The sequence below is a fragment of the Gorilla gorilla genome, chromosome 15, assembly GCF_029281585.2.
Source record: "Gorilla gorilla gorilla isolate KB3781 chromosome 15, NHGRI_mGorGor1-v2.1_pri, whole genome shotgun sequence".
Lineage (NCBI taxonomy): Eukaryota > Metazoa > Chordata > Mammalia > Primates > Hominidae > Gorilla > Gorilla gorilla.
This window is the reverse complement of record NC_073239.2, coordinates 29,352,370-29,424,458: the sequence shown is the minus strand read 5'-3', so window position 1 is coordinate 29,424,458 and position 72,089 is coordinate 29,352,370. Positions and strand designations below refer to the sequence as shown.

The 72,089-nt window shown below is 35.3% G+C and overlaps 1 pseudogene; it reads right to left on the bottom strand.

Annotated features, from left to right (window-relative positions):
* Nucleotides 1–29,791: 29,791 nt before the first annotated feature.
* Nucleotides 29,792–60,101, bottom strand: LOC101138051 (ubiquitin-ribosomal protein eS31 fusion protein-like; annotated as a pseudogene).
* Between the last annotated feature and the right edge of the window lie 11,988 nt (nucleotides 60,102–72,089).

Here is a 72,089-nt window from a genome sequence, read left to right as displayed (position 1 = left end):
TGACAGATGTAAATTCCAATAATCAGTCATAGTACAAATTTTAGTACCTGGACATGGTTTGCTGTGTTGCCATGACAGATATGTAAACTCCGGAGCCACTTTGGAATTAGACAATGGACAAAAACTAGTAGATCTTTGCAAATAAAATTAATAAAGGCTTTAAGAACCTTAAGGAAACTCTATATAAAAGACTGATGGAAATTTAGATGGCTATGCATGACGGCTGAAAATAAAGTTATCAAACTCTTATGGGATCATGGAAGTAAGGGATTCTTTGATGTAGTAGCAAAAAGTTTAGCAACAATGATGCATGCAAAAAGTTAAGAAATAGAAATTATACCTAGTTAGCTGAGATATATAGCCATGGAGCTTTCCAGACCAAATGGTGAATATGCCACCTGGTTTCTTCTTGATGCTTATATCAAAATGTGAGGAAAAAAAATAAAGTAAGTATCCTTAAACACAAAGGACCAATGACTTAATTGCTTTGAAAATTCTCAACCTTTACAGATGGCAAACATTGCCAGGACAACATGCTGTAAGGATGAAATCAAATTTGGGACTGTAAAATCTTTGCCAGCACCTCATAAAGATCTATGGTGGTGTCTCAGAGCACCATCCAGTAGGAAAAAAATAAAAATAAAACTTTTCTAAAGATTTTAAGGGTGTTTCTCATAATTCTCCTAAATAAAATAGTAGAGTTACTGAGAAGTTTAAGGAAACTACCTCCTAACAAAAGTCTAAAGTACCAAAGGGCGTATATTAAAGAGATTTGTTGGTGTTACTTTTAGCATATGAAGGTTAACAGGAAAGCCAGATTAAAAACAATTATATTAATGGAGACAATGCCAGCTTGAACCAAAATGGGCAATCTAAATGACAGTATTTTTGGTAATGTAATTTTCACCCTCAAAGTTCTTGCTTGCTTTGAATAAGCTACTAGCACATTGTAAAGACATTCCCATTACTATATAAAGTTCACGTTTTGAGGAATCAAGATTGCCTAAAAATAGCCACTGAGGAACTGAAGCCTCCAGCCACCAACTATGTGATTGAGCCAATCTGGTAATAGATCATCTAGTCCAGATAAGCTTCAATGTTATTACTGAAACTCCAGCTAGCATTTTGACTTCATGAAAGACTCAAACCAGAACCACCCAGTTATCAGTTATCAGCAAATATCAGTTGCTTTGATATTTATGACTTTGAGAAACAGTGCTATAAAAAAATTGTTATTTTATGCCATTAAGTTTGAGTTAATTTGTTACACAGCAAGAGATAACAAATACAATTCCTCTTGTCATCTACTATGCTGTTTGGTACATTGTTATCACTTACTAAATATTTGTTGGCAGAAAGAAGTTGAAGAGACAGTAGGTGGAAGGCAGAAATGAAACTATGTGTAAAGAAATTACATTTTAACTACTTCAAAACTCTATTGATGAAAACGCATCAATTCTATTTTAAAATTCAGTTGGTTTTAAATGTAAAAATGTTTGAATTTATGTGACATATTAAGACAAAGATGATGGGCACTAACATTTTTCGACTATTTCTACATATCACATAGACACTCTACTATGACCTTAACAAATTCTGTTATTTAATATTAACAAAAATTCTGAAAGTTTGATATCCCCAATTTACATATAAGAAAACAGCTTCAATGATATAAAATAACTTGCCAAGATTTACTTATCCAGTATATGGCAGAGTCAGAATCTTATTCCACATCTATCTGATTCTAATGTTTCTGTGCATGGGGCTCACTATCACATGTGTTCTAAGCCACAGTTCAGTAGGCTTAGAACTCAGTATTATGAAAATCTCCATCAGAAACAGCATAGTAAATCATTGTCTCTGATATTAAAACTAGACAATTCTAACTTTCCCTATCTTCAAACTTCAGATGGCTTTTCAACTTTGCTTTTTTCTTTTCTCTTCTTTCTTTCTTTTACAAAATATAAATTATCTCTAGAATATTTTATACTTCAGTAATATATTCTGTGTACAAATAATAAGTGGAAAAATCAGATCATTTATTGACTAGAATTGGAAGATCCTTTATTGAAGATAACACTCACTGTTTGATATGGTTTGGCAGTGTCCCCACCCAAATCTCATCTTGAGTTGTAGCTACCATAATTCCCATATGTTGTGGGAGGGACCTGGTGGGAGATAATTGAATCATGGAGGTGGGTCTTTCCCATGCTAGTCTCATGATAGTGAATAAGTCTCATGAGATCTGATGGTTTTATAAAGGGGAGTTTCTCTGCACAAACTCTCTTCTCTCATCTGTTGCCATGTGAGACGTACCTTTCACCTTCTGCCATGATTATGAGGCCTCCTCAGCCACGTGGAACTGTGAGTCCATTAAACCTCTTTCTTTTGTAAATTGCTCAGTCTCAGGTATGTCTTTGTCAGCAGTATGAAAACAGACTAATACACTGTTACTTATGATGTTAGTACTGAGAATAAGGGTGTTGAATTTGTTGTAATGCACATAGGAAGCAATCTGAGAATAATTCAAAGTAGCACAGAAGACAGAGGAAATCAGAATAAATAGGCAATCTATCACTGTGGGTATGCTGGACAGTTTATGAAGATCATAAAATACATATATTCAAACTGAAAAATAAAAGATCATTCTGAAGCCAGGAAGGCATTAAAAACAAAAGTCAAGATAGAGCAGTTAGCAGGCTTGTTAACTACAAGAGAACATCATGTTGAAGAGATATGAGGTAAAAGGGATGTGGTAACCAAGATCCTTTCAACAGGTTAATTAGGTCCCAAGATTAACTCAGTACTACCTATGATTTGCAAAAGGCAGACTGTAACTACAGGCTTCACTTAGGATCTCGTGGCAGCATTCCAGAAAAGAAGACTGAGACCCCAAATTAGGGAGTTTTTGTTGAGAAACCAAACAAATGGTGAATCTCACCAATATTGGGAAGGTATCAATAGAGAACCTGTATAAATAAATTCAGAAAGAAAAAATACCATCAAAATATATCGCTTAAGTAGATTACTAAATCAGACCACTCCTAACAATATTTGGCAAGTGGAATGAGAAATCGTTTTAGCAATAATATTAGTATTATATAAAACAGACTGTCATCAAAATTCAAAAAATCTCAGTGTCTTTTTAAAGAAGCTTATTTTTACAGATCTACAGTGTAATGCGAATGTTCCTAGTCTGGCATCTCTCCAGAGCTGCTGTGCTTTATGTGGTGTCTCAGGAATCCAGGTTTCCTTGCTATCTAGTCTACACTGAGACTCAGTAGTCTGTGTATTTTGTCATGTGACTACTCCATATGGTAAGGCCTCGAGGTCCTTTTCTTCCAGCTGCATGGGTGGGTAAAAAGTGACATGAGGGTTTCTGTGATAAAATTTAGCGTCAGCTCCCCATATGGCATAAATCACTTTCACTCCTCTTGCACTGGCCAATCAGGAGACCAGAAAATAGGAAGCGAATTAGAAAATTCCAACTTCATAACTACACACATAGGAACTGGGAAATGTAGTTATGCCCAGGAAGAAGAGGAAACAAGATATTGATGAATATGAGCAGTCTTTGTCAGAGATACCAAATATAAAAGTTTAAGAGAGATACAGATAAGAGTAGACGTCTATAATTCAGAGACTGCAAGCAGATTAGCCACATTAAAACATTTCTTCTTTGTCATAGATTATATTTGCAAATGTTTGTACCTGTAGGTCTCCTTAGAACTTAATGAACATAACCAGGCATGGTGGCTCATGCCTGTAATCCCAGCACTTTGGGAGGCTGAGGTGGGCAGATCACCTGAGGCCAGGAGTTTGAGACCAGCCTGGCCAATATGGTGAAACCCCATCCCTATTAAAAATAAAAAAAATTGGCCAGGCATGGTGGTGGGCGCCTGTAATCCCAGCTACTTGGGAGTCTGAGGCAGGAGGATCACTCCAATCTGGGAGGCAGAGGGTGCAGTGAGCCAAGATGGCGCCATTGCACCCCAGCTTGGGCGACCAAGCGAGACTCCGTCTCAAAAAAAAAAAAAAAAGAACTTAATGAACATGTTACGGACTGAAGTTAATATAGAGAACCACTCAATTTGTGACCACACATCGTTAACAATGATTGTTCTGGTCCAATTGCTAATCCAGTGTTAATCCATTTCTTACTTTGCCCTGATATTATTCACTAACTTAAATATTGGAGATTTTGGATTTATTATTTTCTTCTTACTTGATTAGTTTCTCATATGTTTAGTCCTTCATTGTATAGCACAAAATTTGTATTAGATGAAATTATTTTTTCTATAGTCCTGTATACTTTCAGAGTCTCTAAACAATTATGGAGTTTATCTCTAGCATTTATAATTTTGTGCTTTAAATGTCAGCCTCAGGAACATTGTACACATTTGCTCATTCACTGAAAAGCATAATCATTTTACTTTTTGGACCTGTATTAAAGTCACAGTTGTGTGGTTTTGTGTGGGTATGTGTTTTTTATGGAGTTTTTGGAAATATATTTCCTAAGTTTGAAAAGTTATCTTAGGTCACCCAATTGAATTCTGATGCTGTGATTCCTGATTATGTGATTCTGGCCAGTGAAATTGTGAAAGCATGTTGATGATGCTGAAACAGGAAAAATAATCACTTCTATTCCTAAAGCCCTGAGATTGTTACTTTGTCCTTCTCCTGACTGTTATGACTCCATGATTTGCACTTGAGCTGTTCTCACTGTGGAGAGAGTTCTGGATTCCCTTAAGTCTAATAAAGTCCAATTAAGGACTGCTAGTTCCTGAGCTGCGTACCCCAAGGACACATGTTAATGATGAGTTTCAAATGGTGTCCTATTACAGGCTTATAAAGTGCCAGCCACCTTAGCACTTCATTTTAAAAATGAGTGATAATTGGTAAGACTTTAATTTTTCTATTTAAAAGGCAAGGAAGTACAGATTCAGGGAACTTCAGGGACTTTATCAAGGTTACGGACACAAGCCATACTTAGAAATTCTTAGATTCTGAACAGATTAAATCACTGAAAGAAGAGCTAGAACCCATTTCAGCATGGCCCACTTTATTTGGAGATATATATATATTCTTACTTGATTAGACAAATATACATACACATATATGTGTATGTACATATATGTACATACACATATATGTGTGTATATATATATGTATGTATGAGATATTTGGATTTGGATTTAGGGAAGAGTATACTTCAAGTTTTAGCTTCATTAATAAAGACTGAGAATTGTCCAGATTTTTATGGAATGAAGGTCACAAAAATACTGACAGAAATTAACTTTATATAATGGAAGAGTGCATCGAAATTTGGGGCCTGGTGCTATGATTTGTAGTGATCATTCTTGTTTTTTAAAGAATCTTAAATTGTAAGGTTCTCCAGGAGAAAGAGTAAAACTATGTGGTCACCATCATCCCATTCTTGGAAATGAAATTTGCAGCTTGTACATCTGACACCTCACACCCTTCTACCACACCCTGCCTCTAAGGGTCTTTTTTCATGTGTGCAATAATACATGAATGTGCCCAACATTACAACAGCCAACCTCGTCTATGTCCCAACTGACTAAATCCTCCTTTGGCACAATTCTTGTTTAAGCGTAGGAGGAAAATGTCCTCGTGATTGCTTTTTTCTTATACAGTCTAAAGCTGCTTATCACTTATATAGGCATCATAAGTTTATACAGAAAAACATGGAAATATTACAGGAAGATTTTCAGACTCAAAATACTCAGGGATAGAAAGGGGCCTTAAAATATATCCCACAAAATGACTAACATATGTACATAGTTTTTATGTAAAATAGAGTTAGCTAGATGCCTATCTTTTGAAAAAGAGAAACTTCTAAAAAACACAATATATTTAAATAAAAACATCATAAGGAATAGTGTAATTTAAGTTGGAAGGAGTGTATATCTGATAATAATATGGTAATTAGAAGAGGAACTCTCCAAATAAACTAACCCATCGATAGTGCAGAAACACAGAAACACTGACATAATGAGAAATGAAACAGTACAGCAGAGATTAGACAAAGCTATTAACTCCTAAACACACACACACACACACACACACCACACATGCATGCATACACACACAGTAATGGAGCTTAGTCAAGAATCATCAATGTGGAAGTACCTACTGGTGATCTCATAAGTATATTATTCATGCACAAATTTTAGTTTTTTCCCTAGGATGGTAAGTATGTGTTATCTGCATCCTACAATTCACACAGTGCCAAATCCAGCTGTGTTTAGGAAGTAAAATAGACACTGAGGCACTTCCTGATGGACCTTCCCTGGTAGACCAAGTTCCATCAGCTTTTTTTGAAGTTTCAGAACAGTAATGGTAGACCCTCAGAATCACACTTCTGCCACATCAAGATAAATAATAGATGATGCAAGTTAAAAGTTTAAAGAATGAATTTGCCCTACTATACAATTTTAGGGACGTCTTAAGGTGGTTTGGAACTCTTAATTATTTCTGTGATAATTCAACTTTTCCAACTGGTGTTTTCCATATACAACTGGAGTAGATATATTTTAACAAAAGCTAAATGGGTAAGACATTAAATAAATTTGTGGTATATTTTTATATATTTTTTCTCACCAAAATTTCAATTTATCTTAAATATATAGTTTGTTGAGGTTTTTTCTTTTTATTCAACCCTTTTAGGCAATATTTCCTAATACAGTAATATTTTTAAAGATATTTCTTTTGCTATTTTTATGTTACTTTATATGAGACAGACTTTGTTAAAATAGAAAATTTGAATTATTTTAGAATTTCACCCTGGAAAGTATTTTGTGAGATATTAATAATTTAAACTATAAAATTCTGTCTTTAGAACAAGTATTCCTTATGGCTCATTTACATGGTACTGGAAGAAAAAGTATCCTCTGCTAGACAAAATATATATGACTTATTCCAATTTAGAAGCTTTAGGACCTTCTACAATTTATTGACTACAGTGAATTCATAACGATCAGTGTACAGAGGACATCAATACTAAAATTAAGCAATTTATATGTTAATAAAAGTTAAGGAAAAAATGACACTTAGGATGACTCTAAGGTAATATGAGTACTGCTTGAATCTTTGAAAATTAAGCAATACCGAGAAAGTAAATATAATTAGGGGATTAAATGAGAAATTTTAAAATATAAAAAGAACGGGGTGTGAAAAAATTTTCTTTGCCTTACTCTATTGTTGGCTCTTAAACTTTGGTTCCTGTTTTATGCTGTGCAGTTTACCACAACAGTCAGCGAACAGGATTCATATATTTTAAATTTTTCTGTTTGTATTCAACAGAACTGTGAAGTGCTTCAGGAAGTGGATGAATATGATTTTATCTTGGTGAATGCTATTGTACTAACATAATGTCTAGTCATGGCAAAGCATGTTTATCAAGACGTACCGCAATGTCCATAATTAAATTCATGCCAGAGAGAAGCAAATTTGTTTATCCTGAAATTTATTTGCTCATGTCAAATTTCTCTACATCTTTTCCAGTTTGGTCCTAGATGGCTACATTTTTTTTTTTCTTTACTACAGTGAAGTCAGTTTCAATAGTTGACATGAAGTAAACAGAGTTTGAATATTTAGTAATTATGAGAATTCCCACAAGATCGTTCTCCACTTACTTCACCTCTTTGTCTTGGGTTTTTGTTTGTTGCCTACATTCTTTGCATGGCATTTTTTCCAATTGACAATGTCAGAACAGAATCATTCCTTGCTCGCTCTTATTCTCCTGAGTGTGAGTCACAGTATAACTGAACTAGTAATACATTACCTTGTATTAAACAATTAAAAAAAAAAACTCTACTAAGTCTCCATCCTTCTGTGCCCCAATCCCTCCCTTCCTCACCAAAGATATATTACAGCAGTTGTAAGGAACAGTTTGTCTCCTTGAAAGCAGAGGACAAACAAGGATACTGGCTGCCATGTTCCTTTTAGCTTACAACTGGATAGGTATGAAGTAATAAAGATGAGCAAAAGCAATGAACATGTGTGTACAGCCTAATATAAAAATAACATTTTACCAAATTATAAAAGTTCCTTTTTTCTGAATAGTTCAATTTGTTTTTATATGTATTTTTATATATATCCTATTTATAGTTACATCAGCCTTTAGAGGAAACAAAAGATAATATTATTTGCACTCCTTTGCTAACAGGAGGAAACAAAGGCACCAACTGATAAGGAATTCCCTCAGGATTATGCACCATGATAGTCACAAAAGAGAAGTTTAAACCATTGGACTTCCAGCCTGGTTGGCTGGACACTAAGCCACTTTGCTTCCTAATATATATATTTTTTCTCAACCAGAAAAACAAACAATGCCTTCAGTGAGCTGGTACTTTAAGAGGGTAATAAAGGTCTAAAGAGGCTAAACTTCAATAGAGGCACGGAACAGAATATCTAACTTAACCTTTTATTGGCATATTTCCAAAGGCAGAGAAATGCTTTATAAACTAAAATAACTGTGCATACAAAGAAATGACTTTAATTTGTCTCACTCACTGCAAATACAAATATAATCTGCTCCTATTTCCCTATCTGCATTTTCTCCTTAGTTACAAACTCAGCTTTAAAATCATATTATAGTTAAATATTAAAATATATCAAGAATATATGAGAAACTTATATTTGACTATCAATGAAATGGTCATCATTTAAGTGATGGAATTAATGCACATGAATCTCTTCTAAGAAAAGCATGAGGATATATTTAGAGCTATTTAACATAAAATTGTACACCTGGAGGCAAACTTAGAGATGTACTGAAAATAACAAAGTCCTGAATGGTGAAGTGAGTTTCCCAAGGTTATATCACATCCTCATATCTATCTATCAAAAAAATAATTAATAATAAAAATTAGTTGTCTTGCCTCTGTATTATAAAGTTAAGTTTGAACATAAGATAATAATACATTTTTAATTCTATGGGCTTCTGAGAAGACCTGATAGACAGTGGTGTGATAATTTCCCATTTAATAGTATATTTTGGAGGAAGTTTCTTTTAGAAAATGTTTTCATTTATTAGTAGCAGGAAAATCAGGGCTTTTAATCTCTCTTTTTCTTTGTAAGGATGAGTGTATATATGTGTGTGTATATATATATATATAGAGCACATATTTTAGAATCTTAGAGATTACAGGTATATTGTCTTAAAGGAAAAAAATTAAGTATTGAGGAATTAATGAATTATTCATAAAGTATTGAGGAATAAATAAATTATTGTACTCCAGGTATAATAATGAAGAGAAGAAATATGAACATGAAACGGTAACTTAGGCAAATCATATAAAAACACCAGTTCAGTCATTGTATTTAAAACAAAAGGTTGTCGTTTGCATAGGTATAACTAACAGACAATCAAGTTGAAGATGTTTAAAGACAGATAAGGAAAGGTCTTTTTTGAGAAGCAGTAGATTTGAAACTATAGCTAGCAGTGTCTTTGAAACTACAGCTTTAGTGTCTTTAAGCAGAGGAGACAGGTAGATTTTTTTTTTAATTGTTCTGGCAACAGATAGGGACAGATAGGGGAAAGTCTGGAAAAGAGAAATATTGACAACAGGTCATCTAAAATGTAAATTGTAATGATTCAAGCAAGAAATGATGAGAATCTGAACAAAGATTGTAGTGGTGGGAATAGAGGGAAGAAATATGAAATAACGTATGTTTTAGTGGGTGAATATATAAGAATTTTTGATGCTGGAATATGGTCTGTGAAGAACATAAGAGGCATCAGGAATGAAACTGACATGTCTAGCTGAATGGATACTCATATTGAGATAATACAGGAGAGATACGTTGGAATGAATATATATGTACATATATTATATATATAAACATATTATACATATGTATATAACGAGTAAAATATGTGATATATTAAGTTTTGGTTGCAAGTGGTTTATTGAATTAGAAGTATTCAAATAGTGGCTGGTTTGGAACTCAGGAGAGAGAACAAAAGAAGAGAAAAATATTTAAGGATCACCAGTTATTTGTTGGTAGAAGCAACTCTTATGGAATTATTTATGTGAGTGTGAATAAAGAAATGCAAGAGGGGCAAGGACAAAGCCTCAGAGAATATTAAAATGTGTTAACACATGTTGAAAGTGGCATCAATAAATGAGACAAAAACAGTATTTTCAGGTAGACAGTAGGTAAACTAAACAAACATGATATCCCTGGAATTCATGCCATGAGAGTTTTAAAAAGTTAAAATAGTAAACAAGAACAATGTGTTAACAAGAATCAAATAGATTGATGATTAAATAGAGAGCATTAAATCTGGCAACTTGGAGAACATTATAAATTTAATAAAAGCATATCTAGAAGAATGAAGGATGGAAAACAGTTATTATCTTAGTCTGTTTTCTGTTGCTATAAAAACTACTTGAGACTGGTTAATACATAAAGAAAATAAATTTATATCTTACAGTTCTAGAAGCCGAAAAGTCCAATATCAAGGGGCTGGTATCTGGTGAAGGCCTTTTGCTGTGACATCCCATGGCAAAAGAGAGCATGCCAGTTCAGGCCTCTCTTCCTCTCCTTTCAGAGCCATGCAGTTTGAAGGCAGGTAGCCTACTTTTTATACCTTTATATCCCAGGCTAGATTTTGTACATTGTTATGTATATACCATACAAGAAATACTATGTTTCTTGTACATCATGATAGAGATCATCACATGGGATAGAAGAACAGTGTCACAGCTCAAGTCTTTCTCTTCTTTTAAAACCACAGAACAGAGGTCTCAGAAATAATGCCACACATCTACAACTATCTGATCTTTGACAAACCTAACAAAAACAAGAAATGGGGAAAGGATTCCCTATTTAATAAATGGTGCTGGGAAAACTGGCTAGCCATATGTAGAAAGCCGAAACTGGATCCCTTCCTTACACCTTATACAAAAATTAATTCAAGATGGATTAAAGACTTAAATGTTAGACCTAAAACCATAAAAACCCTAGAAGAAAACCTAGGCAATACCATTCAGGACATAGGCATGGGCAAGGACTTCATGTGTAAAACACTAAAAGTAATGGCAACAAAAGCCAAAATTGACAAATGGGATCTAATTAAACTAAAGAGCTTCTCTGCACAGCAAAAGAAACTACCATCAGATTTAACAGGCAACCTACAGAATGGGAGAAAATTTTTGCAATCTACTCATCTGACAAAGGGCTAATATCCAGAATCTACAATGAACTCAAACAAATTTACAAGAAAAAAATAAACAACCCCATCAAGAAGTGGGCAAAGGATATGAACAGACATTTCTCAGAAGAAGACATTTATGCAGCCAAAAGACACATGAAAAAAATGCTCATCATCACTGGCCATCAAAATAATGCAAATCAAAACCACAATGAGATACCATCTCACGCCAGTTAGAACGGCGATCATTAAAAAGTCAGGAAACAACAGGTGCTGGAGAAGATGTGGAGAAAGAGGAACACTTTTACACTGTTGGTGGGACTGTAAACTAGTTCAACCATTGTGGAAGTCAGTGTGGCAATTCCTCAGGGATCTAGAACTAGAAATAACATTTGACCCTGCCATCCCATTACTGGGTATATACCCAAAGGATTATAAAACATGCTGCTATAAAGACACATGCACACATGTTTATTGCGGCACTATCCACAATAGCAAAGACTTGGAACCAACCCAAATGTCCAACAATGATAGACTGGATTAAGAAAATGTGTCACATATACACCATGGAATACTATGCAGCCATAAAAATGATGAGTTCATGTCCTTTGTAGGGACATGGATGAAGCTGGAAACCATCATTCTCAGCAAACTATCACAAGGACAAAAAACCAAACACCGCATGTTCTCACTCGTAGATGGGAATTGAACAATGAGAACACTTGGACACAGGAAGGGGAACATCACACATCGGGGCCTGTTGTGGGGTCAGGGGAGGGGTGAGGGATAGCATTAGAAGATATACCTAATGTGAATGACGAGTTAATGGGTGCAGCACACCAACATGGCACCTGTATACATATGTAACAAACCTGCACATTGTGCACATGTACCCTAAAACTTAAAGTATAAAAAATAAACTACCAGTCTTATTATGGGGGCCTCATGCTGATGACCTTATCTAACCCTAATTACTTCTCAAAGCCCCCACCTCCAAATTCCATCAATATATGAATTTGGGCATTAAATTTCCAAAACATGAAATCTGGGAGACACCTTCAAATTATAGCAGTTATTTTAAAAATGTATTTTCACAAATTATTTTTATATGCAGAGTTGGCTATAGCAAGTTAGAAAGAATTAGCTGACAACATTGTTGATGGGATGTAAAACTGAACAGTATGTCAAAAATAGAGTACAGCATCAAAGTTATCAAAAAAAAGTCAGCAAAGAGTTATCTTTAGGGAGAAGGTGATAATTGTTTCTAATGGTCTGTAAATGAAGTGACATTTCTTTAGAAAGAACATAAAAGCAATCTTTTCAATTCACTGAGTCATTTGCTTTATTTGTATTTTTTGAGTTCTGTGTGTTTCTTGTGCACTCTAAGAAAAGTAGAGATCTAGATTTATGTGAATGAGATGGAGAGACTTGGGTAGTTTATCCTGAATGAACTTTGGTACAGGAGCACAGGTCAGACAGCTGGCCCAATAGACAGTTAATGCTGCACACTTGAGGTGGAATTAATGTTTTTCTGTCGTATTTTCCTTTGCACCTGTGCTTAGGTTTTCCATTTTCAGAAGGCCTTTAGCAAATTTGAATCTGTATTTGTATACATCCAGTTTATGAGGGAATGCACTGAAGAGTCTACAGTAGATGGTATATAAAATCACAAGGCTGAATAAAACTGAAGTCTGCAGTTACTAGCTTTTCTCCTTTCCCAATTTCCTCTTCATACATCTTCATTCATACACCAGGTTTTCACTGGGCAACTGGTGTATACATAGCACTGTACAAAATCTGGTTAGAGACAGGCTGCTGGCCTTCAAACTGCATGCAATCTAGGTGGGATAATGAGGTACCCTCAGGCTAAATAGGACAAGACAGAATATGATTTTGTGCAAATGGGTGTGGCAGGTGATGAATATTATGATGAAATATAGGTTAGTCTCACTTACTCTACTTATGATTTCTTGAACTAAGGAGATTGACCAAACCACAATGAGCCGTAGTATTTTCAATTTATGAACCTTTGTCACAGTAGGACATTGACAACAAAGCATTCCATATTCTTAAGAGTGCGAATTTGTTGGAAGACTACATCATATCATTGAGGACACTAGATAATGATTAAGGAATATGGACTCTAGTCCGAGCTCTGTTAAAAACTCAGAAAAGCCAGGTGATTCCTTAATGTATTAAGGATTTAGTTGTCTTTTCATTAAAAGTTTATGACTCAATCATATGTAAGAATCTCTCCAACTCGAAGCTTACTCAAATTACAAAAGCTAGGCCAGAGGTTATTATTTTCTAAAGGAAATAGTATTAGACTAGGTTAATTAGTTGTTCTTGCTGTTGTTAATGAAATTTCCTGGAATGTAACATAAAATAAGATTCTCGCATTATAAATATTCAGTTTGGTGAGTTTTTGCAAATGTTTACATACATGTAGCCAGCATTGAGTCAAGCTATAAAACATTTCCAGCACTCCAGAAAGCTTCTTTTCCCTCTTTACAATACAGATTTCCTGCCTACCTTATACCCTGCTTCAGACATCATGAATCTGATGTATATCTAATCATTATCTAAAAATTAAAAGTTAAAAAATAAATGAACCTACCATTATGTCCAACAACAATAAAATATTACTGAAGTTTTTCTACCCTAAGCCAGAATTCCATCTCCCAGCGATGCTTGACCTCTAGTATATTTGTTTTGTTCTCAACCCTGTAGCAACACTTTCCAGTGACTATTTTATAGTCTCACTCCGTGTGTTCATAGCCCAGTCCACAGCCAAGCATTCCCAGGAGACCTATTCACATGAATTTCTGTGGCTCCAACACTGTAACTTCCTTCTTACCCAGAAAGAAAGCCTGAGCTACCGTGATGCTCACTTGAGTCTCCTTTCAGGGATCAGAGTGTTCCTCGCCTTGCAATCCAATGCCTGAAAACAATGGGCTCATTTATATATATTTTTCTCCAGCTTTTTGTTTGTTTATTGTAAAAGTAGCAGTCTAATACCAGTTATCAATTACAGGTTGCAGCAGAAAATCTAAGTTAGCTTTTAAAGCATTTGCTAGCACCATTTAATGCCATGAGCTTGAATACATCACCTGAAACTCAGTTTCTTAATTTATAAAATGACACAAAATTCTCCATATTAAATCCATTATATTATCTAAATGAGCTACCTTTTCTACCAAATATTACCCTTTCAACATACATCTGTGAGAGCAACATTTGATAGAAGATATATCAACTGTGTTTAGGATTTAATTGTGCAATTGTAAAACTGAGGTTAAACTAGAGTATACGTGAGTCATAACACATCCATATTTTCAAAATATGTCATGAACTTGTCTAATGCATAGATTTATTCTCTTAATAGCAATAATGTTTCACAAAGTTATGTTGTCATTGAGGAAACTTAAAACATCACCACATATTATAACATTATGCTTTAACAAAAAGAACGATGAAGTCCTACATTATCCTGACACATCTGACAGAAGCTGCAGTTTAATATGAATCATCCCACCAACACAAAAGAAGCATGATAAACAAAAATTAACTTACTTGTTCTTCTGTGAAATTAATACAAATTTGAAAGAAAATTATTAGTTTGCTCTGACAGTCTAAATACATATTTCTCCAGCCAAAAAAAAATGGAGGCTTAACCAATGCTTTCCTCGAATCAAATTTATTTCAAATATAATTATTCAACTAGAATTATCTGGGATCATTAAATTCCCACTTCAAAGTTACAAGATCATAAAGAAAAAAAGAAAAAAAACAACTCAGAGACAAAAAAAAAAATCTAACTTAAAGATTGCCAGGTAATGAAACTTTATATTTTATTTTCACAGAGATAGGGTCTTGCTCTGTCACTGAGGCTGGAGTGTAGTCGTATGATTATAGCTCACTGCAGCCTTGTACTCAAGGTCTCAAGATCCCCCATCCTCAGCCTCCTGAGTAGCTGGGACTACAGGCACTAACCACTACACTGGGCTAGCTAAATTTTTTTTTTTTTTTTTTTTTTTTTTTTTAGAGACAAGATTTCCCTTTGTTGCCCAGGCTGGTCTCAAACTCCTGGCCTCAAGCGGTCCTCCCACCTCACCCCTCTCAAAGTGCTGGAATTACAGGCATGAGCCACCATGCCCAGTGTAAAACTTTATATATTGAATCTTACTGTGATGAAAATGCTTCCTTCTTTGTTGACTGAGGTATAAGTTATCTTGATTTTGTGATATCTGGTGGGTGTACTTTTCTAAGCAACGTGGTAGATACAAGAGGTATAATAATTAGTACCTGTCCTTAGCTATTTATAATTTTATTAATGACATCAAAAAGGATTTGCATACTTTAAAATCTGCATATTAGATGGCAGATATCTTAGGTAAATAACATGCTTAATGTCAAGTATGTAGTAGAGGCAACAAGTATTATATCTTCAACATTCATATCTACACCTGTTAACTGTGACCCTCATTCCTCTTCAATTCAGTCATTTAGCAGCAGATTCAAATTGGTAGCATAGCAACAATAAAAACTCTTTAACCTGCAAAATTTTGAATTTGCAATGTTGTCTTTCGATTTTTTTAAATCACAACTTTACTCTCTACCTAACTGGTCTACCTCTTCCTGGCTACAGGCATTTCTGTATTGTTGCTGCATGTCACAGTCAGTAAATATGTCTATCCAAAGGCCAATTTTCTAGTTACTGGTGAGGGGCCAGAAATAGATTATTTTTATTCTATCTGAGTTAACTATTATTAAAAAAAATAGACTTGTAAACTATGGCTAAGCTGCAATATAGGCCCTCAGAACCTGGGCGGCTCAAATAGGGGTCACCAGCACATTAAATATCAAATTAGAAGCCAATGGCACATAGCACTAAGGCCTAAAGGCAAATAACTTGATCATAGTTGCATTATAGTGTTTTTAATGTCTAAGACCTATAGACTTCAACTATTTTAGAAGACAGCCTTAAGACAAAGGGGAAAAAAAACTCACTTTTAAGCAGTATTAGCTGAGAAGCCTTAGACAACAAAAACAAGATTGTTTCATAATCTCCTTACCAGTTTAATCAAGTGTTTTAATCATTTAGTTATTCAACAAAAATTATTTGTCCTGTCACTATGTAAAACACACAGATTATGATAGCTACAAAGCCCCAAATCAAACTGGTGGTGTTGATTGCATAGTTGAAAAATCACAGACAGATTTAGAAGGGACTTATTCCTCTAGAATCAAAATAGACATGTCAAACCTCGTTCCTGGATAATATTTTTTAAAATCTGCCTATACATCAGCTTCTTCATCTGTATGTGGTGATAATAATTTTATCTACCTCATAATACTGCAAAGATAAAATGAGAACATATATACTAAGTTATTATGAGAGTCCCTGTACTATATAAAGTATATCATGTATTTTGGCTATTGTTATTGTCACTATCATTATTCTAGTAGAATATTACAATAATATTAATAATTTAGTAGATAAAGGGAGTTATAAGTAAATTTATTCCTAAGTCAGATAAGTTTCATAGAGAACATAGCACTTGAACTGAGACTTAAAGGATATATAGAAGCTTTTCAGATAGATGAATAGAGAGGAAACAAGAACAGGCCAGAAGAGCAGTTAGGAACCTGTCACAACATCTGTAGGGAAATGATGATGCATGCCTAAAATAAGAGAGAAGGAGATAAACTACAGATATACTTATAATGGCAAATACTGACACGAGGTAAGGTTGATAAGATGTTGCAGGAAATAAACAGGAAGAACCTCCAAGACTCTTGGTTTTTGGCTTATGTAATATGGATAATTTTTTATTGAAATTGGTTACATAAGTAAGGAAGTCACAGATTAAAAAATTTGGAAGGTGACTAATATAGTCTGGATCATATTGAATTTACATGTCTGCAGGCTGTTTTGTTTGACATATCTAATTGAATGCTTGTGAGGTCAGGCAGGTAACGTAAATGAAGGCGTAGCCATGGTCTGACTGTGCCAAAGTGAGCAACACGTTTTCCTCTAAAGGGCACAAATATGACTCAGCTCTAATGGATGGTTGCCATGCTAGAATATTGGGCCATTTTTGCTGTACCTTCCCATTGGTTTTCAGGAAAATTTATAATCTAAGTTTAAAGGTAGAATTCCCAGACTAAATATAGTATATTTTTAATTGGGTCTCCACCACCCCCCACCCACATAAAATGCCAGTACTTCACATTCATCCTTAACATTTCTAGATTGTGACTTCTCATGTAGATCCACCCACCCATCCATCCATTCATCCATCCATTCATCCATCCATCCATCCATCCATCCATCCATCCATCCATCCATCCATCCATCCATCCATCGATTATTCAGAACATACTAATTAAATGCCTCCTCAGCTCCAAGAACTGTTGTAGGTGATAGGTAGATATGGATGAGTAATTGAGGATATGTGGAGTTAACATTGTGGAAGTTGAAAATATTGCCTAAGAAAATTGCATGAAGAAAGAAATAAATGATTTGAGTAGGTACCTGGGGAAACATCAATGGGAAAACTAAGGAGTGCTCACAGAAAGAATAGAAAGAGAATCAGGAGGAAGTGCAGGATAGAAAATGATAAAATAATTTTCAGAAAGATGTAGTGGTGAATAGAAGCAAACAGTACAAAAAGATGAGAATAATTGGAATAAAAAGGTACAGTTAGTTTGATAATAAGTGTGTCAATGAAGCCCTTAGAGAAAACAGCTTCGGAGAATTAACCCAGACAGAAGCCATATTTTAGGAATTGGAGAATGAATGGAAGGTGAAGAAGTAGGCATGATGAACATAGGTTATTTTTTCTAAAGGCTTGACTATGAAGGAAAGGAGAGAAACAGCGTAGGTAGTATATGTAGTTGAAAATGTAGGGTTAAAGGAAGAATACTTTCTCAAGATGTGTAAAACTTGAGCATATTTTTATACAGAGTCAGTGACAAGCACGGGATAATGATACACAAATTGAGGGTGGAGGGTCGGGGGAACTTATAAACTAGGGCTGCAGAAGAGGAGCTACTTTCTAGCAACAAAGAGAGTGTTTTCTCTTAATCTTTTGTTATAACTACCAAATTTTAGCTCACTAGGTGACTTACAACATTCTTACTCTACTTATTTATCTGGGACTACTCAATTTCACTCAAGAAAGATGAAAACTTATATATGTGGAAAAAATAAACAAGAGTATCTGAAGAGATTTGAATTGTCTATTTTGTACCACTTAAATGTGTAATTTGGATCCACATTTTCCCCTTTGACTGCAACGTCTTTACTCTACCAATCTGTTGTTTTTCTTTGCATCTCCAACATTCTCAGAATAGGTTGTTCCTGATTTGAGGTAGGTTGCTCAACCTCTGCTTCTTTATCTATAAAATATCCACAATCATAGCTATCTTCTAGAGACTTATACGTGATTTCTTGTTTTTTTGTTTGTTTCTTTGTTTTGTTTTGTTTTTTGAAATGAGATATCACATGTAAAGTACAACTGTTAATAACTAGACCCAGGAACTAAATATTATTATTTTATCTGAAGTTGATCATAATTGAGAAGTACTAACTGTTAATAATCAAATTTACAATAAACTGAGTCATAAACCAGATGTTGATTTATGAGCTATTATCTGACTGAGAGAGATAAGTACAGAACCACCAGATCATGTTCAGCCAGACTTATCTCTCAGTAAACCAATAATTCACAAAACAGTGTCTGCTTTAGGACTCAATTTATTTTAGGTTTAATTATTAGAAGTTAGTACTCTTCATTTATAATCAACATCAGATAAAATGATAATATTGAGTTCCTGGGTCTAGTTATTAACAGTTGTACTTTATATGTAATATCTCATTTCAAAAACAAAACAAAATAGGAAATCACAGTTAAATCACTAGGACATAGATATGCTTATGGATATTTCATAGATAAGGAAACAGAAGTTAAGCAACCTACCCCCAGTCATAAGCTAATCAGAGATCTACTGGAAGACACAAACAGGTTTACACATTTTTATCTAAGTTAATTTTTTAAATTATACTTTAAGTTCTGAGATACACGTGCAGAATGTTCAGGTTTGTTACATAGGTATACATGTGCCATGGTGGTTTGCTGCACCCATCAACTCATCATCTGCATTAGGTATTTCTCCTAATGCTATCCTCCTCTAGCCCTCCAACCCCTGACAGGCCCCACTGTGTGATGTTCCCCTCCCTGTGTTAATGTGTTCTCATTGTTCAACTCCCACTTATGAGTGACAGCATGCAGTGTTTGGTTTTCTGTTCCTGTGTTAGTTTGCTGAGAATGATTGTTTCCAGGTTCATCCATTCCCTGCAGAGGACATGAACTCATCCTTTTTTATGGCTGTGTAGTATTTCATGGTGTATATGTGCCACATTTTCTTTATCCAGTCTACCCTTGATGGGTATTTGGGTTGGTTCCAAGTCTTTGCTATTGTCAATAGTGCCGCAATAAAAATGTGTGTCCATATGTCTTTGTAGTAGAATGATTTCTAATCTTTTGGGCATATTTCCAGTAATGAGATTGCTGGGTCAAATGGTATTTCTGGTTTAGATCCTTGAGGAATCACCACACTGTCTGCCACAATACTTGGACTCATTTACACTCTCACCAACAGTGTAGAAGTGTTCCTATTTCTCCACATCCTCTCCAGCACCTGTTGTTTCCTGACTTTTTAATGATTGCCATTCCAACTGGTGTGACATGCTATCTCATTGTGGTTTTGATTTGCATTCCTGTAATGACCAGTGAGGACTTCATCTGTTTTTTGGCTCCATAAATGTCTTATTTTCAGAAGTGTCTGTTCATATCCTTCACCCATTTTTTGATGGGGTTGTTTGTTTTTTCTTGTAAATTTGTTTAAGTTCCTTGTAGATTCTGGATATTAGCCCTTGTCAGATGGATAGATTACAAAAATTTCTCCCATTCTGTAGGTTGCCTGTTCACTCTGGTGATAGTTTCTTTTGCTGTGCAGAAGTTCTTTAGTTTAATTAGATCCCATTTGTCTATTTTCGCTTTTATTGCCATTGCTTTTGGTGTTTTAGTCATCAAGACTTTGCCCATGCCTATGTCCTGAATGGTATTGCCTACGTTTTCTTATAGGGTTTTTATGGTTTTAAGTCTTATGTTTAAGTCTTTAATCCATCATGAGTTAATATTTGTATAAGGTGTTAGGAAGGAGTCCAGTTTCAGTTTTCTGCATATGGCTAGCCAGTTTTACCAACACCATTTATTAAATAGGGAATCCTTTCCCCATTGCTTGTTTTTGTCAAGTTTGTCAAAGATCAGATGGTTGTAGATGTGTGGCATTATTTCTGAGGCCTCTGCTCTGTTCCGTTGGTCTATATATCTGTTTTTGTACCAGTATGATGTTGTTTTTGTTACTGTAGACTTGTAGTGTAATTTGAAATAGATAGACCACCATCCAGACAAATAAAGAAGAAAGGAGAGAAGAACCAAATAAACACAATAAAAACTGATAAAGAGGGTATCACCACTGATCCCACATAAATATAAACTACCATCAGAGAATACTATAAACACTTCTACACAAATAAACTAGAAAATCTAGAAGAAATGGATAAGTTCCTGGACACATACACCCTCCCAATACTAAACCAGGAAGAAATCAAATCCCTGAATAGACCAATAACAAGTTCTGAAATTGAGGCAGTAATTAATAGCTTACCAACCAAAAAAAAAAAAGCCCAGGACCAAACAGATTCACACCCGATTCTACCAGAGGTACAAAGAGGAGATGGTACCATTCCTTCTGAAACTATTCCAAACAATAGAAAAAGAGGGACTCCTCCCTAACTTACTTTATGAGGCCAGCATCATCCTGATACAAAAACCTGGCAGAGACACACAAAAAGAGAAAATTTCAGGCCAGTATCCCTGATGAACATCAATGCGAAAATCCTCAGTTAAATACTGGCAAACTGAATCCAGCAGCACATCAAAAAGCTTATCCATCACAGTCAAGTCGGCTTCATCCCTGGGATACAAGACTGGTTCAACATATGCAAATAAATAAACATAATCCATCACATAAACAGTGTAAAAGCTATATTCCATTTTTATATTCCAAACTTACAAAAATTATTAGTGCACATGACAAAAATTACACGTTTATCTCAATAGATGCAGAAAAGGCCTTCAATAAAATTCAACACCCCTTCATGCTAAAAACTCTCAATAAACTAGATACTGATGGAACATATCTCAAAACAATAAGAGCTATTTATGACAAACCCACAGCCAATATCATACTGAATGGGCAAAATCTGGAAGCATTCCATTTGAAAACCGGCACAAGACAAGGATGCCCTCTCTCACCACTCCTATTCGACATATTATTGGAAGTTCTGGCCAGGGCAATCAGGCAAGAGAAAGAAGTAAAGGGTATTCAAATAGGAAGAGAGGAAGTCAAAATGTCTCTGTTTGCAGATGTTTGTATATTTAGAGAACCCCACCATCTCAGCCCAAAATCTCCTTAAGCTGATAAGCAACTTCAGCAAAGTCTCACGATACAAAATCAATGTGCAAAAATCACAAGCATTTCTATACACCAATAATAGACAGAGAGCCAAATCATGAGTGAACTCCTGTTCATAATTGCTACAAAGAGAATAAAATATACCTAGGAATACAACCTACAAGGGATGTGCAGGACCTCTTCAAGAAGAACTACAAACCACTGCTCAAGGAAATAAGAGAGGACACAAACAGATCGAAAAACATTCCATGCTCATGGATAGGAAGAATCAATATTGTGAAAATGGCGATACCACCCAAAGCAATTTATAGATTCAATGCTATCCCCATCAAGCTACCATTGACTTTCTTCACAGAATTAGGAAAAAAACTACTTTAAATTTCATATGGAAGCAAAAAAGAGCCCGTATAGCTAAGACAATCGTAAGCATAAAGAACAAAGCTGGAGGCATCATGCTACCTGACTTCAAACTATATTATCTAAGTTTTTAACCATCAAATTAAAAGTGCAGTTCAGAGTCTGTATGTGGTGACAGTGCAAAGAAGAGATCAATTGTCTGGTGTCTGAGAAGCCAGCTGTAGTTTCTCAGTCTGTCATCCATCCATCTATCCATTCATTCATTTGTCCATATGATTTTCTCTGCTTGACTCTAAGCTACAACGTGATTGAGCAAAGGCACGTCTAGGATCTGTCTGCAATACATTGCATTGACAGCACAGCCAAAAACCCCATTTCCTCAGAATTGGGAACTCTCCTAGGGTGAGAATCATATCTTACTTGTATTTCTGTATACATTCCCTTGCACAGAGTAGGCCCTAAGTGAAAAATTTACATATATATATGATCTGGTTCCCTTCCTCCTCTCCAACTTTTTCTTGCCGCCCTGCCTTTTAATCACTCATCTTCAGCTCCATGGATTTCCATTCTGTTTCTGGGACATGCCGAGCCTTATCCTAGTACGTTAGCAATTTTTCTTCCCCTTAGTTTGAATATTCTTTCTCTAGAAATGTTTAGTTTGCTAATTCTTGTTCATCACTTCTTAGCTACGACATGAAATCCTCAGAAAGGCCTTTCTTTTCCCTATCTAAAAGGAGACACTCTTCTACTTTCTAAGACATCACTCTGCTTATTCCTTTATAGATTCCTGTAAAATTACAGTCTCACCCTGTAGAGCTCTCCTAGCTATCAATGCATTTCCAGAATCTGCCTATCATTGTTTAATTCTAGAGTTTTACAGTACGTGTTTTTTTCTGTTTTGTTTAATTCTGTCCCGAGTTTATGGTCGCTATCTGCAGAAAGGTTGCTATGCTGGAAGGTTATTACAAAAATGTTTTGATATTTAAAAATTCTGAACAAATCCTGTATCATTAGAACAGTACATGTTTCTTTAGGTATTTTCTTAGAAATAGAGGGCTAAAAGTATACATTTTCAATAATTATATTCTTCATATATAAAATATTGAAGTCTATTTTCTACTATTAATATTTCCTTTGTAATACTCTGCTCCTAAGCTGCCGGCTTTCTTTTTTTTTTTGTACAAACTGTTATTTGTGGGTCACTTCAATTAACAAAAACCTTAAAGATGGCTAAGAAACTTACAGCATGGCCAGGTGCAAGGGCTCACCCCTGTAACCCCAGAACTTTGGAAAGCCAAGGCAGGAGGAACGCTTCAGCCTAGGAGTTCGAGACCAGCCTGGGCAACATAGTGAGACCTTGTCTCTATAATTTTTTTTTCAGGTAGGTAGACATGGTGGCATGTACCTATAGTCCCAGCTACTCAGGAGGCTGAGGTGGGAGCATCGCTTGAGCAAGGGAGGTCAAGGCTACAGTGGCTGAGACAGCACTACTACACTCCAGCCTAGGTGACAGATACTGTCTCATTAAAAAATAAAATAAAAAAAGAACGAAGAAAAAGAAAAAAAAAATTACAGGGAAAGTCTTAAGCATTAAGAGTATCTGAGTCAGTGACTAAAAGACTGCACAGACTGTGATAGCAACACAGATCCTATATTTCCAGAAAACATTTGAGTTAAAAATTCACTGATACATTCTCAATCAAGAAAATCATCCTGTCTATAACCCATTTTTCTTTTCCTTAATTACATTTTTATATTCCAAACTTACAAAAATGATTAGTGCACATTATGAGCAAATTACTTTCCAACTTCATTTTAATTAACGATGCTATTTTTGGAGATACCAGAGCAGTGACACACATAACTCAAATAGCTTTGATATTTATATTTTTGTTACTCTCTTTTTATGTTAAAATGACTATTTTATTCTCTTAGAATTTATCAAAATCATGACTCTCCTGAGCTCCAAGTTAGTGTGCTAAGCTTTATTTTAGAGCAAATTTTTGTAGTTGAGAACATTAGGGGTTTATAATGGCTAAGTCAGCAGACCTTTATCTATAGTTATAATAAAAGGGCGTCTCAAGCGGAGAGATCATGCTCTCAGAAAAACCTCCACAGTAATATCTTCAAGCTAAAGAGGAACAAGAGCCCCTGATTGGCACTTTGTTACTTGAATGGTCCCCCACTGATGAGGCAGAAAGGACATTAAGGATGATTTTCGCACAATCTGAAATCTCGCTGATGCCAAACTTAAAGCAGTGAAAGCCGTAATGCCATTTCTAAAATATGCTCTGGAATCATGAAAGTTTTGCTTTCCAGGACACCCAGGACATATTCTTCTTCCTACTTATTACTTGTAAAAGACTCTCTTTATCATTATGTCTCCTCCTGTCTTCCACTGCTCAAGAAAAATAGGGAATCATCTTCATTTATATGTAGCACATCCTTTCTACCATTGATGCCACAATATAAATGAGTTTTATTAAAAATTAAAAATATTGGTTTTACCTTCCATCAGAATAAAAAGTGAAGTCTCATTCCCATTTTCAGTCTTGTTTTCTCACTCCCATTTTTCTTGTATTGTACTTCAGGACACTACTATTAACAGATAGGCCACATTCTCAGAGACTTTAAATTGTGTTAGCCTTTCCTGAACTCTCAGTCATGAGACAATAACAGAAGGCAAAGGACTTTTCAAAAAAATAGGTGAGGAGATGCTATACTCCACTGGGAATAAACCTTTTTCTTGATCTTGTGTCAGAATGATGCTGAGAAAAATATATATGTGGTGTCTTATCATCTTACAGCACATGGCTCTTAAAAGTCAAAAAGGCTTTTATACATTGAGGAAAGTTACAGGCCTAGAGAATTACTCCACTGTATCCAACTCTGTTTAAAATATAAAATAACTAGTCATATCCTGCATGGCGTTCCCATGGACGTTTGTCGGCTACAAAGCATGATCATTTCCCTTTGTAATGCTAACTTTCAGGCTTCTGTTAGTATTTTTGGAAAGTAGAGAAGCATGTATTCTTAGTTGCCAAAAGTGGCTCCACAGAGCAGCATGCTTTGCAATTTGAAGGTTAAATTCCTTTCAAAGAGACTTGTTGGAGCTGCTCTTCTCACTCCTATTAACTAGTGGAACTGTCTGACCTTTATAAGTGCAAGTCAATATTCACACTGTCAGAGGAGTATCAGTGGGAGTAATCTTTTCAGTCCTGGAGAGAAACAGTTTGCCACAGGCAGATCATGACTAGAGAAGGGGAGTGGTGAACAGTGACATAAAACACTTTTAAGTGAATTCAAACAATGTCTTTGACACAGCTAGGAATTTTATCCAATTTTAGTTATAACAGTGCCTACTGGTCCCTCTAAACTGCAAAGATGTCATTTTGATATAATAAAGAGATAGAATTTAAAATGAAGCCTGTTAAGTTGACTCATTCCTTTTTTTTCTACCCGGGTTTTCCCCCAAATATATGCATTTCTGAAGGGCACTCAGAAATGAACATTATTATTTTTAATGGTTGCCAGTAATTCTCTTCTCCCTCCATGAAAAATCTGATACCGTGATGGAATTTTAATAATCTTGGGAGAGGGAATTCTAATTTTTTGCCTTTTGCACCACAAGTTGCTATAGGGTTTAAGTCCACAATATTTCTTTCAAGAAAGTTATTTTCCAAGGTGATGCTCACAAAAGAAAGATAAGGAAGGGGACACTATAATGTTGGTTTACATTCTGATTGGCTTTCTCTTGAATAATAAAGCATTATAATTGCATTTGCGATTACCTATATTATAGGTCTTATTTTAATTAAAAAATCTATTAGTAGGCTTATTTTGAAGATTGAGTGAACTGTTTGATTACTATTTCTATCAATAGGTAGAATATATTTTTAAAACAAAAGAAATCTTGAGTGTTACTTAACATGTGTTTTTGGTAGTGGTATTAGTGCAGTAAGTTTGAAACTAGTTTGATCATGTATAATAGAATTGAGCAAAAGATTTAATATGTTGATATTGTTGGGAATTAGGTTTCTCACCATGAAAAAACAAAGACTTGAAAAACTTAAAGGAGCTCTCTTTGGACAAATTTAGGACACACTAAGTGTCAAAATAAACAATAATAGAAATACATTAAAGAAATAGCATCATTATTCACAATAGCCAATTTATGGATACAACTTAGTGTTCATTGATGCATGAATTGATAAAGAAATGTGTGTGTGTGTGTGTGTGTGTGTGTGTGTGTGTGTGTGTGTGTGTATTATTCAGCCTTATAAAACAAGGAAAGTCTGCCCTTTGCGGCAGGTAGATGAAATTGAAGGACATATGCTTTGAGAAATAAGCCAGACACAGAAAGACAAATATTGCATGAGATCACCTTTATGTGGAATCTAAAATAATCAAACAGAGTGAAACAGAGAGTAGAATGGTTGTGGCCAGAGTCTGGGAGGTGTCGGGGAAATGGGGAGATATTGGCCAAAGTGGGAAGATGTTGATCAAAGAGTACAAAATTTAAGCTGTAAGTTCTAGAGATCTAACGTATAATGACTATAACTTATAATAATATATTTTAGACTTGAAATTTGCTTAAGGAGTAGATCTTAAGTATTTCCACTATACACGAAAAAAGTAACCATATTAGGTAATGCATATACTATTTAGCTTGATTGTGAAAATCATTTTATACAAGGTACACTTATATAAAAATACCATGTTGCACATGTTAAATCTGCACAATCTCTTATTTGTCAATCATACATCAATAAAGCTGGAAAAATATATTTATCTCAGTCCATTTGGGATGCTATTACAAAATACCTTGGACTGGGTAATTTATAAATATCAGAAATTTTTTGCTCATAGTTTGGAAGCTGGGAAGTCTAAGATTAAGGTGCCAGCAGATTCAGTATCTGGTGAGAGCTCTGCCTAAAATATGATGCCTGTTGCTAGCCTCATATGGCAGAATGGGCAAACAGGCTGTCTTCCTTCAAGACTCTTTAGTGAGGGCATTGATCCCATTTATGTAGTCAGAGCCCTCATGATCAAATCACTTCCTAAAGACTCTACCTCTGAATACAACCACATTGAGTATTAGGTTACAAGGTATGAATTTTGGGGAAACACAAAAATTCAGAACATATCAATATTGAATTAGAGATCAATCAATGAAGGCATACTAGTAATTATTTTTACAAAATAAAAATAAAGATTTGGAGACAAGTGTATTTTTTATATAAATACATAAGGTTTGCCAGGCATGGTGGCTCATGCCTGTTATCCCAGCACTTTGGGAGGCTGAGGCAGGAGGCTTGCTTGAACCCAGGAGTTCAAGACCAGCCTGGGCAACATAGTGAGAGCCCATGTCTACAAAAAATTAAAAATTGGCTGGGAATGGCTTTTTGATGCAATCGTGTAGTCCCAACCAATCAGGAGATTGAAGTAGGAGGATTGAGCCTAGGCATTTCAGGTTGCGATGAGCCATCTGGGTGACAGAGTGAACCTCACATCTACAAAAAATTAAAAACTAGTTTTTGGTGAACTCCTGTAGTCCCAGCTACTCAGGAGGTTAAAGTAGGAGGATCGCTTGAGCCCAGGCTTTTGAGGTTGCAATGAGCCATGATCACACCACTGCACTCCAGTCAGGGTGACAGAGCAAGACCCTGTCTTAAAAAAAAAATACATAAGGCCAAATAAACTATTAAATATAGAAGAAATTAAAGAGACAGCAAATCACCATTTCATAATCACCATAGCAATAATAGACTCACAAAAAAAGTTTTCAGTAGATGAAAACACAGTGAATAAAATATGTTTGAAAAACAAGATATGCATGTAGGCTCAATGCACTATTTAACAAATTACTTATTAACTACAAAGGGAAAAAGTACTTTTTAGATAAATTTGGTGAAGAATATTTTAATTGAGTTAACTTAATATTACCTGTAATATTAAACATTGACGTCATGTGTTTTGCAATGTGATGAACTAATAGCCCAAGTACCATTTGCACCTGAAATTCTTAACCAGAATTTAGAATTTAAGAAACAGTAAGACAATTTAAATTAGAACAAATTCTGCAAACAAACAAACAAACTAGAATGGACTCTTTTAAAATATCAGTATCTGTAATATTTATAAAAGCGAAAAGTTTGTGGGCAGTTTATAGTTTAAAGAAAACTAAAGAATAAATGAGAACTAAATAAAATGCACAAACTCTATTTGGATTCTATATTTTTTAAAAGTTCATAACATATATCATTGGCTTAATTGATAGTGGGTAGAATTTAATATAGGCTGTATATTAGATAATGTCATTGTATCAATGTTAAATATCCTTGGTAGGGCAATTTTATAGTGGTTATGTAAGAGAATGTTCTTCTTCTTAGATGATTAATGTTTCATGCTGAATTAATTAGGGTGAAGTGTCACAATATTTGCCACTAATCCTAAAATGGTTTATTAATAGAATAGAAAAGAGAGAGAAAAAATGTGATAATATATTAACAACTGACATATATAGTCAAATGATATATGTGGTTCTCCTTTTGATATAAAATTTGTGAAAAATTCAAATGTTCAGTAATTTGTTTACTATGTTATCTATTCCCTATGAAAGAATAAAATAATTTTATCAATTTTGTCATATAATCTGTGGATTACTTGCATTAAGATAGTTAACAACAAATTCCCAATAATGCAACCATTTACATAGACAATTAAAATAATCATAGAAATTTAGAGCTGCAAGGGTTTAGAGAGTTAGAAGACATAGAATCATAAATTCTCACTCTTTACATTAGTCTTTTGATCATTCTTTGTCTTTCCTGCATTGTAAATCTCTTTCCATTTATTTTCAATCAGGATTCAATAAGCTCTAGTTTCCCTTAACATAAAAATCAAAAATAAACTCCTTTCCTCAACTTAAAGCCTGTCTGCTTATCCTACTCTCCTCTGTCCAACTAAACCTCTGTTCACTCTCCTCAGCTGATTCTTCTTCTACACATGGCACCTACCACTCCAGGGAATCAACTCTTGTCAAGGACACTGATGTCCCCATTGTTGATCCTATAGGTACCTTCCAGTCCTCTTCCTTTTCTTGTGTACCCCCTAAGGCTTATTTAATAAGGTTAACCACTTCTTTCTTCAGGAGGGGGGAAAAAAGAGAGGGAACAAATAAACAAAACAACTTCACTTAGCTTTCACAATTCTCTCATTATTTTCTTTCTGCTTATTTTAGATATTTTCTTATCCGTGTTCTCATCAGATTCTATTGCTTCCTGGTTCTTCAAATGGTTGGGTTTGTCAGATGTCTGTCCTAGCTGTCTTTTCTTCTCCTAAGGTCCATGGGAACTTTTGTGTGACTTATATTTTCAAAAATCATCTATATGCTGGTGCCCACAAAATCTATATGCTGGTGCCCACGAAATCTTGTCAAAATAAATATCTGTACTAATTATTCCAGTTTACTATAATGCACCTTCTTTTGATATCTTCCAAAGATTTGAAATTAAACACATCTGGCATTTTATACTTTCATTAATGTTTCCTATGTTAATGGAAATATTTTAATTAAAAATATTTATAAAGTGCCTAGTATAGTTCAGCTATTTTCCAAGGAACTAGGAGTACATCAGTCAACAAGGAGATAGATTTTGTGTTTTTTTAAGTTCACACTTTTTGTTAACTCGTACACAGTTACTTGTCTTCTGGTTTGCTGAAGCAGTAAGTCAGGCCACATTTGCCACAATAATGTCTATTAAAGTGAATGTCCATGAAAACTTCAGTACTGCCTTCATCTGAAGGGCATTGAAGGTGATTAATTTTGCCATTCTTATCTACCTTATACTATTTCAGGACAGCCAGCCTAGCCTTTCTCTTATGCTTATTCTACTTGGAAGTGGTACAAGGCTTCTTCCTTTTCTCGGCACCACCAGGAAGTCTCAGCACAAGATGAAGAGCGGACTTATTTTTAATGTGCTAGTCAAAGTGCCCCCACCTTCCAGTTGCTTACCAGTAAAGATGGGTCTTGGCTGATCAGGAGGAATTCCTTCCTCATGCTAGATCTTGGCCTTTACATTTTCTATTGTATTGGAGGGTTCAACCTTACAGGTCTTCCCTGTAAGGATTTTTATGAAAATTTTACATTTTGGTGGCAGTTGCACTGTAGATGGCAAATCAAAAAGAAGAACAAAAGAGATAGATTCTTAACATGACAAATCTCACATTAAGTCATACAAGCCGGAAACCTGAATCACATGCTTAACGTATTCCTCTTCTTTACCACCCCATTAAATCAGCATATGCCCTGAATTCACTTTTTATTTGCTCATTTCTCTCCAAGAATAAAACGTTTGTATTCTTTTTTGTCCATAATATTAGGTAATCACCAGAATAACTTTTAAACTCATGCCAATAAATTTGAATCCATGCCAATTGATCAATTACAACTTCATATTAGTAACTATGCTTTTGAAAGCCAGTCAATTACTAGCAGCCAATTACCAATAGCCATGCTCCACACACCCTCACTTTTGGAAGTCTGCCAATTCCTGAGCATTTAACATTATTTCCTTTGTTTCACTTTGCTTCTGTATAAAATCAGCAATTTGTTTGGTTCAGAGATACTATATCCCTACACGCACAGCTCTCCCTTGAATAGTCGAAGAAATTCAGTTTTTTTAAAAAATATCTTTATATTAAATGTTGGCTTTTTCTTTACACATTTCTATTCTCATTACTATTACTTTAAAGCATATCCACCTGAGTTATTGCAACAGTCTCTTCATTGGTCTACGGGCACTATCATTTTCTCTTTAATCCATTCTTCAAATCTCAAACAATTCACAATGTGAGATCAGTATTACCCTGATAATAAAATGAGACAGAAGCATCATAAGAAAATAAAATTACAAACCAATATCCCTTATGAATATACCTGTAGAAGTCCTCAACAAAATATAAGCAAACTGAATCCAACAACATATAAAAAGATCAGACAACATGACCAAATGGGGTATATCCCAGCAATGATGCACTCGTTTTACATACGAAAATGAGTCTATGTATTTCATATTAATGAAATAAAGGGAAAAAAGTGGTCATCTCAATTGATGCACAAAAGGCATTTGACAAAATCTAATACTCATTCATGATTAAAAACACTAGATAATACTAGAAATAGAATATAGTTTCCTCAATCTTATAAAGGCATTTATAAGTTAACATCATGTTTAATATGATAGAACAAATACATTCCCTCTAAGATCAGGAATGAGAAAAGGATCCCTACTCTTGACACTTACATTTAACACTGTATTGGGGTTCTAGTGAGAACAATCAGTCAAGAAGAAATAAACAGAATGAAAATTGTGAACAAAAAGTAAAACTATTACTATTTTTGCATCATGAATGGCATGATCTGTATGGTCGTCCCTCTGTATCCCTGGGGGATTGGTTCTAAGAACACTGTGGATACCAAAATTGGCACATGCTGAAGTGCATTATATAAAATAACATAGTATTTGCATATGATCTACATCCTCCTTCATAACTTTAAATCATCTCTAGATTACTTAAAATACCAAATATTATGTAAATATTATGTAAAGAGTTATGCTATATTTTAATTGGTATTTTATTGTATCTTTTTTCAGAAAAAAAAATCCATGCAAGTAGAAGCTGTGAATACAGAGGGATGACTATACATGGAAAATCCAGAGTAATCCACAAAAACAAAAATCTTTTAGAACTAATAAATTAGCTTGTCAAGGTTCCAAGATATAAGATCAATATAGAAAATTCATTGTATTTCTAGACACTGGCAATGAGCAGTCAAGAAATAATATTAATAAAACAATTCCATTTACAATAACATCCAAACAATAACAAGGAATATATTTAACAACAGAAGTGTAATACCTGTACAATCAAAACTATAAAACATTATTAAAAGAATTTAATGAAAACCTAAGTAAATGGGAATATATCATAAGGTCATAAATTGGGGGATTTATTGTCATTCAGATAGCAATATACCCTACATTGATTTACAAATTTATTGCAGTCCTCATAAAACCCCAATTATTTGCTATTACAGAAATTAACATGCTAATACTATAACCAAATCAATCTTGAAAAAGAACAAAGTTGGAGGACTCACACTTTCTGATTTCAAAACTTACTGCAAAGCTATAGTGATCAAAACAGTGTGGTACAAACATAAGGATAGATATATAGAACAATAAAATCTAATTGAGATCCCCCAAATAAACCCATACATTATGGCCAATTGATTTTTAACAAGGGTTCTATGACAATTTAATGGGGGAAATCATGGGCTCTTCAACAAATGATACTGGAACAATTGGATATCCACATGCCAAATAATGAAGTTATACCTGTTTACCTCATTCTGTATACAAAACTAAATTCAAATGAATAAATGGTGTACATTTAAGACTTTAAACTATGAAACTCTTTGAAGAAAACATATGGTAAAATCTTTGTAACCTTCGATATAGTTTCTTACAGGTGATAACAAAAGAATAAGTGATAAAAAATATGACTAAATTGGGCTTTATAAAAATTAAAAAGTTGTGTTTGTCAAAGGACACAATCAAGAAAATGAAAACACATGACAGTTATATCCAGAATACATGAATAAATCTTATGTTTCAACAATAAAAGCACAAATTATCCCAATTAAAACATACAAAAGGACTTGACATTTTTCCATAGAGAATATAGAAATATCCAACAAACCCATAAAAGACGTTCAACTCCATTTATCACATGGGAAATTCATGTCAAAACCATGATGAGAAACTACTTCTCACCCATTAGAATGGGTAAAATTTTAGAAAAGATAGACCATAACAAAGAATATCGTGCCTGTGGAGGAAATAATATCCCTCATACACTGTTGATGGGAGTAGAAAATGGTATAGTCACTTTGAAAAAAGTTTGTAAGTTCCTCAAAATGTTAAACCTAGAGTTACCATATAACCCGGCAAATACACTCATAGTTATGTACCCAAGTGAAAGGAAAACAGGTATCTGTACAAAATCTTGTCCAAGAATGTTTATAATGGCATTATTCAAAATAGCCAAAAAATGGAAACAACACAAATGTCCATCAGCTGATGAATGGATAAACAAATGTCTATAGTCATACAATGGAGTAGTATTCAATTATAAAATTGAATGAAGTACTGATACATGCTACAACATGGGTGAGCTTTGAAAACATTATTCTAAATTAAATAACCCTGTCATGACAAACCACATATTATATGATCCCACATATCATGATATGTGATATGACATATCCCGAAAAGGCAAATACATAAAGACAAATAGATTAGCAGGTTTTCCGGGTGGGAGAGAGGAAGGAATAAACAGTGAGTGCTACAAGGAATGAGGTTTCTTTTAGGATGATAAAAATATTCTGAAATTAGATAGTGATGATGGGTAAACAAATCTGTGAATCTCCTAAAAACCACTAGATTATATATTTAAAGGGTGAATTTTATGGTATGCAATTTATTTCTCAGTAATTATTATAAAAATAAAAACTAACCCAAAGTAATATATCTAAAATGAAAACTAACCTTATTAATCTTACCTTGTTTAACATTTTTCAACAGCCTCCCCTTATCAGCTTCTGATAACCCCCACTACAACAATCCAAACTTCCCTCACTAAGTGGTTTAATGAGGGACAACTGCTTACCCTGTCCGAAACTGAATCAGTCCACAAAATGTTTGTCTCTCTGTCTCTTTAACTTACTTCTTCCCTTCTCATTTGTCTAACAAATCTACTGATCTTTCAATGAGTTACCTTAGAGTCTTTTTCCTACTCTTAGAAGCACACTTACCTGACACAAGGCAAAAAAGGGTAAAAATTAATTGTATAAGTTACTGAATGTTTGCTGACGAATTCTCTATATAAACTCATTTCCAAATCACTCTTAATGCCAAGAGAACACATAAACAATACAAGTAGTCAGGCTCACGTGGATAGCAAGAACAACCTAAGATTGTATGTTGTCACACAGTAACTCCCTGTCTCAAGTCAGCCTGGTCCTAGAGAAAGAAATAAATGTATGGAATGGTCACAGCTTAGAATAAAAGGAATAAAGAGTATAGTAATGAAGCTCCACACAAGATTACGAAGGCCCTGCTCTTAGTAATGCCAGTGTTTAGCTTCCAATCCTTGTTTAGACTCAGACTGAATTCTGAAATCTTGAGCATCATATCCAAACTCCCTGAGATCGGGACATACAATCTTTATCTAATCTTAAATATTACTTCTACTTTTGTAATCCAAGAAAATATAGATACTTTTCATTTTATTCTAGGATATCTTGTGCTTCTTGGCTCCTTTATATGTGCTTGCTCTGCTCTTTCTGTCTAGTTGACCCTTTAATTGATATTACTTGCTCACATTTTTCATTTTTTCTTCAGTCTGACATCTTACATCCTGCCTAAAAACATGACCAAATTGTTTTTGTCCTAAAATAAATATACATTGAATGCTGGTCTTTCTCTAAACCATTTTCCTACATTTATTCATGCAAAACATCATCTTATAGCATTATTGCCAGGAAGACAGTTGACTAGACATTCTAGAAAACAATTTTTCCCACTGTAGACATCCTAAAAAATGCTAAGGAAAATATAACCACAAATTTTGTGTTCTCAAGAAAATAAGATAATTCTACAGGTGGTGAGAGTGATGAAATAGAATACAATTTTGTTATGAGGATCCTGAAACCACAGGTGTCTTGAGGCTGTTTACAGATCTTATTAACCTTGAATCTTAGGAAAATAAAATCTTTCCTGAGATTTCACATGTGCGGGTCTTTCTTTCTCTACTGGCAATTGAAATTTATTATTTATATTACTGATATGGTCCAGGAATGTTAAAACATTTACTTAAAAGTTGTTATTGCCTAGTGCTACCTAGAAGACACAAATGTAAATATTATCTGAAGGAGTTCAACATCAATTCAGAACGCATAAGATTCCCACATATAAAACCTACCATAGTTCAACTCACTATCGAAAATTTCCAAAAGTACAAACAAATGGAAGAACATTCCATGCTCATGGGTAGGAAGAATCAATATCGTGAAAAGTATTGGGCCATACTGCCCAAGGTAATTTATAGATTCAATGCCATCCCCATCAAGCTACCAATGACTTTCTTCACAGAATTGGAAAAAACTACTTTAAAGTTCCTAAATCAATCCTAAGCCAAAAGAACAAAGCCGGAGGCATCATGCTACCTGACATCAAACTATACTACAAGGCTACAGTAACCAAAACAGCATGGTACTGGTACCAAAACAGAGATATAGATCAATGGAACAGAACAGAGCCCTCAGAAGTAACGCCGCATATCTACAACTATCTGATCTTTGACAAACCTGAGAAAAACAAGCAATGGGGAAAGGATTCCCTATTTAATAAATGGTGCTGGGAAAACTGGCTAGCCATATGTAGAAAGCTGAAACTGGATCCCTTCCTTACACCTTATACAAAAATTAATTCAAAATGGATTAAAGACTTAAACATTAGACCTAAAACCATAAAAACCCTAGAAGAAAACCTAGGCATTACCATTCAGGACATAGGCATGGGCAAGGACTTCATGTCTAAAACACCAAAAGCAATGGCAACAAAAGCCAAAATTGACAAATGGAATCTAATTAAACTAAAGAGCTTCTGCACAGCAAAAGAAACTACCATCAGTGTGTACAGGCAACCTACAAAATGGGAGAAAATTTTCGCAACCTACTCATCTGACAAAGGGCTAATATCCAGAATCTACAATGAACTCAAACAAATTTACAAGAAAAAAAACCCCATCAAAAAGTGGGTGAAGGACATGAACAGACACTTTTCAAAAGAAGACATTTATGCAGCCAAAAAACACATGAAAGAATGCTCACCATCACTGGCCATCAGAGAAATGCAAATCAAAACCACAATGAGATACCATCTCACACCAGTTAGAATGGCAATCATTAAAAAGTCAGGAAACAACAGGTGCTGGAGAGGATGTGGAGAAATAGGAACACTTTGACACTGTTGGTGGGACTGTAAACTAGTTCAACCATTGTGGAAGTCAGTGTGGCGATTCCTCAGGGATCCAGAACTAGAAATACCATTTGACCCAGCCATCCCATTACTGGGTATATACCCAAAGGACTGTAAATCATGCTGCTATAAAGACACATGCACATGTATGTTTATTGCAGCACTATTCACGATAGCAAAGACTTGGAACCAACCCAAATGTCCAACAATGATAGACTGGATTAAGAAAATGTGGCACATATACACCATGGAATACTATGCAGCCATAAAAAATGATGAGTTCATTTCCTTTGTAGGGACATGGATGAAATTGGAAATCATCATTCTCAGTAAACTATCGCAAGGACAAAAAACCAAACACCGCATGTTCTCACTCGTAGGTGGGAATTGAACAATGAGAACACATGGACACAGGAAGGGGAACAACACACTCTGGGGACTGTTGTGGGGTGGGAGGAGGGGGGAGGCATAGCATTAGGAGATATACCTAATGCTAAATGACGAGTTAATGGGTGCAGCACACCAGCATGGCACATGTATACATATGTAACTAACCTGCACAATGTGCACATGTACCCTAAAACTTAAAGTATAATAATAATTTAAAAAAAAAAAGAGCAGAGAGACATTGAATAATGGGGAAAAGGGACCCCAAAGCCTGATTAATGATGATGTATGTAATGTTTACCCAAAATAAAAAGTCCAAGGTGAACTTACCACAAGTGAATAATAAGCACGAAGACAATCACCTTGCCTACAAAACAATAATCCTGAGTACATAAATAATAAAACAGCTTTTGGATATTTCAACTAAAAAGAAAAAAGAAAAGAAAGAAAATTTCCAAAAGGAGAAATAGACAAGCCACCACGATTAAGAATTAACACAAAGAGGCCAGGCGCAGTGGCTCACGCCTGTAATCTCAGCACTTTGGGAGGCCGAAGCAGGCAGATCACGAGGTCAGGAGTTTGAGACCAGCCCGACCAACATGGTGAAACCCCGTTCTCTACTAAAAATACAAAAATTAGCTGGGCGTGGTGGCACGTGCCTATAATCCCAGCTACTCAGGAGGCTGAAGCAGGAGAATCACTTGAACCCAGGAGGCAGAGCTTGCAGTGAGCCGAGATCTTGCCATTGCGCTCTAGCCTGGGCAACAGAATGAGACTCTGTTTCAAAAAAAAAATAGCGGAAATAACAAGTAGCAAAATAAGATCTTTATCCACAAACTTCAAATTTAAAAATTGGGAAAGAGAATATAAGCTAAGCATGTTCTAAAGATCTAACTAAATAAAATAGTTGAAGAGATAAATTAAGATGTTTTGAAAACATATCTAATATGCAGAATTATTAAAGCAGATTCATGTAATTTCTGACTAAGGAAATCTGCCAAAAAGTTGGTTTATATTATTTATTGAATGATTGCTATTAATTGATATTATAAACAAATAAATATCAGTAATTAGAGGGCTAAACAGATAAATTAAAGTATATCCACAAAATAGATTACTATGCATCTGAACCTTGTGCTATGCATCAGGAAGCTTCTTATGTACTGATTGGACACTATAGTCATGTATTATTAAGTGCAGAAACAAGTGGAAGAGTAGTGTCTATTGTATGCTACCATTTGTGATAAACGAAAGGGTGAGGACACATATTTTAATTGCCTTATAGGTACAAAAAGGTCTCTGGTGTATAGTATTAACAAAAAGTTATTATTAATAGTGGGCAATGGGAAGTGGATGAATGAAGTTCAGAAGAGAGTTTTCGTAATATATTTTTGTATGGTTCAAGGTCATGTCAGGAAAGATGTCAATCATGGTTTAACTGAAGATATACTTTTAACTAAGAGATTTTGGCCAAGTATCAGTAAAGTTGAATAAATTAACAAGGAATGTTGAGGAATCTGGAGATTAGTAACAGTGGAAAGCCATTATCATCCCTGCTATTGATGGAAAAATGGAGGACATAATTTTGTAGGGACTCAGAGCTGCTGGAAGAAAGGATGACCTGATCAGATCTGTGATTGTAGTGGGGCAGCAACTGAATCCCAAAGCCAAAGTAGAGAGAAAAAGGGAAACAACATTCACATCTCTGTTCCCTTTAGCCCTCCAATTGTCTGGTGCCTTTCACTGGACAAACTCAATCAGAAGTCAGATAACAAGGAACCCTGGTAATGTAGACCATAAGGGTATGCCCTGGAGCACAGAGCAGAAGAGAGAAAAAGAATATATGGAGAAATGGATGACAGATGGTAATACACAGCAAAACCCCTTTTATAATGTTTTTGATGTTCAAATTATGTGACTTATTCACTACTTAACAACAATACATTTTATATAGAAGTACACATAGAAGAAATTATTTATGATCTGGGAGCATTATCTTTTTAAGTAAAGTATTGATAAATGCAATACCATCAAAATTTAAAACTTTTGTTCATCGTTAAACACCATCACCAAGTTAAAAACAAAATCTTCATATTAAGAGGACAAATTTATAATGCACATAACTGACATCAGATTAGTAACAAGGATATACAATGATGGTCTTCTAATAACTGACTGAAAATTATAAACAACCCCAAACAAAAATGAGCAAATATTTTAAAATGCAATTTAAGGAAAATGAAATGAAATTAATCAATAAGCAGATAAAAAGCATGCTCAAGCTTGCTATTAATTATGCAAATGCAAATTAATATCAGAATTAGATACCATGCTGCATACAGATTTTTTTTTACACAAGAAGTCTGATGACTTTATGTTAGCAAGACATTGGCACAAAAGCAATTCTTATGCATGGCCAGTGAATAACAGAACATTTGGAAAGCAATTTAGCAATATCTAGTTAAAAGTTGAAGATTTACATTCCCTCTGAACCAGTAACTCCATCCTGAAATACATCACCCTAGGGAAACTCTCACTCATTTGCACCTGAAGACATCTGCAAGATTGTTCACTGCAGCTTTGTTTGTAATGGCATAAATATGGCAAATCACTTGAATATTTATTAATAGGACAGTGGAATTTTTTGCCATATTCATGCAACAGAAGAATAGGTAGCAGTGAAAACGGATGAATTAGAGCTGCACTATCAAACTTAGTGTCACGCAAAAAGGACAAACTGCTGATGATATGATGTATATAAAGTTGAACTGTACGCAAAATAATATTATATATTGTTTTGGTATAATAGTAAGGGTAATGCCATATTTAGGATAGAGATTAAGGCATGGCAGATGAGTACACGAAAGATTTCACTGAAAAATATTCCTTTTTCTTAAACTGAGTATGATAATGTTGATTTTATCTCTATAAGTACTTAGGTATATCTGAAATATAACTACTAGTAGATAATTTTATTATGCTTTGACATATATTGTCAGTTAATATCTGCAACTACTCTATGAATGTCATATTAGTCACAGGTATTATAGTAGCAATGACTGATAATAATATCAAAGATAATGTAGATTAACAAAAAGAAAAAATCATCTCAACTAATAATGAAATACAGAGAGGATCGTAGAGCTAACAACATGTAAAAATATGTTTAAACCCAAATCTTTCTGATTATAGACTTTCTATTGATTCTCAAATCCTGCGTATAATTTCCAGCTCTACATTCCATTGACACCTCATACCTGCCTTTCCATTTTCTTTAGTGCCTCACATATTCTCTTTGCCATCTTCTGGGTCACTCAAGCATAAAACCTTTATATTTTTTCTACTTTTTCTTGCTCTCCACATGCAGTAAGTAATTTTCATAATCCCCTAGCATTCATTGCCATCTTCCTTTTCCTGATGGCATCACTTCTTGTAAGGCTGTTGAAATCATATTTTAACTAGATCTTTTGTTTCCAGCCTCCTTCCTCCAGTAGCTTAATTACCAAAGTAATCTTCCTAGAGCCTAAGTCCAATCCTATGAAGTTCCTGATCTAACATTTCTATTGCAAGTCCAATATATTTCCAATGCCTCTAAGGAAAATTTATTTCAAGGCCCTGCCACAGTTCTTCAACTGCATCACCAATCCACTGTGATCTTCCATCTATGGTTTCAAACAAGTTCCTGCTTTGCTTCTTGATGGCCTTTCATTTCCATTTGTGAATGCTATTTTGTCCTGGTTAAATAATGTAACTGATTTGTAATTTATTGTAAAACAGTCTAATTTCTATCTTCAAGTATCTGTGTATTAATATATGTTTGGTTTGTTGCCAGTCACATATTTTTAACATCTCTTGAGTCATGGAATACTTTTTCTACTTGTTTTAGCCACCTGATTATTTGAGGGTGATTCAACAATTGATTTTGGGTTTCATTACATGTAGTCAGCAATACTAGTTCCTTTATAAAACAGATATAATTACATTTTAATATTTTCTCCCACTTACATATACGATTTCATACCTTTTTGTATCACAGGAGATTATAATTTTATTTATATGGTCTAATATCATAAATGAAAGCAGATTTAGACAATTTAGGTGCACATTTTGACACACAGGTAATTCATTCAAGGCATGCACATTAGTTGCTGAAGCTCACCAGTTAGAAAGTCTTTTTTCTATACAGATTAAACATTCCAAATCTGAAAAGCCAAAATCTAAAGTGCTCCAAAATTTGAAGCTTTTTGAGTATTGACTTGATGCTCACAGGGAATGCTCATTGGAACATTTTGGATTTGCGATTTCAGATTTGGGCTGCTCAGCCTGTAAATATAATGAAAATATTCCAAAATCTGAAAAAAAAATTGAAATTTGATGCACTTCTGGTCTCAACCATTTTGAATAAGGAATACTCAACCTGTGTTATATATTTGGTTATTGAATGCTATAGATAATAGTTCAACTTAAAAAATAAAAGAAAAAAGTCAACAAAAGCAATATTTTTAATATTTGTGGCATTTGTCATAGGCTTAGCAATGTTAATTGATTAATTACCAACATTAATTGATCCTAAGCTTGTGAGTATAGGAAGAATGCCACTGTCACTTAACAATTCATTGTCAAGGGGATTATTCCTTTATACAATTTTTTTCTTCATTGTAAGATGCCAATGATTATAAGACATTCCAACTCTTTAATTATAGCATGTTGGCAAAACATTTTTAAAAGTTACATTAAGTGCACTATTGCTGTATAATACCGCTCAATTTCAGAAATATTTAAATAAGAAGTTATGTCGATTGTATAGTCAAGAATATGCAGAGCTTAGGAATTAGCCATTTATTTAAGAGTTTATTTAAGGGTGATTATATTTTGTACTTCTTTGTTTCTAGGTAGCATTTTCCGGTAGACAAAAGTTTTTAATTTGCTTCTTTCTAAGTAACAAGTGTAGAGGGTGTTAACAAAGTAAAAGTTAAAGTAGGTCTCCAAGTAGGTATACTTATCTGTTAAAAAGCCATGCAGGAAATACCCAAGGATATAGGACAGGAAAATATTCCTTTCCAATCCTGGTACATACAATTGTCCCTTTTGTACATATGTGGTCTCCATTAGAAAGAATCGGAGTTTCATGTGTGTGTTCCTGTACCAGCACTGAGGCCCCAGTTGTGAAAGACAGGTTCATTGTCTGCATATTATATGTACATTATCATGTAGAGTTTCAACGTTTTTAATACTATTAGTGGCAAACATCGATTTTCTTTACTTCTGGGGCCCTGCTAGGGTTGCATCACTACGAATTCCAGATGAAGAAGGACTATTTTCAAGCTCATGAATGGAAGCCCGCCAAAGTTTAAACTAATATTCGTTGGGAGTGAGGAAGACCTCGGCAGTCTCCTGGAGGATTTGAAAAATATGTTTACACCTCCTGCTTTGCCAACAGTGACAGCAAAACAAATAATTGCTCCCTTCACATAGCCAAATGAAAACATATTTAACTGAGGGGAAGTTAAAAACAAAACTGCTCAGATTACCTCAGAACAAGGCATTTTAAGAAGGCTCTTCATTTTTATCTGTTAATTTTTCAGAGATAACAGAATATTCTTCACATTTTTTACCTCTCCCCCATGCTATTCTAAACAATATACTGAGCTCATAAAAATCTCTTCCCTAATTCCTTTTCTCCAATCTTTCTAAAAAAGTAAAAAGTTAGAGTTTACAATTCCATAGCAAAGATATCATTGACATGTTGTAATTAGCAAAAGGATGAAGACATGAAGCTGGATTCGGTAATGTGTTTAGCTCTTACTCCATGTTAACAAGAGGCAGTACCGAGTTCATGGAGAGATTATTGGTAAAAGTCATAATAACCAGCCTGTTTTCCCTGTTCTTGTTCATTCAGTTCCTTGGTGTAGGAAGATAAGGGATGTGCTGAGATTTCAGGAAAACATTTCATGCATTTTATCTCATCTTTCCTCTTCTACCCACTCAAGTGTATATTTATGCAACATATCATGTTGCATTTCATGTTGCAAATTTGCCAGTCTGAACTGTGAATTTCTCAGAAGTCCAATCCACAGTGTGGTTTTTAATCCATATTGAATTTAATCAGTCCTGTAGACAATTGTAAGATTGCAAGTACAAGACAGAGCATAGGGGACACTCATAATAAGCCTTACAATGTACTTACAACTGTGGATGCAATATCAAACTCGTCTGTGTAAGTAAAAACCTATGCTCCATTTATGCAGTCACCTTTGATTTAAATTACATCATAAAACTATGCCAATACATATCTCTGTGAGAATTATTTAGCCTTCTGAATGGAAGAGCCCTTAGCAATCTCATACTTTTGTTACTGTTAAATTGTTTTTCAAAATAAGAGACTTAGGCTGCTTAAATTGCTTAAGTTCAAAAAATGGCAGATAATCAAAATCAAGTTTTGATAATGGCAAATTCCCTAGCAGTTCAAAATTACATTGGTGAATTCTTTCTAGCAATTAGTGATAGAGAGACATCTCATGAAGTTACAAAGAGAATAGACTGCCAAAGGCCATCAAGAAAAAATAAGGTCTTTTGCAAACATACACTTACAGTACCTCTGAATACTCACTCCTCTATTGATCTTACAGATTGTATAGCATTCATCCCACTTTCCTCTGCACCCTCAGGTTGTATGCTGACTGTTGATTGTTTTCTCATTAAACAGCATCCTTGATTTTCATTTAATTTTTAGGCTCAAAAAATTGTTGTAGTCCACAAAATACACCTCAATTAAAGGAAATGTCCAGTATTTAACTAGATAGTCAGATATGTCCAATAGTGCTACTTGTCTGTCTATAAAGAAAAATGCACATTAAATATACCAGGAAAATATTAAATGTGAGTTACTATGGGCCTTTAATCACTGTTTTTAGTAATTACATGAGTTAGTCACATATGTAATCCTCTATTTGCTCAGAAATACCAAAGAATTTTATAAAAAGTTCTAAAACCCAAAAAGGCAAAATAATTAAAGATATTAATGCAATGTTTTAAAAAAGTTAGAACCAGATGTATACAGGGCAAATGACTTTAGAATCCTAAGAAAAAGGCTAGGCACAGTGGCTCCTACCTGTACTCTCAACACTTTGGGAGGGTGAGGTGGGAAGATTGCTTGAGGCCAAGAGGTCAGGACTAGCCTGGGAAGCATAGAGAGACTTCATCCCTAAAAATAATTTTAAAATTAGCCAGGCATAGTGTCATGTACCTGTAGTTCTAGCTGCTTGGGAGGCTGAGGCTGGAGGATTGCTTGAGTCCAGAAGTGTGAGGCTAGAGTGAAATATGATTGTGCCACTGAACTTCAGTCTGGGTGACACAAGACCCTGTCTTTAATAATAATAATAATAATAATAATCTAAAAGAGATCATTTCATTATTTCCATTTGACAAGGAGGAAAGCTGATAAGAAATCTGATGGCATACTATTGAACACTCAAAAAAAGAGCTCTAAGTGTCTTTGGAAGTGCAAGTAAAGGTGATACCAAAATAAAAAGTTTGTTGGAAGATTAATATTTAAACATGAATTATTTCCCTCCTGTGTGAGCCATTACTCAGCTGTCAATGTCATTTACATATTTATGAATCTTATATAGGGAACATCGATGTAACCTAAATGACAATCACAATACAACTATATTGGGAGGATATAGGTTTAGAAGTGTATGTGAGTGTGTGGGGTTTTGGGGAGAGATATAAAGGAGATCTAGAGCCCCATCTTCCATGTAAGTATGCCAATAGAAAATCCTTAGAAGTCAAAGACCAAAAAGTAGTAATATAAGTATTTATTTAGACATATTATCAAAAGAATTCATTTTAAAAGTTGAAAGAGTTTGCTTCTGGGGAGTGATAAACTTAAGTGGGAATTAAGAAATTGTTGATTTTTGTCATAAGTCTTATAGTACCATTTGATCCTTTAAACCATCTGCAACTATTGCTTAGATAAAAATAAAAAACAAATTAAAAGAAATAGCATCAAATTCCCATAAATTTGACATTATGTTCCTAGAGGAGTACTTGGAATGCTGATATTTCATATTGCATTTTAATTGTAAACACATATCCTTAATAATCGAGTGAGCTGAAGGTACATTTTTGCCATTGTTTGAATCTCCTTGGCTTCACCAACTGTAAAATAAATACTATGAAAGGCAATCTTATCTTCTCTGAATGAATATTTTGAGGACAGTGGACATACTATAAGACAGCAATGTAATCTATTTAGATCAACTGCAAGTAATTAAATTATATATATTATTTAGTCAATCTTTAGAAAAGAAATAAATGAGTCCCTTAGAGATTAATGATTTGCCTGAGGAATTTCTATTGGGGAATAATAATCATAATAAGAGGGTCCTTAGCAGTCTCATTTTCTTAACATATGCATCTGGTTATAATATTTGTATTCTCTTATTCATATCAAATAAAAATAGGGGCTACACATAAATTTTAATTCAGATTGCTTTCACAGAAATTTGAAAAGTATTTTTATAGAAATATCCTGGGATGTTTCATAAACACATCATATTGCATGATAGTTCCATTAAATTAATTTGAAAAAGTGTCAGCATGACAACTCTTTGATTCATGAAAGTATTTTGAAAATACATCTCATGTATTTTTTGTTTTGTTTTATTTTGTTTTGACAAGTCATTGTTATATTAGTCTGTCACAATTTAGTCTAGATGATTGCTGTCAGCAGAGCCAACTAACCAAGTATCATCCTTGATCTTCCTACACACATGCTACAGAACCCTTTCTTCATCATCAGCTCTAGAAAATGCCATTTATCAAAGCCCCTCAGGCAAAGCATTCCTAGGGTATTGTGAGACACAGACTCAACTTTAAGAATATAGGAAAAATCTGGTTGAAATAAATATGAGGGAAAGATTCAAAGGCAGAAATACATCACAAAAGGGATGATGTATAAAATGGGGGAATATAAGGGATTTAAAGAACTCTTTTTCATACCTCAGTTCCTTTTTGTTTTTCACTAATTTCAGAGAGAAATTTAAATATCTCTAATCCCTCTACTCATATATATATAAATTATATAAATTATTGGTAAGAAATATTATTATTTTAGTCATATGCAAAATTTATTTTTGACAGTTAGGTTACTGTGAATCCTCAGTATTTCATGGGATGATTAAATCATCCCATGAAATATTAACTAATTAGTGCTTATTATTAGGGGTAAAGATTGGTTTAGATCAGGTGTTATAAACCTCTTTTAATAAATGTCAAGATAATAAATATTTTAAGCTTTATAGGACATACAGTGTCTGTGGCAAGTACTTTGCCATTGTATCATGGAAACAGCCAGAAACAATGCAAAAATGAACAAGCAGGGCTATGTTCTAATAAACATTTATCTACAAAATAGGCAGCCAGTTGAATGTGGTTCATGGGCTATGATTTTCCAGCCCCACGGCTTAGATGATATTATAGTCATGGAATCAGGGGTGACAAAATCTTTTCATAGATATCATATCTGTGACTTCCCAGGAAGTCTCCAAGAAGAATATATGCAATAGGAGTCAAATGAAAAACTAAATACCAGTTTAGGAGGGTAGAAGATGGGAAAGTTTTAATGCAGAGACATGGCTCTACTTATCTGGTTGAATTAAATGAATAAGACTATAGGCCAGAATGAGGTTTTCTTTTTTATCTATACTGAAACAAAATCTTATGCTTGAGATAGTATTGATCTCCTGGTGGTCACATGCCACGGGAAGTAGAAACAGTGGCAATCATGAATAGAGAAAGAACATGGTCGTGACTCCTGAAGACAGATGGGCACCCACTAAGCCGACAATGATGAATGCAGTAGAGATGGATGGGATAAAGCAGCTCCATCCACAGAACTGGCCATAGTTTAATTTAGTCACACAGCTTGATGCCCAAATAAAGTACAAGAGAGGTCATTCACGGATTTGTATGAATTCCTCTGATTTTTAGAACACAGTGATCATGATAAGTAATAAATATACTACAGTAGATAATGTGTTTTGATCATCCAGATAATTAGTTCTCTTCCCTGCGGGGAAAGCCAATAAGTGTAATAAACAGAGCTGAAACTCCAAGGACAGATACAGATAGAGAGAGGGAGGAAAGAGAGAAAGGAAAGTTTAAATAAGATCAACACAAAGAATCTTTCAAAATGTTTCCTAGCACTTTATAGTGCCTCATTATATGTTATGTATACTTCTCCCTGAGATAGATCTTGCCCTTTCACAGATTTGCTGCACATCACAATTTATAAACATTCCTAAGCCTCAGTTTTATTATCTGAAAGACATAAAAATATTAAATCAACCTTACCCAAAACCTGTTCCTTGACACACTAGTTAAAAAATTTAATGAATTAAAAACAAAACAAAAATAAAAAGGATAAGTCAAATAAGTTTGAAAACTCTTTTTTTGCAGTCATATTTTAAAATGAATTCATTAACTCTTACCTAGAATAATGTCATAACCTCCTTATTTCTCTGAGTTAAATCTCTACTTGCCCCTCCTCTGACATTCTTCCAAGCCAGTCTTTTCAAAAGACAAGTATAATTTTGAAAATCCATTGCTCTAAGTAGATCCATGCCTTTTCTATTAGCTTCAAGTCCAATTGCTGTATCTTGCTGCCTCTACCTATTCTCCAACTCTAAACTTCCATTGTTGTGTTTTTGCTCTGCTCCAGGTACTGTTCCTTGATAACTGTGTGTTCTTTACACCAATACCATCTTTCTTGAGCATGCAATTCCAACTCACTCAAATGATTTCTCTTCCCAGCACCCCCACTGATGTTCAACTAATTAAACTTTCCACACTCTTTAAATCTCAGAAAAGCCTGAACTGATCTTCTCCTGACTTGGAGAAATCAAACTAATATACATTTTTATAGTACTATCTACTATAGTAACATGAATCTCTGTTTTATTATCATGCAGTTACCAGAGTGTCATTTTATATTCATTTATGTAATTCTTTGGTTATCAGCTATCTCCCCACTAAATCACAGGATCTATTTGGGTAGACACATTATTCAGTTTTGTGAACATATTGTCACCCTCTTGTACAGTTCCTGGAACTCTTTTCTAGTAGTAATTTCAACTTATATATACCCAGAAAAAAATTATCAAGGATATTGCAGTGGTTTCATCCATGCATTCATTCATCCTTGTATTCATTTGTTGTGAAGCCACTTCCCACTTTATGACCATTCATTGTGATGGGTCCTGTTGATACAGGCAAAGAATGGCAGAAAGGGTAACTATCTCATGGAAATAGAGTCAAGAGCAGGCAACAGAGTACATGTCAATATACACAGACTTATTCACGTGGTTTTAAAAAAGTCTTTAAACAAAAAATACAGAGCGATGTAAGCATACACAATTAGCAGTCTTGACCTAGTTTGGGAGTGGGATAAGAAGGCGTTGAATAGGAAGTGACATTTGAGTTTATACTTGAAAGATGATTGCTAGGTGAGAAGACATTAAACATTAGACAGGTAGATTTCTCTCTCTCTCTCTCTCTCTCATACACACACACACACAGACACAAACACAACACAATGTATAATAAGTGCACATTCAAAGTATGGTAACTGTAGTTTAGAAAAGACAAGATCAGGATGTCCAGAAATGGTCTAGGATTAGAATTGAGCCATGACATGGCTCAGATAAAGACAAAAAGTTAATGTCTGAATTTTGTCCCAGTAAGAAATTCAACGGCAATATAATTTAGCTATTTCTCTCTACTATGTATATATGTATGCAGAAATAACCACATGCACGGTTACCACAATACAGCATGAAAAATCTAACACGCTATAAGAAAAATAGAATTCCTCAGGTAATTTAAAATTTTGCTGATATAAAATAATTTATTCGTAGTCGGATGATTTTAATTTTTTCAATACCCTATTTTACAACCATTATTTTCTAAGACCTGATTCTTCACATTATATTTTTTCTGAATTTTAATAAGGAATAATTTAAGACACAAGTATTCTCCTTTGTCTACATAGGTTTTTGCAGGGATAATTCAAGTAAATGTGGCACAATCAAGAAAGAATATTAGCTTCAAACCAAGAGTTTCTAAAATGGAAAAAAATATCTAAGTACTTTAGACTAATGAAAGAGAAGGCCAGTCTAAATTATAAACTATTTTATAATACAAGTATTCCACTTTTTAAAAACTACATTCAGTAACTAAAACTGGACTCCAGGACTGTATGTTGAAAATTGCTTTAAGAAATAGATAAAATAATGTATTGGCAGACATATTGATAAAATACAAATATTTTTAAATACTGTGGAGTTCTAAAAAAGAGTTTATTACTGATATTGATAGAAATATTCAATCCACAATTTGTATTATTAGTTCTTCCTACAGTAAAATTTTTCTTCGTAATTTATGGTAAGATCGGTGTTAACTCAGACATTTACTGAATCATCTGAAATTATTACAAAGTAATGAGATTTCTTCTTTGAATTCTTACCGTGGTGTTATAAATCCTTGGTATTGCTCTAGGAGTTCCACAATGTTTAGTATATTAAAAAATGAAAAAAATAGCAGTTTTTAATGCATGTACAATTCTCACCAAATCTAGTAAATAAAGCTCAACAGTAGTTAGCAATTTTCTTGTTTTGCTTAACTCTTCTGCAAACATGTAGATTATTTGATTGCAAAAATGGTCAGATGTGGGTTTTTTCCCCTTTGAAACAAGTGGGGAGTAATTGAACAAGGGATAACATTTTACACTATTTTAAAGTAGCCTTTTGTGGGTTTTAGAAACAAACCTTGGGGAGAGTAAGAGGCCCTTGGGTGCTGAGTTGTCAATCCAGAGATAACAATGACACGTTTTCAGAACACTGCTGGTTCAGAAACGTTATAATGTGTCAGGAGTAAACAGCCTCATTCATTCTGTTAGTTCTGTTGCTTCTGGCATGTTATGATTAGAGATGTGTGTGGCTTTAAAACCAAAAGATTGAATTGCTTAACATGTTATGAACTGGAAAGCCTGGGCCAAATGGAAGCCTAATCAGCATTTTTCTTCTTTCTAAATGTAAATAGTATGATGCAGTGTCCTGTAAATGATGCTGTTTATCATATACTGTCAGAAGATGCTGCTGAAAATGCATTTCCATTTGTTTCCTTACTTGGGTTTGATTTGTAAAATCAGATTTAAACCGTGTATGAAATTGAATCTAAATTTCAAGGATAGACAACCTAATGATATTTATCATAACTAGGACAAAGTCTAAAAACAGTTATTCTAACATCAGCTTTTAGGATTTGAAACAAAAATGTGCCTTTATTTTTAAATTTAAAATAGCTTAAATGTAATGAATTTCAGACTAATTATAGGCATTAATGTAGAAAAACCTAATCTCAGCCAAAATGTTTATGTGTAAACTGCAATTGGCATACTGAGTTACTATTGTCATCTTTTCTCTTGCACTTTTACGGCATACAAATAATTTAAAAATAAACAGGGTGGTAAATATATTGCTTTGATTTATTAGTATTTTTATAATTATTATAAGCATTACATTAATTCCTCACTTGCTTGGAGAGAAGAAGACAGCTTATGAATACAGATCTTTTTGGCAGATTATCATGTGCCCACAAAGATTCAAAAACACAATTTGCCTTGTCTGGGTTCTCAGCTGATTATATCCAGTCTGAAATCAGTGTGAACCACATACACATTGCCAAAAGTCAGAAATTTTTAAGACTTCATTATGACTATTGTTACAACGACAATATTTCAAGATTGCCAATTTTAGAAATTAGGGCAGTACCATTCTCAGATGCAGGCATTAGTAGTAACACTCTTTGGAGATCCACTGCAAGTCACCAACACTCAAACACAATGGCGCTTTTCTTTTTTTCCTGTTATGCCCTCATGGGGTATTTTTGAATGTTTGTTAACAAATTGCAATTATGGTAATGAGTCATTCAAATCAAGCTGATATAGTCAGGCCAGAGAACGAGAGATTGTGAGTTTTCAAATGTTTTAAAGGAAAGAAGAAAATTAGAGCTTTTCTCCTGGGAAACCCATGAGAGTGGTTGCTTCTGTTAAAAGTTGATTTCTCTAAGACATGCAAAATGTCTGCCTGATCTCTGCTGCTTTATTCTTGGTTGAGGTAGTTATGGAGGCAGTTTAAACTGTTTTGAAAATGCTGTCAGAGAAGTGAAGCTGGTGGATAGGACCCAGTTCACCCTGGTTCATTATGAAGCTTGATCAAATCAGTTGACATTTGGAGTGGGTGTAGGTGCCACCACTGTCCCAGAATGTTGGCACCAGCATCACTTTATACACTGCTCTGCACAGCCTTCCTCCGTGCAGTACCTAACACCCTTGAAAGTCATATGCTTTAGCCTCCAGATGTTAAGAGGGATCCATGCTGAATGGACTGGAAGCCCTGGGTAAAGGTGCAGACCGGGTCAGAGGGGATAGTTGGATTTGTACATGAAGCTCTTGGAATATGCATCTTATTTGTACTTTGGCCCCAGATGTCCGAATTACTAGAAGTGGGCCTGAAACAGGAAATGTTCTTGGTATTATATTAAGACAGCATTGGATGATTTAAAAAAAATCACTCACTCCATATGTTGATGCTGACTTGGGGAAGCCTCTTTTTGACTTAATCTCTTCACATTTACAATAAAATAATGAAAATGCTTTATTCTTCCAGGCTCTGACGTTGTATGGTTATTTTCCTTTATTTTGAATACTAATCCATATAACAATAATAATATACATTTGCCATGTAGAATCCTACATTGCTAAACTCTACATGGTAGAAATTTTTAAGGCTTTGGGAAACAACAGAGATTTAGATTCAATACCACTTGCTTGGAAAACAATAGCAATGTAATCAATAATTTATACAAACACAACTTATTAATAAAATTTTCAACATAGTGGGAAATGTACTTGAAATTGGGAAAATGTAGAAATATTACTTTTTATTAGTACTTTTTTCTTTCATTAAATCTATTTTTGATGTTTTATACTTTTTTAAATTTATAGAAATCAAGGACTATAATAACATATTTACCTGATTTATTTTCATAAACCAATATAAGCATGGTTTACATTATGCTTCTACATCCTATTTTAGAATAGAATATAGAAGGATATAGAATATTAAGGATACAAGATATATAAGGAAATATATATGATATAAGTATATAGGATATTAATCCTTAATATAGGATATTAAGCTTATAGATCCTATTTTAAAATAGGATATAGAAACATGATATAAATCTATTAACTTATGTAAATTCGATTTTAAAGTAAGGTATAGAAGCATAATAGATTAAAAATAGTGAAGAAAATTTTAAAAGTACAATTTATTCCACAAGCATGTATTCAGAAACTACAGTAATGGCAGACAATGTAATAAAAAACAAAAAAAGAACACTTGAGAAGATTTATTTTTTAGAACTTAGTATTTTTGGACAAGAGATACATATAAAATTAGATAATTTTGCTACAAGGTGGTAAACAATATGTTGTTGAAAGGATAAAAAGAAGTTTGGGAATTTAGAGAAAAGTAATGACAAACTCTTCTGGGAAGAATCCAAAAAGAGATATTGTTTGCTTTCAGTGGAGCTAGGTGCCAGGGATAAATAGCAGTTTTCTGGGCTAAGAAAAGAGAAAGAACATTGCAAGAGCGAAGAACTGTAGCTACAAAGACTGTCAGGGAAAAATTAAGCAATTTCATTTATTTGGACATAGAGTTGGGGGATTGTGGGTAAAAGATTGGTAGGCAGGTGCAAAATATAAAAAAGATGAAAATGGTGTTAAAGAAAATTTGGCCTAAAGCTGCCTCCATCATTTTCATTCCTATATAGTGATCTACAATCTAACTCAGTTTGAAAACAAACAGCAATCTAAATTAAGAGAACATTCTTATAACAAATAGTTGAATCTCAGACAATCACAGGCTACCAATTGATCAGACCATGTCCATATGAGGCAAATGCTTCATCATACCATGCCCAAATAAGGCAAACTTTGAGCTGCAAACATTCAAGCTGTTGCTGTACATCACTTCCTTTTTCTGTTGGTAAATACTGCCTGCCCATGTTGCTGCAAAGCTCTTTGAACCTCCCCTGGTTCTGAGTGCTGCCAGATTCATGAATCACTTTTTGTTCAAATAAACCCTGCTAAATTCACTTTGTTAAAGCTTTTATTTAACAGAAGCAGAATCTGAGGGAGGGCCCCAGTGACCCTCAGGAAGACTGAGTGACCATGCATAGGTACCCATTGAGCCCAATGTGCCCACTAATCTTTTGCAGCAATTGGAGGTCATGAGTGTGTCTCCTGTCAGACTCAAGTTCTGTAACCTCTCCAACTTTATTTGAACAACTTTTACTGAATGGTTAGTCAGGATTGGATTAGATTTGATAATTAAATGTATTGTGATCCAGTTAAGAGGCCTCAGGTAGGTGACTTTTGAAAATAGATTCCTCTGAATCTAAGTAGTCTAAGACTCTAGAATTTGGGACACCAATTTATGAAACACTGGCAAGCTTCATATACAAAAATTATGAGCCCATAATCTGTGTATTTTTAGAAAAAAAAATGAGTTAAACTTATGAAACGTAACTTAGAATTAAAGTGGCCAGAGTGGGGAAATGTTAACCAGATTAAATTGTTCACTTGCAAATTACATTAGAAAATAAAGAATCTAAAACGCCACAAAACCAATGGTATGCATTTTTTATTTATTTTTATTTATTTTTTATTTTTTGAGACAGGTTCTTGCTCTGTTGCCCAGGCTGGAGTGTGATGGTGTGCTCTTGACTCGTTGCAACCTCCGCCTCCTGGGTTCAAGCAATTCTGTCTCAGCCTCCTGAGTAGCTGGGATAACAGGCACCCACCACCATGCCTGGCTAATTTTTGTAGTTTTTGTAGAGATGGGGTTTTGCCACGTTGGTCAGGCTATTCTTGAACTCCTGACTTCAGGTGATCTACCCACCTTGGCATCCCAAAGTGCTGGGATTACAGGAATGCAGGGATTACTGGCCCTGCATTATTTAATCAGTACACAGGGGGATAAAAAGATTAAATGAGTCAAGATTGTCACTTTAAAGGATTCCTTACAGATGGCAAATTTTAAAAATCCACAAATATAAGTCAAAAGTTTTAGCCATCTGGGAAGAAAATCTAGTTGTATTGGCCAGACAAAACAATTTGGATCTAAATTGTCTTCAGTAAATTAGTGAGTTCTGTATTATTGCATTTGGCACATGGCTAAATAATTTTAGAATGAAAGCAGTAAGATTGGTTTTTGTCTATAGGTTATGTCCATCTGTATGCAATATACATATGATATTTTCCTATATTCTTTTGATATTGCCAAAATAAAATTGTAAAGCAACTCTATTTAAATTGGCTTACAAAAAAGTGCTTATATAAATTAAGTTTTCTCTCAGAAAAAATAAGAACTTCTTCAAATTATTTTTAAGTTCATGTAACTTGGGTAATCTTTGTTAACTAAGAACATTGTTGGTGTGATTGAAATAGGCATATCATCAGAGTTGTCAACATTAAGTATAATACAGATGTAGAACCTTTTCTCCATAGGTTTATTAGTAAAATAAGTTCAGGTTATCTCTACATTATAAAATTTATTAACAAAAAATAAAACAACAATTTTTTTAGAATATTGTTCTGTTCTTAATAGAAAGTTATGAAAGGTTCTTCTTTATCCTTTAGGAATTGGCCTAGAAAATTGAAATTCTAAATTTTACCAAGATAATTTCCTGTGCTTCACATTGTCTTTGTTAGGTTTTTTATCACTTAAGAAAACTGAGACCATTCTATAAAAAGAGCTAAAGTATTACTACCATTATGGAACTTTCCATATTTGCCTTTCAAGTCTTTAAATTATTACTCTGGTTAAATGAATGGCTATTATTCATAGTGACCTGTTATCCTGTTTAGATCAAACGTTTTAAGCCTTAGATGTTTTTTATAGATTTCTCAAAATCAAATTCTAAATTAAATATTTTTCTTGACCTTAAATTATCTTTAAAATTTTACAGATGGGCCCTTGGTGAATCTCAAAAGGCTATCTCTTTTTATACAAAAGATATTAAATGAATCATATTTATTTCATATAATAAATTGAGAAGCATTCTCAAATAGTAATACTAAACCTTCTTTGAGTTATACTTGTATGTATGTATTATTAATATGTATTCCAGAAATTGTATGAAATTCTTACATACTTGATCATACCACTAGACTGGGTAAGAATTCCTGAACTTTAATTAAGAGACTGATGGTTTCATCAAACTTCTAACCCAACATCATAAGAAGAATTAATTGAATACCAAAATAATTCTTTGGCAGGTTTTTATTCTAATTCAGCCAGTACTAAAATTGTTAAATTATGTGATTTGAATTAACTACCTTGATTGATCCAAGTTAAATTTTCTGATCTAGTTTGGATGTTTGTCTGCTCCAAATCTCATGTTAAAATGTGATCTCCAATTGTGGAGGTGGGACTTAGTGGGAGGTATTACGATCATGGAGATAGATCCCCCATGATTGGCTTAGCACCATCCCCTTGGTGATTAGTGAGTTCTCACTCTGATAGTTCTCACAAGGCCTGGTCATTGAAAAGAGTGTAGCACTTCTACCTCTCCCTCTCTTGCTCCTGCTGTTGCCATGTGATATGTCTGCTCCTCCTTCAGCTTCTGCCTTGATTGAAAGCTTCCTGAGGCCTCACAGAAGCTGATGCCAGTGCCTGGCTTCTTGTACTGCCTGCAGAACCATGAGCCAATTAAACCTCTTTTCTTATAAATTACCCAGTCTCAGGTGTTTTTTTATAGTAATGCAAGAACTGACTAATACAGAAAATTGATACTGAGAGCATAGTGTTGCTATACAATATTTGAAAATGTGAAAGCAGCTTTGGAACTGCATGAGAGGCAGAGGTAGGAAGACTTTGTCAGGCTCAGAAGACAGGAAGACAAGGGTAAGTATGGAACTTCTTAGAGAATGGTTAAATGATTGTGACCAAAATGCTGATAAAGATTTTGGACAGTGGAGCCCAGGATGAAGAGGACTCAGATGGAAATAAAGACATTATTAGGAATTGAAGTCAAGGTCATCTGTTTTACCCCCTAGAAAAGAACTTGGCTGCATTGTGTTCATGACATAGGGATGTGTGGAAATTTGAACTTGAGTGATGATTTACTGTATCAAGCAGAAGAAATTTCTAAGCAGCAAAGCATTCAAGATGTGGCCTGTGTGCTTCTAATAGCTGAAATAAGATGTGGGAGCAAACAGATTACTTGAATTTGAAACTTATATCTAAACAGGAAAGAAAACACAAATATTTGAAAAATTTGCAACCTAACCTTGTGACAGAGAAAGAAAAAGCTTGTTTCGTGAGAGAAATACAAGAAGGCTGTGGAGTAATCACTTGCTAGAGAGATTAGCATGACCCAAAGTGGGCCAAGTGCTAATACCCAAGACAATGGGAGAAAGACCTTGAAAGCATTTCAGAAGTCTTTGGGACAGTCTCTCCAATCACAGGCCCAGAGGCCTAGGATGAAAGAATGGTTTGTGGGTCATGTCTGAGTCACCACTGCCCTATACTTCCCTAGGAACCTGCTCCTCCCATCCCAGCTGTACTGGGTCCAGCCTGGGTTTAAAGGACTCCAGGTGTAGCTCAGGTTGCCACTCTGTAGAGTGCAAGCTGCCATAGCCTTAGAAGCTTCCATGTAGTATTAAGCCTGGGCACACAAAGAATGTAAGAGCGAAAGAGGCTTGGCAGCTTCCATCTAGATTTCAGAGGATGTATAAGAAAGCTTGAGTACCCAGGCAGAAGTCTGCCATGGGGTCAGAAGCCCTATAGAAATACTCTACTAGCTTAATGCCAAGGGGAAACGTGAGACTGGAGCTCCCCTATAGAGTGTCCACTGGGGCATTGCCTGGTAGACCTGTGGGAAGGGAGATGTGGCCCTCCAGATCCCAGAAATGTAGAGCCACCAACAGCTTCTGTCCTGAGCATGGAGAAGGTGCAGGCACTCAACTCCAAACTGTGGAAGCAGCCACAAGAGAATGAACTCTGCAAAGTCACAGTGAAGGAGCCATCCAAGGCCTTGGGAGCCCACTTTTCACACCAGGTTAGAGGACATGGAGTCAAGGATTATGTTGGAGCTTTAAGTTTTAATATCTGGCTTACAGGGATTTGGACTTGCTTGAGACCTTCTGACCACCTCCACCCCCATTTTTTTTTAGCCAGTTTCTGCCTTTTTGAATGGAAATATTTACCCAATGTATGTACCAGGATTGTATCTTGGAAGTATATAACTTGTTTTGATTTCAATTTTATGGACTTATAGGCAGATGGTGATGCATCTTAGATGAAACCTGGAACCTTGGACTTGATGTTGGAATGAGTTAAGACTTTGGGGGACTGTTGAGAAAGGATGATTGTATTTTATAATGTGAGAAGTTCATGAGATTTTGAGGCCAAGGGGAGAAATAATATAGTTTGGTTGTATTTTTCCCTTCTAATCTCAAGGTAAATGTAATCCCCAATGTTGGAGGTGGGACCTAGTGGAAGTATTGGATCATGGGGGCAGATCCCTTATGAATGGCTTAGCACAATCTTCTTGCTGATGAGTGAGATCTTGTTCTGCTGGTTCATATGAGATCTGGTAGTTTAAAAGTGTGTGGCACATACCCCCTCCATCCTTTGTTTTTGTTTTGTTTTATTTTTTTTAGACTGGATCTCACTCTGTCACTCAGACATGGCATGATTATGGCTCACTGCACCTTCAAACTGCAGGGCTCAAGCAATCCTCCCACCTCTGCATCCTCAGTAGCTTGGACCACAGGCATGTACCTCCTTAGCCAGCTAATTTTTTAGTTATTTTTGGTAGAGACAGGGTCTCATTATGTTGCTCTGGCTGGTCTTGAACTTCTGGGCCCAAGCAATCCTCCCATGTCAGCCTCCCAAAGTGCTAGATTATAGGCGTGAGCCACTGCAACCAGACTCTCTCTATCTTGCTCTCATTCTCACCATGTGACTTTCCTGCTCCCCCTTTGCCTTCTACCATGACTATAAGTTTCCTGAGCACTCACCAGAAGCAGATGTTGGAACCATGCTCCATGTACAGCCTGAAAAACCATAAGCCAATTAAAACTTTCTTCATTATAAATTACTCAGTCTTAGATATTTCTTTTTAGTGATCCAAGAATAGGCTAACATATTACCTATGATAAGGAATTAAATAAACAGTGATATGCACCTGAATTGGAGAAACAAAATTTAAGAGAACGTAAATACAATATTAAGTGTAGGCTCATGGAGAGCTCAAATGGCCACCTGGCCCTTCCAGAGTCTTTAGGCCTTCCAATATTAAAACTCTGTACTCTGTGACTCATCATGGAGTATACAGAATGATACGAATTATTTTAAAATATTAGTGGGGTGAGGTTTCTAAAAATTTTTAAAATTATTTATAACCGATATTTGGTTTGTCAAACCCATAATCCTGGTAAGACAAAGAAAACACATAATACAATCCTGGTACCTGCCTGATCATTTAAACACTTATAGATTTATTTTATTCAATTGCTACCTTCAATGCATGTTTCTTGTTATACAGAAGTTCTCTCATGTAGGAAAGCTGATGCTATAACAGTAGCTGAAATGTTATTAGAATATGTGTTATACTTATGGGGTATTTCTGGAGAAATCTTCAATGACAGAACTTGTTTCACAGGACAAATTGTAAAATAGTTAAATAATATATTACAAATACAATGGCACTAGGTAAAGCTAATTTGATTGATTAAATTACCTTGGTAACAAGTATTACCCATTAATAGCAATCAGATCCACTCTCATTGGAAAATATAGTTTTATGAAATAGTTACTAGAAGTAATATGCCCTTAATACTAGAACTTCTTCTATCTCACACTCATAAACTCTGATATAAATTTGATGCATTATGCCAAAGGGTATTTTCACTAGATAAAAGAAGCCCTTTGTGATCCACCAACTGGTGACAAACAGACTCTTCATGATCTAGAGCCCAGAGATTGTGTCTTCTGGAAATTACATCTGAAAAAGACTTACCTTGAGCCCCATTAGAAGATACCATACAAATTACTTCTAACCACCCACACTGCAGCAAAACTTCAATGCTTCAAATGTTGGATCCACATGTCTCCATGCAAAAGGCCCCCTCCAGACTCTTGGGCCAGTATACTCATTGAAGAATGCATTAGTCTATTCTCACACTGCCAGTAAAGGTATGCCTGAGACTGGGTAATTTATAAAGGAGAGAGGTTTAATTGACACACAGTTCCACATGACTAGGGAGGCCACACAATCATGGCAGAAGGCAAATGAAGAGAAAAGTCATGTCTTAATGGTGGCAGGCAAGAGAAAGTGTGCAGGGGAACTCCCCTTTATAAAACCGTCATATCTCTTGAGACTTATTTACTTTCACAAGAACAGCATGGGGGAAACCACCCCCAATGATCCAATCACTTCCCACCAGGTCCCTCATATGACACATGGGGATTATGGGAGCTACAATTCAAGATGAAATTTGGGTGGAGAAACAGCCAAATCATATCATTCCATCCCTGGCCCCTCCCAAATCTCATGTCCTCACATTTCAAAACCAATCATGCCTTGCCAACAGTCCCCTAAAATCTCAACTCATTTCAGCATTAACTCAATAGTCCACAGTCCAAAGTCTTACCCGAGACAAGGCAAGTCCCTTTCACCTATAAGTCTGTAAAATCCAAAGCAAATTAGTTACTTCTTAGATACAATGGGGGTACAGGCATTGGATAAATACAGCTGTTCCAAATGTGATAAATTGAACAAGATGAAGGGGCTGCAGGCCCCTTGCAAGTCTGAAATCCAAAAGGGCAATAAAATTTTAAAGCTCCAAAATGAACTCCTTTCACTCCATCTCCCACATCCAGGTAATGCTGATGCAAGAGATGGGTTCCCATCGTCATAGGCAGCTCTGCCCCTGTGGCTTTGCGGGGTACAGCCCCCCTCCTGGCTGCTTTTACAGGCTGGCATTGAGCATATGCGGCTTTTCCAGGCACAGGGTGCAAGCTATTGGTGGATCGACCATTCTGGGGTTGAGGAGGACTGGAGGACAGTGGCCCTCTTCTCACAGCACCACTAGGCAGTGACCCAGTGGGGCCTCTGTGTGGGGGCTCTTACTCCACATTCCCTTTCCACACTGTGCTAGCAGAGGTTCTCTATGAGGACCTCGCCCCTGCAGCAAACTTCCGCCTGGACATCCAGGCATTTCCATACATCCTCTGAAATCTAGGGGAAGGTTCCCAACTCTAAATTCTTGATTTCTGTGCACCCACAGGCTCAAAACCATGTGGAAGCTGCCCAGGCTTGGGGCTTGTACCCTCTAAATCCGTGGTCTGAGCTGTACCTTCGTCCCTTTTAGCCATGGCTGGAGCGACTGGGATGACTGGGACACAGGGTACCAAGTCCCTAGGCTGCACACAGCAAGAGGACCCAGGGCTTGGCCCAAGAAACCATATTTAGCTCCTAGGCTTCTGGACCTGTGATGGAAGGGACTGCTGAGAAGGTCTCTGACATGCCCTGGGTACATTTTCTCCATTGTCTTGGTGATTAACATTAGCCTCCTTGTTATTTATGCAAATTCTGAGAATTCCTGCAGCTGGGTTGAATTTCTTCCTAGAAAATGGGTTTTTCTTTTCTATTGCATAATCAGGCTACAAATTTTCCAAACTTTTATGCTCTACTTCCTCTTGAACACTTTGCTGCTTAGAAATTTCTTCCACCAGATACCCTAAATCATCTATCTCAAGTTCAAAATTTCGCAGATCTCTAGGGCAGGAGCAAAATGCCACCAGTCTCTTTGCATAGGAAGAGTGACCTTTACTCCAGTTCGCAGCAAGTTCCTCATCTCCATCTGAAACCACTTCAGCCTGGATCTTATTGTCCCTATCACTATAAGCATTTTGTTCAAAGCCATTCAACAAGTCTCTAGGAAGTTCCAAATTTTCCCACATCTTCCCGTCTTCTTTTGAGCCCTCCAAACTGTTCCAACCTCTGCCTCTTACCCAGTTCCAAAGTCATTTCCACATTTGTGCTGTGTATCTTTACAGCAGCACCCCAGTACCTGGTACCAATTTAATGTGCTAGTCTGTTCTAGTGCTGCTAATAAAGACATACCTGAAACTGAGTAATTATAAAGGAAAACAGTTTAATTGACTCATAGTTCCGTGTGCCTGGGGCAAGCCCTCACAACCATGGCAGAAGGCAAAAAAGGAAAAAAGTCACATCTTACATGACAGCAGGCAAGAGAGATTGTGCAGGGGAACTCCCCTTTATAAAGCCATCAAATCTTATGAGAGTTATTCACTATCACAAGAACAGCAGGGGAAAGACCCACCCCCATGATTCAATTACCTCCCACTGGGTCCTTCCCATGACATCTGGGAATTATGGGAGCTACAGATCAAGATGAGATTTGGATGGGGACACAGCCAAACCATATCAAAGTTCTCAAGGTGAAACTCACCAGGAAGGTTTTTCCTCAGAAGCAGAGGACATCCTAAATGTGGTTAGTTTTCTCAGCATTACAGGTCAAGATTTCTTACCTCTGTCATCAGGAAACCTTTGTTCCCTTTCTTTTTTCCCCTGTTTTGTTGTTGATGTTGTTATTGTTTATACATGGAAAGATAATGCAATAATTAAGACTTCATGATCTATAGTTTCAAGGATTCTCTGGCTTACCCTGTAACAAATTTCACTGATATTCCAAGAGCAATATTTGGTTCTTTCTATAAAATTAGGATGTTATAGTCATAAATTTAGATTTTTTTAATATCTAATAGTAAGCAAAGTATATAGTGATATTTTAACTTTAAATTATGCCAGAAAATTGATAAGAAAACCACACCTCAAAATATAAATTAAAAGTTTGTAGCCGAATTTGTAACATTAATCCTTTAATTATTGGTAGCCTCCAGCCATGCAATGATTCACTAATGAAGCCTCAGAGAACTATTACTAGAGCTTTCCTACTGGTGACACCTAACACACAAGGCATCTCACAGGGAACTGTCTGCTGTGCCCCTCTAGGATATATTGCTTGTCTGTGGAGTATTTAATGTTCAACGAAATATGTAGCCAAATACATGTCTTAATAACTGGAAGATAAAGGGCCAATGTGGATTAGGGATTCTGTTGGTACCACTGTCACCCCATGAACAACTGGAAGCTGGACACCTTTTAATTGTCACCATGGAATAAGGAGCAATTTGCAAGCAATCATAAATCCCTCTAAATGGGCATCTTTTGGTAGACAGCTCCTCCCTATTCTGTCATAAATCTAAATGGTATTATGATTAGGAATCTGTCTCAAACATTACTATAGCTACCTCTACTGCAATGGCTGCGGTTGCCCAGAAAACATCTTTAAATTTTTGCTAAAGGTGTTTTAGATAACATGATTGCTTTGGACTATCTTTTGGTTAAATAGAGGGAATCTGTGTAATGACTAAGACCCACTACTGCTCTTGGATAAATATATCTAGTATGGTAGAAACTCAGAGGTAAGAAATCCACAAAAAAACCTACTTTGTTAAAAAAAAAAAAGTAGATTCATATTCTGGCTCAATTTTGATGTATTTGATTTTGAGCTGTTCAATTTGTGGGGATTCCTATAAAGGAGCATACTTTGGACTCTTAGCATTATCCTTTCGATAGCCATTATAATAGTCTCCCTGTTATACCATATACTCTTAAGGGTCTTAAATGCTTGAATGCAGTCATCTGTTATGTGTAAAATGATCTTATTACAGAATAATCAAAAGAGAACATAAAGAAACATTCAACTGACCTGAAGCCATGAATTGTGAATTACACAGTGAGACCAAACAAATTCATTATGATGGTGACAGAGAGTGGAATTAATGCCTAAGGTTTTGGTAAATCTCTCAAAATTGAGAGGCTGACAGAAATGAAAGAATTGTTAAATTAAACTAAATTTGGCCTGAGGTTGCATTTGTACTTTGAGTTCCTATGTAGTGAACTGCAACCTAACTTAGCATGTAAATAAATTGCAACCTAATTTAAGAGTATATTCTTGTAACAGATAGCTGAGTCTCAGCCAATCATAGTGTTACTGGAACACAAGGGGTTTGGTCTAGGTCCTGTTGCTCATGATACAGAGAGCCAATGACTGAGATGGCCAGTATTGCCATGGAAGAAAGCTTTAATTAGGTGTTGCAGCCGAGTAGATGGGAGGTGAGTCTCAAATCCATCTCCCTGACCAGCTAAAATTAGGGGTTATAGTAGGAAAAAAATGTAACAATGTGTTGGAAAACAGGGGCTAGGGAGGGGTAAGGAAACAAAATGAGGAGTCTAGCATCCCATTGTCTGAATACAGTTATCTAGTGAGTTTCAGTTCTTTCATACTTTTTGAGAGGCCTAGCTGTCTTTCCTGAGGAAGGAACTCAGATAAAACAAATATAAGTTTCAAGCTTTAAGATCAGAAGGGTCAATTTCTATGTTTTCATCCAAAGGAACTGTCTATGGGACTGTTGGGTCAGTTTCAAGAGTAGTTAAGTTTTGTCTAATCACAAGATGCCAATTGATTAGGCTATGTCCATATAAGGGAACTGTCTCATCACACCATTCTCAAATGCAGAAACATGGATCAATCTCATATGTGTAACACTGATTGAGAAAGGCAAGAAACAAAAGAATCATTCTAGTCTTTTTTTTTTTTTTTTGAGACAGAGTCTCGCTCTGTCACCCAGGCTGGAGTGCAGTGGTGGGATCTCAGCTCACTGAAACCCTGGCCTCCCAGGTTCAAGTGATTCTCCTGCCTCAGCCTCCGGAGTAGCTGGGATTATAGGCATGTGCCACAACGTCTGGCTAATTTTTGTATTTTTAGTAGAGACAGAGTTTCACCATATTAGCCAGGCTGGTCTCGAACCCCTGATCTCTTGATCCACCCATCTCGGCCTCCCAAAGTGCTGGGATTACAGGTGTGAGCCACTGCGCCCATCTTCATTATAGTCTTAAAGTATTATTCCAAGGTTGTCCCAGACTAACATATATCAATTAGGGATACATGCAAAGGTAAAGAAATGCAAATAAGCAACCATCATAAAGTAAGAATAGTAATTACCTACAAAGCAATGCAGAGATTTGGGATCAGAAATACCCTGTTGGCAATGTTTTAATTCTTTTTTAAAAAGTGTATTTACTTTTTATAGAAATGGGGTCTCACTATGTTTCCCAGGCTGGCCTTGAATTCCTGGCCTCAAGTGATCCTCCTGCCTCGGCCTCTCAGTATACTGGGATTAAAGCTGTGAGCCACTGTACCAGGCCTGATGTTTTAATTATTGATCTGAGTGTAAGATCAAATAGTATATGATGTTAGGTTGGGTTATGAATGGGGTTAAAATTATACCTTACTCTCTATGTCAAGACATTTGTCATTGGAATCCAGTTACCATGGTGGAAGGATGCCCAATTAGCCCATGACAAGAGACAGCATGAAGAAACCACAGTGGAGAGAAACTGAGGCCTCCAGGAAACAGCTAGTATTAATCACAAGACTAATGAGTGAATGAGCTTCCAAGCTTCCATCTGCGGCCAGACACAGTGGAGCAGAGAAGCCATATCTTCCTGCCCTGTCCAAATTCCTTGCTCACAGATTTCATAAGCATGATAAATAAATGTTTTGCTATAGTTTGTATGTTCTCATAATAAGCGGAGCAGGTGATCACTTTATAAAGACTTGTGAAATCGTACTTACAGGTGTATGTACTTTTCTGAAAATATGATCTTTTTTCACAATAATTTTTTTAAATCTATATTTTCATCATGTGCCTTTTTCTGATTTGATCTTACATGGTATTTGTTATACTGGTTTTTCTTTAATTTTCACAGCTGATGGACAGCAAAACTTGATTCAGAATCACACTGCTGGTTTATGGATTCAAAAGATTCAACTCTGAAAAGCTCTTACTTCCCATTTTCACTGCTCTCATCCTTATTATTTATTTATTTACATCTTGAACAGACACAGCCTTAATATATTTTCTATACCCATTCCAATCCATTATTATGTTATTTTCCAAAACAGCTCTGATCATATCACTTCCCTGATTACAAAAGAAAACAAAGGTATCAATTTAGGATTTTAAATGGTAGATAAGGGACATATGTTGATAATCTCTTCTACTTCAGGATACAATAAAAAAATTATAATAGTAAACTAACACACTTTACAAATATGTCAAGCATTTGCAAGTAATTTATTTCAGTTAAAATTATAAAATGTTTTACTTTAAATATATAAATAAAAATGAGATTTAAATACAATACAGAAATTGCATTATAAAAAGTCAGACAAAGTAAAATTTTAAAAATACTATGCATATTGTGTGTATAACATACCAATAAGGATATAATCTATTTGAAAAAAAATGTTAAAATAAGACTAAACTAGAAAAGTATATTTTTCCATCAATAAAAGATATGTAATGAAAAATATGCATGAATAAGAATTTCTAAAAATTCTCAGGAAGACAAAAAAATAAAATGAATGTACTGGTAAAATAAAAACAAATTTAAAAAAAGCTTAATAATAACAGAAGATACAATTGAATGCTCCTGAAGAATATAGAGTGATTCTGAACCAGGAATACAGTGATAGCAGAGGCAGCTACGTGAAATGGAAGGTGGTAAATAGAGGCATTGAACACATGGAAGTGTAATGGTTCACTCACCTTTGCCCCACCATTTCTCGTCCATTTACAAAATAATAATAATAATAATCATAATGCAGATTTTTTTTAAAAAAGTCATCACTTAAGAAGTTGAGCCAAAAGTCTTTGGAGAAATAGGATAATAGAATATCTGAATATCTGTACCACACGAATGAATCTCCACATAACTTTGATGATACAGGTTGGGGGATTCCCTACATAATAACTAAATTTCTCACAGGTTACTATTAACCATGATTGTTAAATCATAACTATTAACTATTAACCAAAGTTAATAGTTAAACTATTAACTATTAACCAAAGTTAATAGTTAAACTATTAACTATTAACCAAAGTTAATAGTTAAACTATTAACTATTAACCAAAGTTAATAGTTAAACTATTAACTATTAACCAAAGTTAATAGTTAAACTATTAACTATTAACCAAAGTTAATAGTTAAACTATTAACTATTAACCAAAGTTAATAGTTAAACTATTAACTATTAACCAAAGTTAATAGTTAAACTATTAACTATTAACCAAAGTTAATAGTTAAACTATTAACTATTAACCAAAGTTAATAGTTAAACTATTAACTATTAACCAAAGTTAATAGTTAAACTATTAACTATTAACCAAAGTTAATAGTTAAACTATTAACTATTAACCAAAGTTAATAGTTAAACTATTAACTTTATTAAGTTAATAGTTAAAAATCAAAGTTAATAGTAATGATTTAACAATTAATGAAGTATTTTGGAATAGGAGATCTAAGCCTACCACCTTTCAGTTCAAGCAGTCATTGATACGCTGTGGAGAAGGCATCCGAAAGTTAAAGTTCTTTTTTCACTTATAAAAAAATCCATAAAAGTGAAATAAAATCCCTGCCACCCTCACTCAGTAGGATACCACAAAGATTAATGAGGTAATGCAAAATAGTGCTTTGAGCTATTCATACGAATGGTGCTTTACAGAGGTACTTTATTGTAATTATTCTCTGCATTTACCTTTAATGCCATATCTAAAGAATTCTGGACTAGAAGGGAATGTAACTTTCCAGTACACAGGTGTTTCAAAGTCATCTGTTCCAATCTTAACTGTTAGCTATATTTTTCTTAAATTAATTAAAATCTGCATTTTATAATTCCTTTGTATTTTGGATTATTGCAATGAATTAAGGGAGGAAAGGGATTTAAAGTGTCTGGCTCTTGGTAAGACCTTATTAAATGTTTGCTTTGATAATGTTACTGTTTGCAGTCAAAACAGTTACAGTAAAAATGGTTTTAGAAGTTGTAACAAATCAGGCTGCAGGATCTGGGGAAAAAAAGGGCTAAACTGCCTTTAATGGGGAACCCTATTAAAGTTGGAAAGCTGACACTTAATAGACTATCCAGGGTAGAATAAATGAATGACGATCACATTCTTAGATGGAGTTTCTTTGTTTTCTTGTTTGCGAGTGATCTATTCTCCAATTATCTCAAATTGAACTTTCAACAATTGTTTCCAATGATGGCCAGTTGAAATAGTTAAATTTGAGAAAAAACTTATCGCTAAGCGAAGACCTTTATTGAGGCTTTCCTGGAGCACAGGAGGCATAGCCCAAAGACAGACAGCTTTCATTATAGTAATAAATTATATCTGTTATAGCCAATGTTAAATAAGTTATGGGTTCTTTAACGTCTTTAAAAAAGTCATGATCATAAACCTATGAAAAGATCATAGATGGTTGATATTCAGAACCCAGGCAAAGTACAGATACATTTTTAAATCTGTGGAGACCCACCTGTGTTGCAGGTATACTTGTAAAATGGTTCCAAGTGATCCACACCTCCTGGTATGTCCTTGTAGAATCAATACTCAAGACTTGAGTGAGAGAGAGACATGTGACTTGCTTTTCACCAATAACATATGACAAAGCAGAAGGAAGTTACTTCAGTGATTGGGTTATAAAATATCAAGACTTCTATATTGCTTACAGACTTTATTACCTTTTTGGCTTATGTAATCAATAAAGAGAAACTGCCATATGAGAGAGCACCCATGGCAACAAATTAAAGGATCCTTTGCCTAACAGCCAGTGAAGAACTGAGGTCCTCAGTCTAACAATCTTCAGGAACTGAATGCTATCAACGATCACTGAATTAGCTTGCAGTTGAATCTTTCTTTAATTAAGCCATCGGAGGAGACCACAAACCCTGGCTAATGCCTTGATTGCAGCCTTGCGGAATACTTAGAAGCAGAGGACCATGCCCAGATGCCTGACCCACAGAAATTATGAGATAAAAGTCAGTAGTTTTAAGCCATTCGTTATTGGTGTGATTTGTTATGTGGCAACAGATAACTCATGTGACCTTTTAGATTAATCAATTTGCTTGTTTGGAACTTGATTGTTTTTGTTTTTTCAATGAGTGTGTGACAAGAATTTTGAAGTGCTTGTTTAAAAATTCATTGGAACCAAGCCAGTATTTATGAGTTTTAATATTAAAATTTCCTTTTTTCTAAGGCAAAAATGTTTTGTAATTTGCAATGTTAAAAACTCAAAACCTGCGTAAATAGCAGTAAACTGGAACAAGGGCTTTCAAAGTGTTTCAAGACACACATAACAGTGTTTGTTTAAATTGTGAAATAACTCTGAGATCTTAAATTCATTTTGATGTAAATTAACCTTAGAATGTTAGCAAACATACTAACAAATACACTAAAATTTACTTTGATGGCCTGAGCACATTCAATATTTCTAAGGATAAATTTAAACAATAATATTCCTTCAAGGCAGATTTCCTTTCACTGGATAAACTCAACTTGGACTGATGAATAATGATCCTTTGTGTCGAACTCCCTTGTATTTTCACAACATACATCCTACTTGAAATAGCACATGTGTTTTGTATTAGTCCATTCTTGTACTCCTATTCAGAAATATCTGAGACTGGGTAATTTATAAGAAAAGAAAATTAATTGGCTCACAGTTCTGCAAGCTGTACAGAAAGCACAGTGGCATCTGCTTCTGGGGAGGGCTCTGGTGCTTTCAATCTTGGCAGAAGGTAAAGGGTGAGCAGAGAAGTCACATGATGAGGATGGGAATGAGAGAGAGAGAGAATATGTGTATGGTCGAGGGGTGCCACACTTTATACAACCAGATCTTGTGAGGACAGTACAAAACCATGAGAAATTGCTCCCAGGACCAAAAACACCTCCCATGATGCCCCTCTTCCAACATTTCAACATGAAATTTGGTGGGGACATATACTCAAACTGTATCATTCTGCCCCAGCCCCCCAAACTCATGTCCTTCTTACATTGCCAAATACAATCATGCCTTCCCAACAGTCTCCCAAATCTTAGCTCATTCTAGCATTAACTCAAAATCCAAAATCTTATCTGAGATAAGATTTCATCTATGAGCCTGTAAAATAAGATTAAAAAGTTACTGACTTCCAAGATACAATGGGGATATAGGCATTGGGTAAACATTCCCATTCCAAAAGATGGAAATGGGCCAAACAAAGGGGGCTACAGGCCCCACGCAAATCTGAAACCCAGCAAGGCAGTCATTAAATCTTAAAGCTCCAGAATAATATACTTTGACTCCATGTCCCACATCCAAGATAAACTGGTGCAGGGCTCCCAAAGCCTTGGGCAGCTCTGCCCCTGTGCCTTTGCAAGGTGCAGTCCCTGAGGTTATTCTCATGGGCTAGAGTTGTGGGCCTGCAGCTTTTCCAGGTTCACAGTGCATGCTGCCAGTGGTTCTACCACTTGCATTTGGAGGATGCATTTGGAGGATGCAAGAGGTTCTAACACTTGCATTTGGAGGATGGTGGCCTTCTTCCCACAACTCCACTAGTGAGTTTTCCAGTGGGGACTCTTTGTGGGGCCTCCAAACCCTCATTTTTCCTCTGCAGTGCCCTAGTACAGGTTCTCTATGATTAGTCAGCTCCTGCAGCAGGCTTCTGCCTGGACATACAGGCTTTTCCAACATCCTCCGAAATCTAGGTGGAAGCTGCCAATAATCTACCACTCTTGCACTCTGTGCACCTGTAGGCTTAATACCACGTGGAAGCTTCCAAGGCTTATTTATGGCTTATGTTCTCCAAAGTAGCAGTCCAAGCTGTACCTGGGTCCCTTTTAGCCATGGCTGTAGCTGGTACAGCTGAGATGTGGGAAGCATTGTCCCAAAGCTGTGCAGGCAGTGGGGACCTAGGCCTGGCCTCCAAAGCCATTTGTTCCTCCTAGCCCCAGGACTTGTGATGGGAGGGGCTGCCATGAAGGTCTCTGAAATGCCTTTGAGGCCTTTTCCCCACTGTCTTGGATATTAGCACTTGGATCCCTTTCACCTATGCAAATATCTCTAGCAAGTAATTGCTCTACAAGCCTGCTTGTATTCCTCTCACCAGAAATCTTTTTCTTTCTTTGCCACGGGGCTAGACTGCAGATTTTCCAAATCTTTATGCTCTGCTTCCTGTTTAAATATAAGTTCCAAATTTCAGTCTTTTTTTTTTTTTTTTTTTGCTTTTGCATCTGAGCATAGGTTGTTAGAAGCAGCCAGGCCACATCTTGAATGTTCTGCTGCTTAGAAATTTCTTCTGCCAGATACCCTACGTCATCAATCTCAAATTCAAACTTCTACAGATTCCTAGGGTATAAACAGAATGCAGACAAATTATTTACTAAGGCATAACACACATGACTTTTGCTCCAGTTCCTAGTAAGATTTTCATGTCCATCTGAGTCCTCGTTAGCCTGGATTTCACTGTTTATATCACTATCAGCATTTTGGTCACAACCAATAAATCAGTCTCAAAGAAGCTGCAAACTTTCTCTCATGTTCCTAACTTCTTTTCAGACTTCCAAACTCTTCCAAACACTCCCTGTTATCCAGTCCCAAAGCTGCTTCCACATTTTCATGTATCTTTGTAGCAATACTCCACTCCTCAGTACAAGTTTTCTGTATTAGGACATTCTTGCATGGCTATATAAATACCTGAGACTGAGTCATTTATAAGAAGAAAGATTCATTTGGCTCATGGTTCTGCAGGCTGTGCAGAAAGCATAGTGGCATCTGATTATAGGGAGGCCTCAGGAAGCTTCCAATCATGGCAGAAGGCAAAGAGAGATCAGGCACATTATATGGTAAGACTAGGAGCATGAGACAGAGTAGGGAGGGAGGCACTACACTTTACAACAACCAGATCTTGTGAGATAACTCACTCACTATTGCGAGGACAGCACCAAGACATGACCGATCAACCCCATGACCCAAACACCTTTCACCAGGCCCCACTTTCAACACTGGGGATTAAATTTTAACATGAGATTTGGGGGAGACATATATTCAAACCATATAATTTATATTTGCCCCAACTTCTTTCTGTGCTGAATAGCAGAGTAAATTCTATAAGTTTTGCTACTGGCATTTTCACATTTAATCAAATTGCTTTCTGTCCTTCTGCCATATATGGAATTCACAAATTTCTTATCCCCCAAATGATCCTGTTATCATATTAGATCTTTTCATAATTCATGTGTTAACAACTTCAAATTCCAGTCACACAATTACTTGTCCTCCACACTTCTAAGGAATTATGCCACCAGCCTACTATTTCAGCCACATTATCTTATGACCACAACCTACACATTTACATTGCTGCTAAGTGGTCTACCTCAGATATTTTAATAAGCTACCAACTGACATCAAATTCCAGGATGCTGCAATCATTTCTTCCCATTAAACTTATTATTGTTTTATTTTAATCATCAGTTCCTTTTCCATTTCATTTTATTCTAACCCATAAACTACCATTATATCACACATCTTTCCTTTTCAGTGTGATACATTGTATTCTTTCCAATTATTTACTCCCTTCCTAAAAGATCTTTATATTTCTTATGTTTGCCAATCCTCAGTGTAGAAGATGAGACCCTATGTCATGGTCAAGGTTGATCATGTGAAATTGCTTCCTTTGACCGATGGAATGTCAGTAGACATGACCAATACCAATTTAGAGAAAATTTTTAAAAGAAGACAGGAGAAGTAGAACAGAGACAAATACAGTAAATGCTGACCTGCATATCTGTCAGCAAAGAATAAAGCCTGTTGCCATTAGACACTGAGATTTTAGGGTTGTTGCCAAAAGAAAAGCTGATTCATATATCTGCGACTGAGTATCTCTTACTATCATCCTCTTTCCCAAGCCCCTTGTTTTTTCTGCCTCACAAGCAAAAAAACAAAAAAATATATATATATATATATTCACAAGCTATATATATATCTCCTTCAGAAGGCCTCTTTCCTAAAACATGCTTGTTCCCAAACTGGAATCAGTTCATGTTCTAAGAGCTTCTGATAACAATTACATAAAATTTATACTTTGTTGCCATTATACATTCTCAATCTCCACATACCTGATCTCTCAAAGCAACACATTAATCTGTTCCCTTATCCTTGATCAGCAACTTTATATCCTCAATTGCTGTTTCAGATGTCCTTCCCTGAAGTCTCCTACCCAGTCAAGGGACTGTTCTTTCTCAGCAGATTGCGTTGTGTCCATCTTCACATATATGTTAGCCATCACTTAGGCATATATTTACATCTGCATTTACTGTTTTCCTCTTTCTTCCTGTCTCTGGATTTCATATCACTTTTCCAGTTCAAGAGTAATTTAACTGTTCATGTTTTAT